Consider the following 72,089-nt stretch of genomic DNA (forward strand, 5'->3'; position numbering starts at 1 on the left):
AAGAAGGTAACGGAGCAGACAGTAGGCACTGTCAAAGAGATAGATTTCACCAGGGATTTGAAATCAGAGTGAGGCAAAGTGGTTTTGGAAAAGAAATCCAGACGGTTGGAGGGCAGTGGCTGAAAGATCAGCCTCTGGCGGTGAAGAGACAATGATCCAGAGTCAGAGGAATAGGAAACGTGGTTGGAGAAGGTCATGGAGGGATTTGAAGTCAAGAATGAGGATCAATTCTCAGTGGTACAGCAAGCCAGTGGAGTTTGGGAGGGTGGGGAAGGTGTGGGGCTTTTAGTGAGAGAGGATGTGTTGGGTTTGTGAAGGGGAGATGCAGGAGGCCAGAGAGAGCAGCATTTTAGAAATGAATTCCTCAACATGATGAAGGTATGGATACAAAGTTGGCTAACTGACAGGAAACAGAGAGTAGTGGTGAATAGTTGTTTTTCAGACTGGAGGAAGGTATACAGTGGCGTTCCCCAGGAGTCGGTTCTTGGACTACTGCTTTTCTTGATATATATTAATAACTTGGACGTGGGTGTACAGGGCACAATTTCAAAATTTGCAAATGACACAAAACTTGGAAGTATAGTGAACAGTGAGGAGGAGAGTGATAGACTTCAAGAGGACATAGACAGGTTGGTGGAATGGGCGGACATGTGGCGGATGAAATTTAACGCAGAAAAGTGCGAAGTGATACATTTTGGTAGAAAGAATGAAGAGAGGAAATATAAACTAAATGGTACAATTCTAAAGGGGGTGCATGAACAGGGAGACCTGGGGGTATATGTGCACAAATCATTGAAGGTGGCAGGGCAGGTTGAGAAAGTAGTAAAAAAAAAGCTTACGGGATCCTGGGCTTCATAAATAGAGGCATCGAGTACAAAAGCATGGAAATTATGATGAACCTGTATAAAACATTGGCTCGGCCTCAACTGGAGTATTGTGTCCAATTCTGGGCACTGCACTTTAGGAAGGATCCGAAGGCCTTAGAGAGGGTGCAGAAAAGATTTATGAGAATGATTCCAGAGATGAGGGACTTCAGTTACATGGATAGACTGGAGAAACTGGGGTTGTTCTCCTTAGAGCAGAGAAGATTGAGAGGAGATTTGATAGAGGTGTTCAAAATCATGAGGGGTCTGGACAGAGTAGAGAGAGAGAAACTGTTCCCATTGGCGGAAGGGTCGAGAACCAGAGGACACAGATTTAAGGTGATAGGCAGAAGAACCAAAGGCGACATGAGGAAAAACTTTTTTACTCAGCGAGTGGTTAGGATCTGGAATGTAATGCTTGAAAGGATGGTGGAGGCAGACTCAATCACGGCTTTCAAAAGGGAGTTGCATAAGTAGCTGAAGTGCTCTTGCAGAGAGCCGGCACGGGCTCGATGGGCCGAATGGTCTTCTTCCGTGCTGTAACCATTCTATGATTCTATGATCCTATGAATCAGAGTTCCAATGGTGGAGAGGCTGAGGTCAAGGCACAAGCAGCAATGTTTCAGATGAGGAAAAATGTGGTCCAGGCAATGGTCGTGGATGTGGGTCAAACACAAGAAAGACTTGCATTTCTATAGCGCCTTTCGCGACCTCAAGACGTCCCAAAGCGCTTTACAGCCAATTAAATTCTTTTGAAGTTGTAATGTAGTGAATGTGGCAGTCAATTTTCACACAGCAAGGTCCCACAAACAGCAACAAGATAAATGAGCAGATCATCTGCTTTAGCTGTTGTTTGATGGATAAATATTGACCAAGACTCCCCTGCTCTTCTTCGAAATTGTGCCATGGGATCTTTCATGCCCACCTGAGAGAGCAGATGAGCCCTCTGTTTAACCTGTAAGATGGCACCTTTGACAGTGCAGCACTCCCTCAGTACTGCACTGGAGTGTCAGCCTGGTTTATGTGTTCAAGTCTCTGGAAGGGGGACTTGAACCCATGACCTTTTGCCTCAGAGGCGCGCAGGCTACCACTGAGCCAGGGCGGACACGAAACTGAGATTGCACAAACTCTGCCTGAGGAGGGACCAGGGAGGGAGATGGAGATCCACCATTGCTGCAGCTGAGGGTCACACAGTATGGCTTCCTGACCTGAAACCAGCTCCTTGTACAACACATCAGAACTCCAGTGCACGATGCTCAAACTATGAAAGAACAATCTTGAATATTATTCTTGGAACGCACCAAGAGTCTTTTTTCTCTGAAAATACTTGTACAGCTCACAAACGGATTTATCACTCGACATGGATCAGTGCAAGTGGCTTCGCTTCAATGCAAATCTGGAGGACACAGTCAACAAGCTGTAAATTCCAGTTCCTTGTTGCTTCATTCCTTTTATCTCCTCGTGTGGGGGTGTTTTGGTACTCTCTGTCTGTCTATCCTTCTGCAAAGGAACACTGGCGTGCCGCAGTTAAAGCTTTGAAACGCATCATCGGCTCTTACCCAAACTGTCTGGCAGGATGAGTCACCGAGTTCCCAAAACATCAAATGAACGAGTTGCACAGGTGTGTGATCATCTGTCGAAATGGGCTACTCGTAGCCCCCAGCTGCACAGTGAGTCAGGGCCTCAGAGTGATCGGCAATCGAGTGTTGGTATGGAGTCGGCCAACTTGTGTCAGCCGTGGCTCAGTGGGCAGCACTCTCGCTTACTGAGTCAGAAGGTTGTGGGTTCATAGTCCCACTCCAGAGACTTGAGCACAAGAACTACGCTGCTGCTTCAGTGCAGTACTGAGGGAGCGCTGCACAGTCTTTCGGATGAGACGGTAAAACAAGGCCCCGTCTGCCCACTCTGGTGGACGTAAAAGATCCCACGGTAGTATTTTGAAGAAGAACAGGGGAGTTCTACCAGTGTCCTGGCCAATATTTATCCCTCACAAAATGCCTAAAACAGATGGCCTGGTCATTTATCTCATCGATGTTTGTGGGATCTTGCTGTGCACAAATTGGCTGCCGCGTTTCCTACATTACAACAGTGACTACACTTCAAAAGTACTTCATTGGCCGTGAAGTGGTTAGGGACACCCTGAGGCTGTAAAAGGCGCTATATAAGTGAAAGTCTTTATTTTTTCTTTCGACTTTTCAAGTTATCCAGGAGGTGTCTGATCATCTGTCCAGGACCCTGTTTCTTGACTCCCAGAGTTACAGACAGGCCTCCCACATGCTACTGGGCATCGAATTGCTTCTTAAATGATACCAGGGTTTTTGCCTCTACTATTCTATCTTGAATCTATTGCACACACCGATCACTTGTTGTGTGAAGAAGAATTTCCTGATATCAGCCCTTAAGTTACTGTTTACTAGTTTGTATACATCTGCCTGATTGCTACTCCCACAGTTTAATTTAAAATAATATTCCGGGTTAACTTTTTCTAAGTTGTTGCTTCGGAAAATGAATAGCCATGTGTGTTGTAAAGACAAAACCAGAGGACGGTGAGCTGTCTACCTGGAGCTCGAGCCGTGCATACTGAGGAAAGGTTAGAAGGAATACTGAAGGGGCAGAAAAGTCCACAGAGGGGTAAATGACATTGCAAGAAATAATATGAGCCTTAAAAGACACATATATGAGGACTGACCCAATATTCAAAGGTAGAAGATGTAAAATAATGCCTGCAATCTGTTTGCTTTAGTAGTTTCTTTATTTCATTGAATTTAGCCCTTTTAATGTTGCGCACCTTGCTCACGGTCTTAAGCATTTCTGACCCCCAAATTAAGTAGAACTCGCTACCTGATGGAATAGTTGAGGCAGCTAGTATAGATGCATTTAAGGGGAAGCTGGATAAACACATGAGGGGGAAAGGAATAGAAGGATATATTGATGGGGTGAGATGAAGTAGCGTGGGAGGAGGCTTGCGTGGAGCATAAACACCGGCATAGACCAGTTGGGTCGAATGGCCTGTTTCTGTGCTGTAAATTCTATGTAATGTGAAAAGTTATCACTCTGTAGTCCCTGCTCCCCAAGGGTCTAATAATGTCCATCTTTTGCACATTTTCTGGATCTTTGACCAACACAAGATCAAGAAGAGCATTGCTTCTCGTAGCCATCTGCATCATGAAGCAGGAGTGTATAACACCTACCGACTCGTAACCACTTGGATTTTCCAATATTATATTACTGTAGGTTGATTGAAGTCTCCCATTAAAATAACTCTCCTGTTTTCGTATATCCTTTCTGTCTTTGTCACAGAATATACCATCCTTCTTCTTATGCTGACCAGGTGCTTTGTAGAATACCCCTAGAGTTAGCTTGGAATTTATTGCATCAGTAATGTCTACCCAGAGTCATTTATTTTGTAACTTTCTACCTCCCAAAGGATCAAATCCTTTTACCCGCACCCCCCACCCCCTTCCAGGTGTCTCTGACATAAAGGGCGACACCACTTCCTTTTCTAAATGCTCTATACCCCTGAATATTATATTCATTTCCATTCCATTGTGTATATCCATCTTATTATATTATAAATTTACCTCCTCTCATGTTCCTCAGCTTCTGCCTAGTCCTAGTTTTTAGTCGATGTGTCTCTCGCTAGGTATCTGTGTCTATACCCACCAGTTGATTGCCTTCTACCCTGCAATCTGTCTCATCTACGATCCTATTTCCGAACCCACATCCACTCCATCACCAAGACCGCCAACATCCACTTCCGCAATATCGCCTGTCTTCGCTCCTACCTCAACTTATCTGCTGCTGAAACCCTCATCCTTGCTTATGTTACCTCCAGACTTGATTATTCCAATGCTCGCCTGGCTGACTGCCCATCTTTCACCCTCCATAAATTGAAGCTCATCCAAAACTCTGCTGCCCGTATCCTAACTCGCACCAAATCCCAATCTCTTATCACCCCTGTGCCCATTGACCTACTTTGGCTCCCAGCCCGGCAATGCCTCAATTTCAAAATCTTCATCCTTGTATTCAAATCCCTTCATGGCCTCGTCGCTCCCTATTTCTGTAATCTTGTCCAGCCCTACAAGCCTCTGAGTGCCCTACGTTCCTCAACTCTGGCCTCTTGCGCATCCCCCACTTACTTAGTCCCACCATTGGTGGCCGTGCTTTCAGTCATCTAGGCCCTAAGCTCTGGAATTCCCTCCCTAAACCTCTTTGCCTCTCTACCTCTCTCTCCTCCTCTAAGCTGCTCCTTAAAACCTACGTCTTTGACCAAGCTTTTGGTCACTTGTTCTAACATCTCCTTCTTTGGCTCAGCGTCAATTTCTGTCTGATTATGTTCCTGTGAAGCGCCTTGGGATGTTTGACTATGGTAAAGGCGCTATGTAAATGCAAGTTGTTGTTGTTGTTCTCTTCAGTATCCCTTTGTCAATGTGAACTGTTCTAGCTCCAGTTAGACAGCTCACCATGCTGTGGGTGTTGTCCCTTACGACACACATTTCCCTGAGCAACAAATCACCTATGACTACAACCGCTCTGAAACCTGCACACTGTATCCGGCTGTCCTCTCTGCTTTTCAAACTACCTTTACTTCTGGGACCTTGTATCCTTCTGCAATGCTGGACAATTAGTATCTGTTCACTAAGCTAATCTCTTGGGTAGCTGTACAGGTTTTCCTCCTCCTTCTGCTGCTTAAACCAACCTTAATCCAGCCAGTGGCCCCATTTCCTTGATTTTCCTCAACATTTCTCCCTCTGTCATGACAACGCTGTTCCTGGTTGTACTGGCCTGCAGCTCCAACCCCTGTAGATTCGCACTTGAGGTCTGATGCTCTCCTAGCCATTGCACCCATCTGAGATCACTCACTTAAATCTACTGAATCTAATCCACTCACCCTCAGGAATCCCCTCCCTCCTGCCTGTCCTTGTATGTCCCTGCGCTTTGCTCCCTAAGGCCCTAACTCTTTCTTTGAGCTTATTGATTAACATACAGTCTTTGCATCTACTCACTCATCTATTGTATCTGTCTCTAGTTTGTGAGCTTCTCACATCAAACCCACCTCATGGCTTCACCTTAAGTTTACTTCTCTCAGCTAGTTTACCTTCTCTTGTTGTATTTCTCCCTTTTAGTTGTATGTCTTTTGATTTTCCTTCTGTCTAATGCCAACCGTTTAATTATTACCTCCCCGTGGGGGCTCTTTGTAAAATTTTAACTGCACTCTTTCCCTTTGAATTCACTTTGTTGCTCTCTTTTTAATAATTTTGTTTCTGCCCTTTTTGATTTTTAACCTTGGTTCTTTCCCTCGCTTTGCTTTTGCCTTGTCTCCCAGAGAGCCCACATTGTGCTGGGAAACTCCTGAGATTTTGGAGCGTTTACTTTACTATTGTATTTACATCAAATACCATGGCAACAAGAGTGGGTCAGATGCTGGGAATTCGGCGGCAAGTGTGTCACCTCCTGACTCCCCAAAGCATTTCCACCATCTACAAAGCACAAGTCAGGTGTGTGATGGAATACTCTCCACTTGCCTGGATGAGTGCAGCTCCAACAACAATCAAGAAGCTCGACACCATCCAGGACAAAGCAGCCCGCTTGATTGGCAACCCATCCACCACCCTAAACATTCACTCCCTCCACCACTGGCGCATCGTGGCTGCAGTGTGTACCACCTACAAGATGCACTGCAGCAACTCGCCAAGGCTTCTTCAGCAGCACCTCCCAAACCCGCGACCTCTTCCACCTAGAAGGACAAGGGCAGCAGGCGCATGGGAACACCACCACCTCCAAGTTCCCCTCCAAGTCACACACCATCCTGACTTAGAAGTATATCGGCCGATCCTTCATCGTCGCTGGGTCAAAATCCTGGAACTCCCTCCCTAACAGCACAGTGGGAGTACCTTCACCACACGGACTGCAGTGGTTCAAGAAGGTGGTTCACCACCACCTTCTCAAGGGCGACTAGGGATGGGCAATAAATGCTGGCCTTGCCAGCGACACCCACATCCTATAAAACGAATTTTTAAAAAATTGTCGTGTTTGTCTAGTCACCTACTGATAGCTCTGGATGTAGTCTACCTCCTCCAGATACAAGATAGTCACTAATAGATCCAATAAGGAACTCAGGAGAAACTTCTTTACCCAGAGAGTGGTGAGCAACATTCCCTCTAAATTTTATTTTTTGGGCGCGGTGCCTTTAAATTTGCTGCACGACCACGCACATGTGGTATCTTAGAGGGAACAGCTTGTGAGCAACCTACACAGTGCCTTCCCAATTGCTGCGCAGCCACGTACGCGCGTGCATCGAGGGAACATGTGTGGTGAGTATCTGGAACTCGCTACCACAGGGAGTGGTTGAGGCGAGTAGCTTAGATACATTTAAGGGGAAGCCAGATAAACACATGAGGGAGAAAGGACTAGAAGGATTTGCTGGACGAAGTAGGGTGGAAGGAGGCTTGTGTGGAGCATAAACGCCGGCTTGGACTAGTTGGGCCCAATGGCCTGTTTCCGTGTGGTAAATTCTATGTACAGGAAATTTTCGATTTACCAGCACCTAAATAACCGGAAATCTCGGTTAACCGGCAAAATTCAGGAGTAGGTTCAGGTAAGTTTTACTTCATATTGTACTTGCCTTCCTCGATCTGTTGCTGTGCAAGGGTGTGGCTGCAGCTGTTGCTAAGCTACAGAGACGCTTGGAACTTGTGGCCATTGTTCTGAACCTGTTGCTAAGCAACAAGGTTTGTTGCTTTATACGGAGCTCTCAGCTCCGTATCTTTTACTATAGCTTTTGGTTATCCGGAATTTTTGATGAACCGGCACCACGTCGGTCCCGTCGGTGCCGGATAAAAAAAAGTTTCCTGTAATCTAATTGAATAAGCACTCCCGGTGGTCCCCGTTCCTGCCAGGGAAGTTTGAAGCTGGAATATCACTCATTAAAAGTCAAGGAGTCAATGTCACAGAGCTTTCTCTTCGTGGGAGTTTTATCTCTTGGTCTTCGCTTGCCTCAGGACAGGAAGTGAGCTGCGGAGGCTCCATGACAGTACAAGCTAGGACAAATTGAACACAGCACGCCGGCAGGGGCAGATATCATTGCTTGATTCATCTCTCACGACCCTGACTGCCCAGATCACAATGTTCCTTGAGCTCAAGGCAAACCCGGCTGGTCACATTCAGCTGTGTTCTTTGAGTTGCCAAAGCAAGTTACAGAGTGTGCAGTGACCGGCATATCTGAGGAATGTTCCGGGAGGTTTGTGGAAATATGTTAATTGGGTAAATCCATTGAATATAGTTGGGCTGGTTTGATACAATGGCCCTATTTATGGGAGCCATGGAGACAAGGCTGTTGCCACCTTGTTTAGCAGTGTGTTTCATAGTTTCAGTGACGAGTTCATTGAATTGCGTGACACGGAAGCTCCCCAGTTGGTTCATTAGGTGATTTGTCAGTCCCTCCGCACCCAGGGATCACTGAGTTATTGGTCGCAAAGCGGAGGCGAAGGGGACGGGGTTCGGTGATATCGGATCTTGGCCCCTTTGTGTTGTCACCGACCTTCTCTGGGGTGTGGAGGGGAGGAGTGAGTGGCACAAGTTTCTAAATCCCATGTCACCGCGGCAGGAGTGAGTTAAGGGCACCTTCCACCTCATTTCCCTCCTCCAGTGCCAGGCCTGCATTCATTAGGAAGGGGGCCTGGAAGAAGTAGGCCTACATGTTTGCACACATCTCTCTCAGATCAGTGAAGCTAAGAGGAGCAGGCAGCAAGGCAATTGAGGGGTCCAAAAGGAAGGGCCCCTTTTTATATCCATGCCCCCGCTCACCCTCCATGCCCAGCCCCTCTCAATTAGAACTGCTAGCCTGGAGGCCTTTGGCCTGTTGGCTTTGGGCAGCCATCAAAAGGCCTTGCACCCAGCGCCCTCTATCACTGTTGCACGGTTAGATTCCTACTTCCATTTCCAGGTGTAATGTCTTACCAGAGGGCCTAGTCTTCACCTGGGATACACTGTCTGGCGTAACGAGCTGAACGCAGGAATAATGGCAGGTTCCAGCGAAGGACACTTCCGGTACACGCTATACACCTGACCTGTGTCCACGCAGAGGGGGAGGGAGGAGGATTGGCCCCAAAGCATCTCTAAAGTGTTCAGTGGGTGAAAACACACCACGGCATGGTATAAACCAGAACGATCCAAGGCTTAGTCAGGGCTCTATACTGAATTAGCTTATCTCAGCCCGGGGTGACTACAATTTGCCTCAGCGCCCACAGTTCAGTGAGGGGGAAAATCAGTCCCGGTTTCCATTCTCGATCCCCAAGCGGTGACACCTGCTACAAAGTGAACAATTGGTTGAAGACAGGTTCAGCTATGTTATCCACAAACCATCAAAATTGCCCTGCCAACATTTGGTGTTTAGGTTTGATCATAAAGAAATAAAGAACTTGCATTTATATCGCGCCTTTCACAACCTCACTAAAGTACTTTTGAAGTGTCGTCACTGTTGTAATGTGGGAAACGCGGCAGCCAATTTGCGCACAGCAAGGTCCCACAAACAGCAATGTGATAATGGCCAGATAATGTTTTTTAGTGATGTTGATTGAGGGATAAATATTGGCCTGGACACTGGGGAGAACTCCCCTGCTCTTCTTCGAGTAGTGCCATGGGATCGCTTACGTCCACCTGAGAGAGCAGACGGGGCCTCGGTTTAACGTCTCATTCGAAAGGCGGCACCTCTGACAGTGCAACACTCCCTCAGCACTGCACTGGAGTGCCAGCCTAGAGTTCTTGCTCAAGTCTCTGGAGTGGGACTGACTGGTGACTGGAATTCCCACCTCCCTGAAAATTCACCACCATTTCAGCTTGTCGGGAATTCCCAGTCTGTACTTGTCCAGGTTTATTTATAGGTTAAATAACACACTCAAGGAGAAAGGTCGTCAGGATCCGAACAATGCAATATGTAAGATAACATGTAATAGAATAGGAAAAATAGCTTAACAATACAGAAGTCAGCAGTAATACCTTTGTATTATGAGAATGCCTTCTGTGTGATAAAGGCTAACACATAGTTTAGATGAGGTCCTTAGGATTCTGCTGGGGAATGGTGAGCAGGAGGTCTCAGGTTAATGCTATATAAGAAGCATCAAAAGGTTTGTGTAAGAATTATAGCTAGTTTGGAGCCAACATGTCTAGGTTTCAGCTGTTATATTAGAAGCCTTGATTTAAAAATTCTCATCCTTGTTTTCAACTCCCTCCATGGCCTCGCCCCCTCCCTATCTCTGTAATCTCCTCCAGCCCCACAACCCCCCGAGATCTCTGTGCTCCTCTAATTCAGGCCTCTTGAGCATCCCTGATTATAATCGCTCAACCATTGGCAGCCGTGCCTTCAGCTGCCTGGGCCCTAAGCTCCGGAATTCCTTCCCTAAACCTCTCCACCTATCTGTCTTTCATCCTTTAAGATTCTCCTTAAAACCTACCTCTTTGACCAAGCTTTTGGTTATCTGCCCTAATATCTCCTTATGTGGCACGTTGTCAAATTTTGTTTGATAACGCTCCTGTGAAGCGCCTTGGGGTGTTTTACTACGCTAAAGGTGTTGCAAATAGACACGACCATTTTTCTCTAGTCTGTTAAGAATGTTACCATTTGGCTACATTTCCTCACACTATTCTTTTTCCAAAAATGTACCTTATATTTATTCGCATTGAACTGCATCTGCCACCTATCTCCCCAAACTGTGGTCCCCTTGGAGGACAAGACACACCCAGCAATTTGTCTGGAATGTGTAGTTAGATCCTGCCTGCCTAAGTAATCAAGTAGTTTGCAATGTGTAATTTGAACCATTCATTCTGACTGCCAGGCTCCAGACAGGGCTCACAGAGAACAGACAGGGCGCACCCTTGCAGGCTAGGACCATCTCCCTCTGCAAACAAGTTCCTGCCACCTACCCCCGCAACAAGTTCCTAACCTACCCCCACCCTCCCGAGCTTCTGACCTTTTCGATCCCAACAGGTTCCTGACCTTCTCCCCTTGCCCAAGTTCCTTCCCACTCCAGGGTTCCTGACCTTCTCCCCCTCCCCGAGTTCCTAAACTTCTCTCCACCCCCATAGATGGGGCATTGTGTGTGGTTCATTGATTGTTAACAGATTTATTGGTATGAAGTGAATAGTGACAGTGTCATGACTTGTCCAGTCCAATGATGTCACTTGCCACACACGCACCGAGCTTTCCGAGAAATCAACCAGGTCTGGGGGAGGAGAGGTAGGTCATGGTGCAAGTGTAAATGGGGTGGGGTTGGAAGAATGTGATCCATCTTCCCATCTGGATCACGTTCTCTCTCTCCCCCTCCGATCTCCCCTCTCTCTCTCCCCCTCCGATCTCCCCTCCGATCTCCCCCTCCATTCCTCTCTCTCTCTCCCTCTGATCCCCTCCCTCTCACTCCCTCTGATCCTCTCTCTCCCCCCATTGATCCTCACTCTCACCCCCTTCCAATCCTCTCTCTCTTGCCCCTCTGATCTCCTCTCTCTCCTCCTCTGATCTCTCTCTCTAACCCCGATCTTCTCTCTTTCTCTCCCTCCTCTCTCCCTCCAATCTCCTCTCTCTCTCTCTCTCCGATCTCCTCTCCCTCCGATCTCCTCTCTCTCTCTCCGATCTCCTCTCTCTCCCCCCTCGATCTTCTCTCTTTCTCTCCCCCTCAGATCTCCTCTCTCTCTCTCCGATCTCCTCCCTCTCTCTCCGAGCTCCTCTCTCCCTCCAATCTCCTCTCCCTCTCTCTCTCTCCGATCTCCTCTCTCCCTCCGATCTCCTCTCTCTCTCTCTCTCTCTCTCCGATCTCCTCTCTCTCTCTCCGATCTCCTCTCTCTCTCTCTCTCTCTCTCTCCGATCTCCTCTCTCTCTCTCCGATCTCCTCTCTCCCTCCAATCTCCTCTCTCTCTCTCTCTCCGATCTCCTCTCTCTGTCTCCGATCTCCTCTCTCCCTCCAATCTCCTCTCTCTCTCTCTCCGATCTCCTCTCTCTCTCTCCGATCTCTTCTCTCTCTCTCTCCGATCTCCTCTCTCTCTCTCTCTGATCTCCTCTCTCCCTCCAATCTCCTCTCTCTCTCTCTCTCTCCGATCTCCTCTCTCCCTCCGATCTCCTCTCTCTCTCTCTCTCTCTCTCTCCGATCTCCTCTCTCTCTCTCTCCGATCTCCTCTCTCCCTCCAATCTCCTCTCTCTCTCTCTCTCTCCGATCTCCTCTCCCTCCGATCTCCTCTCTCTCTCTCTCTCCGATCTCCTCTCCCTCCAATCTCCTCTCTCTCTCTCTCCGATCTCCTCTCTCTCTCTCTCTCCGATCTCCTCTCTCTCCCCCCTCGATCCTCTCTCTCTCACCCCACTTCATCCCCCACCACCACCCCGTGGTCACCAATGGATCGATCCCCTGACTTCCTCCGCACGGAGCCGAGGGAAGCATGGCCCACGGTGCAGGCCGCAGCAGCACCGTTGGGTACTGCTCATACGCGGCTCCGGTATACCGCACACATGCGCAGAAGGCTGCAAAGGTGTTCGTGCAAATAATCACAGCAGAGAAAATTAGAGACCAACTGGTGCAGATACATAAATCAGCCATGCCTCAGTGGGTAGTACTTTCGTCCCTGAGTCAGAAGGTTGTGGGTTCAAGTCCCACTCCAAAGACTTGAGCACAAAAATCCAGGCTGACACTCCAGTGCAGTGCTGAGGGAGTGCTGCACTGTCGGAGGTGCTGTCTTTCAGATGAAACAAGGCCCCTTCTGCCCTCGCACGGTGAATGTGGAAGATCCAATGGCACTATTTCAAAGATAACATGGGGAGTTATCCTCAGTGTCCTGGGCCAATATTCATCCCTCAACCAACATCAGAAAAACAAATTATCTGGTCATTATCACATTGGTGTTTGTGGGAGCTTGCTGTGTGCAGATTGGCTGCTGTGTTTCCTACATTACAACAGTGATTGCACTTCAAACATTACTTCATTGGCTGTAAAGAGCTTTGGGACATCCTGAGTTGGTGAAAGGCGCTATAGAAATGCAAGTCTTTCTCTTTCTTCTTTAACAGCGGGATGCAGGTAAAAAAGGACAAAAACGGCAAATAGGATTCTGGGTTTTCTACCTCAGGGTGCAGATCCATAAATATTAAAGCAAGAATTATGTGTGCCTGCGGTTCTGGACGCGATATGATGAAAGCTCCCCTAGCAGACGCAGTAGGCGGTCACCATGCCGACCTGAGGGTGTGGACAGTTTCGTGAACGGGTGCTGCTTCGGGCGAATTGACTTTTGAACCAATGTAAAAGATTGTGGAAACTCGAGCATAAATTGTTATGGGTGGAACTCACATACGTTTGAAATTTCACGACATTTTGTACTATTTCAGTCGATGCCGCTTAGATTGCACTGATATCTGAATGGAAGACATACAGGAACCCCAGGCCAAGGGCTTTTTATCTATGTCGCCTCATTCTAGACTTCTCCACCACTGGAGGCAGTCTGGGATAAATCATCAACTTTTCATTTTAATGGAAATGATTTTCAGTGGGTTTCTGTAATGGCGGCTCATGTGTCACTTCATGCCGGGCAGCGAGTTGAAAATCCACCCCTCTGTTACTATCTGTTCTGTACCCTCCCTTCATCATTTTAAGCAGCTGTATCAAATCACTCCGCAATCTGCTCTGTTCTAAAGAAAACTACAGGAATGAAGAGGGAAGTTCGAAAATAGTTTACACACAGCGGACTATTACAAAATCGGATGCTCTACCACAAGTGGCCCTTGAGGAAGATGCGATGACATAATTTAAAAGAGAAGCAGATAAATATTTGAAAAGGAAGAATATAAAAAGATACAGACACAGGGCAAGGAAATATAGTAAGTAGCTGCACTTGAAGAGTTCGCACCAGAACAAGCCTGATGGACTGAATGGTCTCTTACTATGCTGTAATTTCTATGACACAAGGCGTCACCATTGATGCCAAAGTCTTCTTCCATTAGATTGTGATTGTAGAACATACTGCACAAGTTGACAAGATATGTGGGAAAGATTCCTACCATGAACTAGACGAAAGTTTAGATGAAAGAACATTTTCTTAGGCAGCGTGTTATGATCTGGAATGCGCTGCCTGATAGGGCAGTGGAAGCAGATTCAATAATGACTTTCAAAAGGGAGTTGGCTAAAGAGTTGAAGGGGGAAAAATGCAGGGCTATGGGGAAAGAGCAGGGGAGTGGGACTAATTGGAGAGCTCTTTCAAAGAGCCGGCACAGGCAGGATGGGATGAATGGCCTCCTTCTGTGCTGTGGGGTTCTATGATTCTGTGTCACCCGCTTGGAGCATTGCATGCTGAAGACCCGGGGCAGGCCCGCGCCAACCTCAGAAAGTTCCCTCGGCTGCTACTGCGATTGCTTTTCCTGGCTTGGTGGTTGGATGCAAGCATTTCCTTCGTGGTTTACTTCACATCATTGAACAATTTTTTTCTGGCCTTCTGCCAGGCTCTTCCACTCGTGTTGACTGCATTTAGCCTCCGTGCAGCCTCCGTCCTGGTCCATGGGTTGGACGGAATGGTGCCAGCTCTGGGTATTAAAAAGCTCCTGCCTATAGCTCCTCCACAATCGTGTCCACCCCTTAGACAATTTGGCCTTCCTGTCGTTTTGAATGCAATTGCCATTGTCCACTCAACGGTGGTGATGTAATTATAAGATGGTGACTCTCTACAACGGGTGGCTGGGGTAGTTTGGCAGTTTAGACTGGTTAAAATGTGAGAGCACCAGCTCTTTATTGAAACTACATATCACCGAAAAAATGCACAATTGCATTTACAAACTCACTCCACCCTGCCACTGAGACTCCCCTGTACACTCGTAAACTGTGTCACCTAATGACCCATCTAAATCTCCCCACACCCGCGTCCCGACTGGGAGTTTACACGCTGTGTCCATACCTCATCTGGGACTTGGACTAGGAGGTTTGGGTTTTCTACACTGCAGGATGTTGCAAACGGACATGAACAGATTAAGCGAGTGGACAAAACTATGGAAAATGGAGGTCAATGTGGGCAAGTGTGAGGTCATCCATTCTGGATCCAGGAAAAATGAAGTGGAGTCGTTTCTAAATGGTGCGAAACTCGGAATTGTCGACGAGCAAAGAGATTTAGGAGTCCAGCTACACAAATCATTGAAAGCTAGTGGACAGGTACAAAAAGTAATCAAAAAGGCTAATGGAATGTTGGCCTTTATCTCAAGAGGGCTGGAATACAAGGGGAGGAAGTTATGCTTCAGTTGTATAAAGCTCTGGCAAAAACCCATCTGAAGCACTGCGTTCAGTTCTGGACATCGCACCTCAGGAAGGATATATTGGCCTTGATTCATCAGAATTATACTGGGTCTTAGTGTGTTACATCATACAGGTTGCATAACCATGTCTTGTACTGCCTTGAATATAGAAAGTTAAGGGGTAATCTAATTATAGTAATCTGGGATGTTATGATTAAGGTTATCCACCAGGTGGTGCTGTAGCCAATGCTGCTGCTAAGGTCAGAGGTTTGCTTCCTGTTAAGGTCAGCAAAGGTCGAATGCCAGGATGCAGGCCTGATGTATGTGTTTCCCAGTTGTTAATAAAGTAATCGTGTTAATTCTACGATATCGCCACTTTGAGTCCTTGTTCCACTTATTGGATTTGTCACACTAATCGAGGTGTCTAAAAAGTTAAAAGGATTCGATAGGGTAGATACAGAGAAACTAATGGGGAAATGAAGAACGAGGGGACATAATCTTAAAATTAGAGCTTGGCCATTCAGTAGTGAAATCAAGAAGCACTTTTTCACATAATGGGGGTAGAAATCTGGAACTCTCTCCCCCAAAAGGCTATGGAAGCTGCAACAATTGGATCTTTCAAGATTGAGATGGATGGATTTTTGTTGGGTGAGGGTATCAAGGGATATGGAGCAAAGGCGGGTAAATGGAGTTGAGGAACAGATCAGCCATGATCTAATTGAATGGCGGAGCAGGCTCGAGCAGCTTAATTTTTGTTCATTCCTAGGATGTGGGCGTCGCTGGCAAGGCTAGCATTTATTGCCCATCCCTAGTTGCCCTTGGGAAGGTGGTGGTGAGCTGCCTTCTTGAACCGCTGCAGCCCGTGTGGTGAAGGTACTCCCACAGTGCTGTTAAGGAGGGAGTTCCAGGATATTGACCCAGCGACGATGAAGGAACGGCGATATATTTCCAAGTCAGGATGGTGTGTGACTTGGAGGGGAACTTGGAGGTGCTGGTGTTCCCATGTGCCTGCTGCCCTTGTCTTTCTAGATGGTAGAGGTCGCGGGTTTGGGAGATGCTGCCAAAGAAGCCATGGCGAGTTGCTGCAGTGCATCCTGTAGATGGTACACACTGCAGCCACAGTATGCCGGTGGTGGAGGGAGTGAATTTTTAAGGTGGTGGATGGGGTGCCAATCAAGCGGGCTGCTTTGTCCTGGATGGTGTCGAGCTTCTTGAGTGTTGTTGGAGCTGCACTCATCCAGGCAAGTGGAGAGTATTCCATCACACTCCTGTCTTGTGCCTTGTAAATGGTGAAAAGGCTTTGGGGAGTCAGGAGGTGAGACACCGCAGAATACCCAGCCTCTGACCTGCTCTTGTTGCCACAGTGTTTATGTGGCTGGTCCAATTAAGTTTCTGGTCAATGGTGACTCCCAGGATATTGATTGTGGGGGATTCGGCGATGGTAATGCCATTGAATGTCAAGGGACGGTGGTTAGACTCTTGTTTGTTGGAGACAGTCATTGCCTGGCACTTGTGTGGTGCGAATGTTACTTGCCACTTTCAGCCCAAGCCTGAATGTCATCCAGGTCTTGCGGCATGCGGGCATGGACTGCTTCATTATCTGAGGAGTTGCAAATGGAAATGATCACTGTGTAATCATCAGCGAATAGCCCTACTTCTGACTTTATGATGAAGGGAAGGTAATTGATGAAGCAGCTGAAGATGTTTGGGCCTAGGACACTGCCCTGAGGAACTCCTGCAGTGATGTTCTGGGGCTGAGATGATTGACCTCCAACAACCACAACCATCTTGTTTTGTGCTAGGTATGACTCCAGCCAGTGGAGATTTTTCACCCTGATTCCATTGACTTCAATTTTACTAGGGCTCCTTGATGCCACACTCGGTCAAATGCTGCCTTGATATCAAGGGCAGTCACTCTCACCTCCGGAATTCAGCACTCTTGTCCATGTTTGGACCAAGGCTGTAATGAGGTCTGGGGCCAAGTAGTCCTGAGGGAACCCAAACTGAGCATCGGTGAGCAGGTTATTGGTGAGTAAGTGCCGCTTCATAGCACTGTCGACAACACCCTCCATCACTTTGCTGATGATTGAGAGTAGACTGATGGTGTGGTAATTGGCCAGATTGGATTTGTCCTGCTTTTAGAGGACAGGACATACCTGGGCAGTTTTCCATATTGTCAGTTAGATGCTAGTGTTGTAGCTGTACTGGAACAACTTGGTGAGTGGCGCAGCTAGTTCTGGAGCACAAGTCTTCAGCATGACAGCCGGGATGTTGTCGGGGCCCGTAGCCTTTGCTCTATCCGGTGCGCTCAGCCGTTTCTTGATATCATGTGGAGTGAATCAAATTAGCTGAAAACTGGCTTCTGTGATGGTGGGGACCTCAGGAGGAGGCCGATATGGATCATCCATTTGGCACTTCTGGCTGAAGATGGTTGCAAATGCTTCAGCTTTGTCTTTTGCACTCATGTGCTGGGCTCCACCATAATTGAGGATGGGGATATTCATGGAGCCTCCTCCTCCCATTAGTTGTTTAATTGTCTACCACCATTCACGATTGGATGTGGCAGGACTGCAGAGCTTTGATCTGGTCCGTTGATCTGGCTATGATAAATTGACCCTTAGTGTTAGGGGGATTAAATACGTGGGGTTACGGGGATAGGGTGGGATATGTGTTGGTGTAGGGGTTACGGGGATCGGGTGGGATATGTGTCGGTGCAGGCTCGATGGGCCGAAATGGCCTCTATCTGCACTGTGGGGTTTCTGTGATTCTGTGATTCTGTGATTGTGGGATCGCTTAGCCCTGTCTATAGCATGCTGCTTCCACTTTTTAGCATGCATGTAGTCCTGTGTTGCAGCTTCCCCAGGTTGGCACCTCATTTTTAGGTACACCTGGTACTACTCCTGACATGCTCTTCTGCACTCCTCATTGAACCAGGGTTGGTCCCCCGGCTTGATGGTAATGGTAGAGTGAGGGATATGCTGGGCCATAAGGTATCAGATTGTGGTGGAATACAATTCTGCTGCTGCTCCACAGCACCTCATGGATGCCCAGTTTTGAGCTGCTAGATCTGTTCTGAATCTATCCCATTTAGCACGATGGTAGTGTCACAATATGATGGAGGGTGTCCTCAAATTGAAAACGGGACTTCGTCTCCACAATGACTGTGCAGTGGTCACTGCTACCAATACTGTCATGCACAGATGCATCTGCGGCAGGTAGATTGGTGAGGATGAGGTCTAGTAGGTTTTTCCCTCGTGTTGGTTCTCTTACCACCTGTCGCAGACCCAGGCTGGCAGTTATGTCCTTCAGGACTCAGCCAGCTTGGTCAGTAATGGTGCTACCGAGCCACTCTTGGTGATGGACATTGAAGTCCCCCACCCAGAGTACATTCTGTGCCCTTGCTACTCTCAGTGCTTTTTCCAAGTGGTGTTCAACATGGAGGAGTACTGATTCATCAGCTGAGGGAGGGCGGTAGGTGGTAATCAGCAGGAGGTTTCCTTGCCCATGCTTGACCTAAAGCCATGAGACTTCATGAGGTCCGGATTCAATGTTGAGGACTCCCAGGGCCACTCTCTCCTGACTGTATACCACTGTGCCACCACCCCTGGTGGGTCTGTCCTGCCGGTGGGACAGGACATACCCAGGGATGGTGATGGAAGAGCCTGGGACATTGGCTGAAAGGTATGATTCTGTGAGTATGACTATATCATACTGTTGCTTGACGAGTCTGTGGGACAGCTCTCCCAATTTTGGCACACGTCCCCAGATGTTGGTGAGGAAGACTTTGCAGGGTGGACTGGGCTGGGTGTGCCATTGTCATGTCCGTAGCCGATGCCTAGGTCAATGCCGGGTGGTCCATCGGTTTTAATCTTATTATTGTTTTTCGTATCGTGTTTGTTCCAACTGAGTGGCTTGTTGGGCCATTTCAGAGGGCAGTTAAGAGTCAACCACATTGCTGTGGGTCTGGAGTCACATATGGGCCATGGTGGGATTTGAACTCACGTCTCTGGTTCATTAGTCCAGGCCTCTAGATTACTAGTCCAGTAACATAACCACTATGCTACTGTTCCCCGGCTGAATGGCCTCCTCCTGTTTCAATGTTCTGACAGGAAGCTGATAGTTTCTGTTCTTGACTCATGGACAGATCTTCTCTCTAATGTTCCAGTGTCAGTGGGGGAGCTCAGGTTGTCACTCAGGTGCAGGGAGTAAGAGCAGATCTGTAGTGCCGAAGCAGCCAACTCTTTCCCTGTTTGCGTGCTGGTTGTTAGGATCTCGGGCTCCAGTAGAGCCCTTCCAAGCCACTTGTTGATTTTCTCAATGGGCTCGGGGAGCTGAGTGGCTACACGTGACCTCCCTGGGGGTACTTTGGGTCAACAGTTGATTTTGTCCTGGAAGTTTCTTCACCAACGATGTTAGGCTGACTGGCCTCTAGTTACCTGGTCTATCTCTCTCCCCTTTTTTGAACAGGGGTGTAACATTTGCAATCCTCCAGCCCTCTGACACCACTCCCATATTCAAGGAGAATTGGAAGATTGTGGCCAAAGCCTTTGCAATTTCTACCCTTACTTCCATCAGTAATCTGGGATGCAGCCCATCTTGACCAGGTGACTTTTCTACTTTGAGCGCTGCCAACTGTTTAAGTATCTTCTCTTTACCTATTTTCATCCTATCCAATTTATCTACTACCTTCTCCTTTACTGTGGCATTGGCAGCATCCTCTTCCTTTGTGAAGACAGATGCAAAGTATTCATTTAGTACTTCAGCCTCCACAAGAAGATTTCCTTTTTGGCCTTGAATCAGCCCCATCCTTCCTTTGACTACCCTTTTACTATTTATGTGTTTATAAAAGACTTTTGGGTTCCCTTTTATGTTACCCACTAATCTTTTCTCATAACTCTCTTTTCCCCTCCTTTCACTTTTCAGTTCTCCTCTGCACTTTCTGTATTCAGCTTGGTTCTCTACTGAATTATGAACCTGGCATTTATCATAAGCCTCCTTTTACCGTTTAATTTAATCTCAATTTCTTTAGACATCCAGGGAGTTCGAGCTTTGGATGCCCTTCCTATCCTCCTCATGGGAATGTGTCTAGTCTGTATCCGAACTATCTCCTCATTTACATTGAAGACCTCCCATTGCTCACTTACTCATTTTCCTGCCAATATTTGTTTCCATTCCACCTGGGCGAGAACCTTTTACAACTCACTGAAATTAGTGCTCTTCTAGTTGAGTATCTTCATCTTTCATTATTCCTTGTCCTTTTCCCTAACTACGCTAAACCTAATTATATTGTGATCGCTGTTTCCCAAATGCTCTCCCACTGAAACATGCTCCACTTGCCCCACTTCATTCCTCAGTATTAGTTTCAGCACTGCTTCCTTCCTCAAAGCATGTTGATCAAGAAAGTTCCCCTGTACATATTTTAGGAATACCTCCACGTCCTTGTCCTTTACGTTGTTTTCTCCACAGCCTATATTAGGATAATTGGAGTCCCTGAGAGTGTGAGTGAGTTACTGGGAGCGATAGTGTGAGGGAGTTACTGGGAGCGATAGTGTGAGGGAATTACTGGGACTAATAATCGAGGGAGTTACTGAAAGCGAAAGTGTAAGGGAGTTACTGGGATTAATAATCGAGGGAGTTACTGAAAGCGAGAGTGTAAGGGAGTTACTGAGACTAATAATCGAGGGAGTTACTGAGAGCGATAGTGTGAAGGAGTTACTGAGACTAATAATTGAGGGAGTTACTGAAAGCGAGAGTGTGAGGGAGTTACTGATAATGTGAGGGAGTTACTAATAGTGTGAGGGAGTTACTGAGACTGACTGGTGCTAAGACACTGTGCCAACCACAGGGTACCCATCCCAAAGGTAGGACTCCAGCTTCTTGAGGTCGGGAGGAATGGGCATGGGTGCCGTGAGAGAGCAGTAGAATACCATGTCCGTCACTACCGTTTAATCTCCTCTCTCCGCCTTTGGTTCAGGCAGATTTAAGAACAAGATTTCTATCGAAAAAGATGCAAAGCATTAAAAATAAAATCTGTACAATGCTTCCCTCAGACACTGCCATTTTCTGCCAGTTGGTTTAAGTAGGCGTGGGTGAACTTTTAGCAATCGGCCAATTATGCGACAGATCCTGCGATCCCATCCCCTTAGTTTAACGCGGTGCCCCTGCTATCAGCCAGTGGCAAGCCCTGCATTCCGGCTGATTTATGACGATGCTGGTTAGGTCAGACTGTTTAATGAAATCTGTGACAATGCATTAATGAGGCTGTTTGTTTCTGGCCCCAGTTTGGCTTCTCCCCGTCCCTCCCCTCCCTCCCCCCCCCCCCTCTACCGCCCCTCCACAGCCTCCAGTCCCACACACATCAAACTTCCAGTCCATCAGCAGATTAAAAAGCTCAGTAATTTAATAGTGGTTACTGATTGGCTGCCCTCTAAAGAGTGGAGTTAATAATGAAACTATGAATCTATCAGACATTCCGTCTGGGAAAGTTAGGGAGAAACCCAACCACTTTGACAATCAATCCCAAAGTTCACATTAAAAGGCGCTGACAGGAGTCGGAGCCAGGGTCCACTTTCATCTTCTGACAGACCTGAAGCTAACCTCTTTGCCACGACGTTTGTTTTTTTTCATAGCTAAGCAGTGTTGCACCCAGTAATGGAATTCGACGCACACAAGATCAAGCCAGCAGTGCTCACACGAAATATAATTCTGTGAAATAATTATTTTTTCCTTCATTCTTTTTTGCTGTGTTTTTCTCCCCCCCCCCTTATCTCGATGACTTTGACCCCCCCAACGTTCCACGGACGCCGGTTTCCCCCTCCCTTTCCGGTCCCTCTCCCACATGGTCGTTCCTTATGCAAGATCTTAAGCAATGAGTGTGGATAGGTCATTCGGCCATGGGGGGCATCACAGACACGCACAATCTTTCTCACCCGCTGTTGACACTTGCATTTTCCATGATTCAGCCCCAACTGATGGCAACCACGGCCAACCAAGGCGCCTCTACCCCCACAATAATCTCACTTTAAATATTCTTTTAGTTCCAAGCTGCCTCATTACCCAGTCCCTCTAGCAGTTTCAGAGGGGAACCGACGTAAATCCAGCAATCTGACTGCTGACTGCTTTAGGGCACGAGCTCCAAGGCCAGCAGTCTTGCACCACTTGGATTTTGCACAGGTTTCAGTATAACTTCAGTCTGCCATGAATCCCGAAGGACCCATCCTGCTGCTTGGGGATTTGTAAGTTTTACAATATTTTTATTTTATGGCCCTGTGGGTAACGGAGCGGGCCCAGGGGCCGTGTAGCCTGGTTCTGCTCCTACTTCTTGTGTTCTAATTATGTGTTAGATTTCAGGAGATGGTTCTGTTCCTGTTCCTGACTGGGGTGGAGATCACCTTTTACAGAAGGTAAGTACTGTAGAAAATATAGGGACAGAGTGATCTCCTGGACGAGTTTCGATCGCCTAGATGGGTCGGAGAGGAATTTCCCAGATTTTTTTCTCCCAAATTGGCCATTGGGTTTTTTATCTGGTTTTTCGCCTCTCCCAGGAGATCACATGGGTTCGGGAGGGATGTAGAGTGATAGTATATTTGAGGTTAGGATCAGATCAGCCATGATCTTATTGAATGGTGGAGCAGGCTCGAGGGGCCGATTGGCCTACTCCTGCTCCTATTTCTTATGTTCTTATGTTCTTATACTTTTTAATATTCTGTTAGTGCACCCATTTCCTAAAATCAAACTAGCATTTTAATGGCACTGCACTGAGCTCTGCTTACCCACTGTCCCTGGACAGAGAACAATCAAGGACCATTAGAATAACTCAGGTCTGTTTTTCCCACATCACTCTCGGACTGTACTTTTTAAAATTAATTCTCACCCCTAGTTGCCTTTGAAAAGGTGGTAGTGAGCCTTCTTCTTGAACAGTTGCAGTCCATGTGGTGAAGGTGCTCCTGCAATACTGTTAGGGAAGGAGTTCCAGGATTTTAACCCAACGACGATGAAGGAACGGCGATATATAGAAAGAAAGGATGAATTTGCATTTATATAGCGCCTTTCATGACCTCAATTCATTCCAAAGCACTTTACAGCCAGTGAATTACTCTTGAAGAGGAGTCACTGTTGTAATGTAGGAAACGCAGCAGCCAATTTGCGCACAGCAAGCCCCCACAAACAGCAATGAGATAATGACCAGATAATCTGTTTTCGAGATGTTGCTTGAGGGATCAATGTCGGCCTGGACACCGAGGAAAACTCCCCTGAAACGTTCCGTCTAAGCTGCACAGCCCAGGACCGGCTTTTTCAATGTAAATTTAGCGTATGCGCAAAACTGTGAATAGGCCACGCAGCCCCTTAAAGGGGCCGCGCACCCAAAAAAAATGAGGGAGAACATTGCCCCCCTGCTCTTCCTCTAATAGTGCCGTGGGATCTTTTACATCTACCTGAGAGTGCAGACGGCAACACGGTTTAATGACCCATCTGAATGACGGCACCTGCGACAGTGCAGCACTCCCTCAGCACTGCACTGGAGTGTCGGCCTAGATTATGCGCTCGAGTCCCTGGAGTGGGACTTAAACCCACCTTCTGACTCAGAGGTGAGGGTGCTACCCACTGAGCCACACCTGACACGTGTCCAAGTTAGGATGGTGTGTGACTTGAAAGGAACCGGGAGGCGGCGGTGTTCCCATGCACCTGCTGCCCTTGACCTTCTAGATGGTGGAGGTCGCAGGTTTGGGAGATTGAAAGTTTTCTTTTGATTCCTTCCCTTTTCTCCCTCCTGACCTTGAAGCCGTTGATTCAGGTTTGGGTCTGGTTCCACATACGCTGACAGACCACTAGTTACCCCATCCCAGTGCTTGACCGTTGTCAGGCTATTTGACTGTAAGGGCCCTCACGGCTGAGCCTCACTCTGTCCTGACCCCGCACCCGCTCACATGCACCTTCCAGCAGGAGTGAGCACGCAGGCTTGTTCAACAACCCCCCCCACCCCCCACCCCACCAACTCCTCTGCCTAGCCCAGGGGCACTGTGGCTCAATGTGGATCCAATAACTGAAGTTAGCTCACTGAGCACAGGCCGAGGCTGGTGCCTGGGCTTCCTGCTTTCAGGTATCAATGATTTTTAATTTATAATGACTTTGGACTGAGGACATTTGACAATCACTTAGGCACAGCCTGTCACGGTGATTCCCTCACAGGGTTTCAGCTATTACCCACAACAACAGTGAGAAAAAGACATTTATGGAAAGATCTGTAACAGGCCTCATAAGCTGAGCCTGTGGCCTTCAAGTTCAGTTATTTCATTTATAAAGCGAAGGAGATGTATCGGGAGCAAGTTAAGTCCTCATAGCTCAGCTTATCCTGTCTTTAATTTTTGCATCAATTTGTCTGATAACTTTGAACAAAAATGCAAATAGTTGCCTGTAAAAGTTAAAGTTGCCCTGTGCCACTCTAGCACTGGGGAGTGACTGAGAGGGGGAAGCAGGCTGTCATGAGCTCGAACATTTACTGTACGTCACTGCGTACTTCATCCATTTATAATACAGCCTGACTTGCAGCTTAATTCCGCCTCAGCTACACCTCCACCACCTCTGAGCCTCACGTCCCAGCTTGCCATTTCTGTGTTGCTGGGAAACAGCAGGGAAGAACGGAGAAAGTGAGAAACAGAGAGAAAGAGAAAGCAATGAGATAAGTGACCAGATAATCAGTTTTAGTGATATTGGTTGAGGGATAAATGTTGGCCAGGACACCGGGGAGAACTCCCCTGCTCTTCTTCGAAATAGTGTCATGGGATCTTTTAACTGAGAGAGCAGTGTAACATTTCATTTGAAAGACAGCACCTCTGACAGTGCAGCACTCCCTCAGTACTGCACTAAAGTGCCAGCTGAGATTATGTGCTCAAGTATCTCGAGTGGAACTTGGAACTCAATCTTTTGAGCCAAGGCTAAAAGAGAGTGAGAAGGTGAGAGAGACAGAGAGAGAGAGAGAGAGAGATGGATCAGGATGATCTTAGGCATGACCACCTCTGTATTGAGTCGCTAAACCCAGTTGCTTTATGCTAGGTTAGAAGAGTGGCCTTCAAACAGCCACGGATGACTGAAAAGGTAAGGGACAGCATAAAACTAAAAGAAAAAGCATACAAAATGCAAAAAATAGCACAGATCCTGGTGAATGGGAAAGATACAAAGAACAGCAAAGGGTCACAAAACAAATAGTAAGAGCTACAGAAAGGGAGTATGAAGGGAAACTTGAAAGGGATATCAAAATCAGCACAAATTTTTTTTTACAATTATATTAGGAAAAAAAGGATTGTCAGGAGCAATGTTGGCCCCTTTAAAACTTAAAGCGGTGATATTATCAATGATAATATGGAAATGGTGGACATGTTGAATACAGGAAACTTTGGTTTATCCGGAGGTTAACTGTCCGGAATGCTCGAGCCACCAGCAAAAATCAGGAGCCGTTTCGTTAGTTTTTTTTCCTTTTCGTTGCTTTTTTCTCAACAGTCAAGCTCTGCAAGGTCTCGCTGAAGCTGTTGCTAAGCTACAGAGACGCTACAGAGATGCTTGCAAGGTACTGCCGACTGTTTAGAAGCACAGGGTTTGTTGCCAGATACGGAGATCAAAATCTCCGTATGTTTCAACATTAGCGCTGGTTTGTCTGGCAGTTTTGATGGGACGGCAACAGCTCGGTCCCGTCGGTGCTGGATAGCACAAAGTTTCCTGTAATTACTTTGCGTCAGTATTTACAGTAGAGGAAGAGGATAGCATGCCAAAAATCTCAAGGAAACTAAATCAGGGACAGGGACTCAATAAAATGATTGTAAGTAAAATAACAGTAATGAAGAAAAGAATGGCTCAAAAGAGTGACAAATCCCCAGGACCAGATGGTTTCCATCCCAGGGATTTAAAGGAAGTAGGTGAGAACATTGCAGATGCCCTAACTATAATCCTCCAAAGTTCTCTCGATTCAGGAACCATTCCTTTAGATTGGAAAATTGTGCATGTCACTCCGCTATTTAAAAATGGTGAGAGGGAAACTAGGGAATTATAGACCAGTTAGCCTAACATCTGTTGTGCGGAAATTGCTAGTCTATAATTAAGGATAGGGTGACTGAACACCTCAAAAATTTTCAGTTGATCAGAGAGAGCCAGCATGGATTTGTGAGAGGTAGGTCATGCCTGACAAACCTGATTGCATTTTTTGAACATGTGACTAAAGTAGTGGACAGGGGAATGTCTATGGATGTTATTTATATGGACTTCCAGAAGGCATTTGATAAAGTACCACATAAGAAACTGTTATCTAAGGTAGAAGCGCACATAATTGAGGGCAAATTATTGACCTGGTTAGGAAATTGGCTGAGCGGCAGGAGACAGGCAGTAGGAATAATGGGTAGATACTCAAATTGGCAGGAGGTGACTAGTGGTGTCCCGCAGGGATCTGTTTTGGGGCCTCAACTATTCACAATATTTATTAATGATACACATGATGGCACAGAAAGTCATATATCCAAATTTGCTGATGATACAAAGATAGGCGGTATTGTAGGCAGTGTAGATGGAAGCATAAAATTACAAAGGGATATTGACAGAATAAGTGAATGGGCAAAACTGTGGCAAATGGATTTTAATGTAGGCAAATGTGAGGTCATCGACTTTGGATCTAAAAAAGATAGAACAGGGTACTTTCTAAATGGTGAAAGGTTATCAACAGTGGAGGTCCAAAGAGACTTGGGGGATCCAGGTACATACAGGAAACTTTGGTTTATCCGGAGGTTGTATGTCCGGAAACCTCGATCTAATGGCAGAAATCAGCAGCCGTTTTGGTTAGGTTTTTTTTCTTCTCCTAGCATTTTTTTTTAACAGTCAGGCTCTGGAAAGCATCTCTGTAGCTTAGCAACAGCTTCAGAGACGCTTCCAAGGTACGGGCCGAGTGTTTACAAGCTGTTGCTAAGCAACAGTGTTTGTTGTCAGATACGGAGATGAAAACCTCCGTATCCTTCAACATTAGCGCTGGTCTATCCGGAAGTTTTGATAGATCGGCAGCAGCTCAGTCCCGTCGGTGCCGGATATCGCAAAGTTTCCTGTAGATCATTAAAATGTCATGAGCAGGTACAGAAAATAATCAAAAAGGCTAATGGGACACTGGCCTTTATATCTAGAGGACTAGAATACAAGGGGGTAGAAGTTATGCTGCAGCTAAACAAAGCCCTGGTTAGACCACACCTGGAGCACTGTGAGCAGTTCTGGGCACCACACCTTAGGAAGGATATACTGGCCTTGGAGGGAGTGCAGCGTAGGTTTACCAGAATGATACCCAGACTTCAAGGGTTAAGTTACGAGGAGAGATTACACAAATGTTGTATTCCCTAGAATTTAGAAGGGTAAGGGGTGATCTGATTGAAATTTTCAAGATATTAAGGGGAACAGATAGGGTAAATAGAGAGAAACTATTTCTGCTGGTTGGGGATTCCAGGACTAGGGGGCATAGTCTAAAAATTAGAACCAGGCCTTTCAGGAGTGTAATTAGGAAACACTTCTACACACAAAGGGTGGTAGAAGTTTGGAACTCACTTCCGCAAATGACAATTGATGCTAGATCAATTGTTAATTTTAAATCGGAGATTGATAGCTTTCTGTTAACCAAAGGTATTGAGGGATATGGGGCAAAGGTGGGTATATGGAGTTAGGATGCAGATCAGCCCTGATCTCATTGAATGCCGGAACAGGCTTGAGGGACTGAATGGCCTGCTCCTGTTCCTATGTTCCTATGTTCCAAACAAACCATTGTTCAATATTGTGACCCTCAAGAAAAGGTTCAGGAGTACCCGTGGTGATGTGTTACGGTTTGTGTGGGTAACTGTGACGTGCATCTTTATTTTAATCCTGAGAAATCCTGCTTAAATTTAAGGCCATTCTCATGTCAAGATCGATCTGAATATGTCTCTAATTTATCTTATTTTGTTCTTCTCTCCCTCTTTCTAATTCTCTCTCCCGTTTGCCACACACTTGGCCTCCTATAAGACATGTGCTCTAAGGCCATTGCTCAATAGTGACCTAAGAGAGGCTGAGATAACTCCCCCACGACTATCACTGGCCTTTGTTTGTCATATAGAATCATAGAAATTACAGCATAGTAAGAGGCCATTTGGCCCATTATGCCTGTGCCAGTGCTAGCTCTTCAAATGGAGCTGTCCACTCCAATCATTTCCTTGTCCGTTCCCCATATTCTTTTTACATTCTTCCAATTCAGATAATCATCCAATTTGAGGATAATAGTGATTGTTTTTTTTCATGCAGCACATTACAGAGAATACTAAACAAAACTACTTTCCAGACTTGATCTTGATTCATGGGCTGATGATGGCATTGGACCTGCATGTGTAGAAAGACCTAGGCAACAGTGATCATAACGTTGAGATTTAAGTTGATTAGCCAAGTTTCTGCTGTGGATAATATTAGTACCAGATTTCAGGAGAGCCAAACCTGAGAATGACGGGACTTGAGGAGGGTGTTGGCGATAACTTCAGAACAGCAGATGAATGGAACCATACTGATTGATAAGGAAGCCATGTATGACCCTTGGATTAAAGAAGAAGGGTTCATGGTAAAATGAAACCAAAATAGTTTAATAGTAACACAAATGCAAAATACTGCAGATGCAGGAAATCTGAAATAAAAACGGAAAATGCTGGAAATACTCAGCAGGCCAGGCAGCATCTGTGGAGAGCAAAACAGAGTTAACGTTTCAGGTCGATGACCTTTCATCAGAATTGGAAAAAGTTAGAGATGTAACAGGTTTTAAACAAGTACAGAGGCACAGAAAGGGGAAGGGGAGGAAAGAACAAAAGGGAAGGTCGGTGATGGGGTGGAAGGCAGGAGAGATTGAATGACAAAAGGGATGATGGTGTAAGGCAAAAGGAGATGGTAATGGGACAAGTAAAGAAACAAAAGATGGGTCTAGAGGAGGTGGAAATGGGAATGGCAGAATCATGAGCAGCATCTGCCATCCAAAAAAATTGGTGTTAAATCCGTGAATCTTGAGGTATGGTGTCCGCTAGTAAATAGACAGAGACTGTGGAGGAACAATCAACAGGTGTTTACTGCATGAGGGTTGCTCGAAAATTAAACGTACAGATCCCTACTCAGGGTTTATATACAGGTGTGGTCGCTGCCGGTACTACAGTATACAGGAGCTGTAAAAGTAGTTCTCCCCTTAAAGGTACATACACAACAATTCCTCCCCTTTTAGATTAACAGTACCATAACATTCATTTAAAAAGTAAATATCAACTAATTACAATTAACACTTTTAACATGCAACATTAACTGAAAATAGTCCTTTTATACATTGTCTTTGGGGTGGCTTCCTGATCCTTTCTGGATAGTGCCTTTCCTGAGTGTCTTGCTCTTGGTGCAGAGGCGATTCTGGCCCTCTGTCGTCGGTTGGTTCATCACCAGGTACGCGAGACATGGGGTTGACTCGTTCCTGTGACTCTAGGATCTGGTCGACATGGCGCCTCACAATGTTCTCCCCAAACATCCACTGTGTACATTAGTGGCCCCTGCCGTGTGCATATCGTTCCTGGTTGCCATGGAGAGGAGGGCCACTCCCATGGGTGTAGAGGGGCATGTGGTGGTGCATTTTGGACCTTCTGGCATCCTGAGCAGCTCTTTGTCAGGTCCTTGGTTTGCTGATCGATCCCCGGCCACCACACATAAGCCCTAGAAAGGCTTTTCATTTTCACCCTTCCCAGATGGCCTTCGTGAAGCTCATTGAGCACTCTCTCCCTTAACTTGGGTGGAATTACCACTCGGGATCCACACATCAAGGTCCCCTGGCATACTGACAGCTGTTCTCTTCTGGATGAGAATGCTGGCAACATTGAGTCGCCATGTGTTGGCCATCCCTTCACCGTCAAGTCATATACCCGAGACAGTGTTGGGTCATTTTGGGTCTCCTTCTCTATATCCGCGTTAGTTACTGGCAAGCGTTCAATTATATTCAAATAAAATATTTCGACAGGGTCCACTGCTGGTGCTTTCTCCCTTTGTAGCCGTTGCGCAGTCATCACCGGAACGCCCTTCTTTGGATTAAAGATGGAGACAAGTGGTTGGTGGTCAGTCAGCAAGGTGAACTTCTGCCCGTGTAGATAGTGGTTGAACTTTTTCACTCCCCACACTAGGCTGAGGTCCTCCTTGTCAATCTGGGCGTAGCTACTCTCGGCTGAGGTTAGTGACCGAGACGCAAAGGCTACTGGCCTCTTCATTACAGTAACAATGGGTGTAACCCACTCGCTCCCGTCCACTTTGGACAGTACTCCAGAACGTTCCAAACCTTTCAGCTCTGCTTCGACGGCTGGGCGGATCGCATAAGGCACCGGTCTGGCCTTCAAAAACATTGGGCTCGCATTTTCCTCCATCTTGATTGTCGCTGTTATGTCTTTTTGTGTTCCGAGTCCCTCCTGGCACACTTCTTGTGCGTCAGTTAGCATTTTTGACAGTCGCCCAGGTGTGACGTCGTCATCCTTTTTGGCATCTACCATCAGTGCTTGTATGGAATGCCAATCTAATGGTATCTTCCGGATCCATTCACGTCCTAGTAGTGGTGGTCCTCCATCTGGCAATACATATATGTCCATTTTTGGTGTTTCCTTGCCATTGTATATCACGTCCACCCTTATTTTTCCTTTGGGGTAGACTTTTTTCCCTGTGTACGTCTTCAAGACAATCTCTGTATCTCTCAAGGGTATATGTGAGAATAACCGCTTGTAGTCCCTTCGGTTTATGACTGTTAGGGCTGATCCTCTGTCCAATTCCATTTTCACTTGGACTCCGTCTATCTTGAGCGTGACCCAGATAGTTTGGTGATCCTCCATTTTGGTTACATTATGTAGTTCCAGAGAACGCAGCTCCTTGCTTCCTGAGTCTGTATCACTCTTCTGTTCGTCTGAACTACTCTCCGTCACCTTATGTACCTTTTTGTACTTCTCCTGTGGAGATTTATTGCTGCTGGTTTCCTTTTCCGACCTGCAGACTCCTGCTCTGTGTCCTACTTTTCCACACTGTCTGCACACTTGGTCCTTGAACCAACAATCCTTATGGTCATGTGTTGTTCTGCCGCAGCGATAGCACTTTACTGTTCCGTATGACATTCATTTGTGCCATACTCTTGCGGTCTCCGTTGTATCTCTGCAGCGCCCCGTGCGGCTGCTTCATGTGATACTGCCATGCTGAAAGCCTTGTCCAGCGTAAGATCCTTTTCTGATAGAAGCCGTTTCTGGGTTCCTTCACTTTGAAGCCCACACACAAACTGGTCCCTTAACTTATCTGCTAGTTCCGTTCCAAACTGGCAGTGTTTTGATAGCTTGCGCAGCTCCGTTAGATACTCAGCATTACTTTCGTCTTTATGCTGGTTCCTTTTGTGAAACTTAAATCTTTCTGCTATCAGGAGCGGTGTGGGGTTTAAGTGGTCCTGTAGGATTGCCACTATGCTTTCAAAATCCTTTTCCACTGGCTTCTCTGGGGTTACTAGGTTTCGCAGTAAACCATACGATTTTGCACCCATTGAATTCAACAATACCAGTGCTTTCCTGTCATCAGGCACTTCATTCGCCCTGCAGTGCACCTCTATGCGTTCTACATATGTCGCCCAATCTTTGACTTCATTGTCGAACGCTGTGACACTGCCACTCTTCTGCATCCCTGGGTGTGGTTAGACTGGCAAAGAAAAATGGCGTCTCCCGCGCTCTCCCTTTTCTCCGCCAGCTCAAAATGGCATCTCCCGCGCTTCCCCTTCTTCTCCGCTGCGGCTCCAAAGAAAATGGCGTCTCCCGCGCTTCCCCTTCTTCTCCGCTGCGGCTCAGCCTCTGAACAGCGGCTGCGCGCTCTGCGCACTTCTTCTCCGCTGGGGCTCAGCCTCTGAACACCGGCTGCGCGCTCTGCTCGCCCCTCCCATGCGCCTCTCTCTCCGACGCCATTCGGGCCTGAACACTAGTCTTCTCCGCTGGGGCTCAGCCTCTGAACACCGGCTGCGCGCTCTGCTCGGCCCTCCCATGCGCCTCTCTCTCCGACGCCGTTCGGGCCTGAACACCGGCTGTGCACTGTGCGCTCCACCCTCTCTCTCTCTTCTTTTCTCCCTTTTTCCTCTTTCTTTTTTTTTTTTCCGGCCGCTCGGTCCTCAACCCCGGCCGCGTGCTGTGCGCTTCACCCTCTTTCTTACCCCGTCGACGCTGTTCGGCCTTTTTCCCAAGCCCAGCTCTCCACAGCCTCCTCTGCGATGTTGAAGTCTTCTCCGGATGGCCGACGCCCGTATTCCTGGAATCGGCCTTCTTCTACAGAGTTGCAGGTAGGTTTGAATCCACTCGTCGTCGCCGCTGTTAAATCCGTGAATCTTGAGGTATGTTGTCCGCTAGTAAATAGACAGAGTGTGGAGGAACAATCAACAGGTGTTTACTGCATGAGAGTTGCTCGAAAACTAAACATATAGATCCCTACTCAGGGTTTATATACAGGTGTGGTCACTGCCAGTACTACAGTATACAGGAGCTGTAAAAGTAGTTCTCCCTTTAAAGGTACATACACAACAATAGTGGGCAGAGTTTATGATCTGAAATTGTTGAACTTGATGTTGAGTCCAGAAGGCTGTAAAGTGCCTAAGAGCAAGATGAGGGGCTGCTCCTCGAAGCTCAGTGTAAGGTGATGAAAGGTCACCGACCTGAAACGTTAACTCTGTTTCACTCTCCACAGATGCTGCCTGACCTGCTGGGCATTCCCAGTTTAATAGTGACACCTGGCGACACATTAAACTATAGTTGTTTCAATCAGGGGAAAGATCCCTCTTAAATATGTGTGGGTATACGGTTCAGCTGAGGGTAAGAAAATTCTCTATTTGATCAGCCAACAGAGCAATGATAAAGGGATTGATGGTAGGTGTGGCAGCAATAGTAAGACTTTAAGTTATGTTAGGATTCTCAGAGAGACTTTGAAGTATCTTGCAGAGTACAGTTGGGTAGAGTCTCAAGCTGAGGTGCTGAATGACCACTTTGTCTTTGATTACACCACTGAATGTAAGAAGTCACACAACACCAGGTTATAGTCCAACAGTTTTATTTGAAATCACAAGCTTTCGGAGCACTGCTCCTTCATCAGGTGAAGTGGAGAGATGCATAAAGACACAGATTATATAGTCAGAGAATAATGCCAGATGATTACAGGTAATCTTTCTAACTGCCATTTATCACACCTCGGCAGAGAGATAATCACAGCAAGCAAAGGTGTGAATGGTGTCCAAACAGGTCAGTCAGGAAAACATTACATCAAAGAACAATGAGGTGGGGTCACAAGGGGTCAAATGTTGCAGATGCTGGGGTCTGTATGAAAAACAAATAACAGACAAAAAAACATTTTTTTTGCTGGAAATCACAGCAGGTCCGGCTGCATCTGTGTAGAGAGAACAAGCCAACGACGACTCGAATCTGGATGACCCTACGTCAGGTGGGGTTACATGTAGCGTGACATGAATCCAAGATCCTGGTTGAGGCCGTCCTCATGAGTGCGGAACTTGGCTATCAGTTTCTGCTCTACAATTTTGCATTGTCGTGTGTCTCGAAGGCCGCCTTGGAGAATGCTTACCCGAAGATCGGAGGCTGAATGTCGTTAACTGCTGAAGTGTTCCCCGACTGGGAGGGAACACTCCTGCCTGGCGATTGTTGCGCGGTGTCCGTTCATCCGTTGTCGCAGTGTCTGCATGGTCTCGCCGATGTACCATGCTCCAGGGCATCCTTTCCAGACCATCGTTCGCAGCAAATTACCCAGCTTTCAGGAGAACAGCGACCACGACAGCACACAACCCTGCCACGGCAACCTCTGCAAGACATGCCAGATCATCAACACAGATACCATCATCACACATGAGGACACCACCCACCAGGTACATGGTACACACTCATGTGACTCGGCCAACGTTGTCTACCTCATATGTTGCAGGAAAGGATGCCCCGGAGCATGGTACATCAGCGAGACCATGCAGACACTGCGACAACGGATGAACGGATACCGCGCAACAATCGCCAGGCAGGAATGTTCCCTCCCAGTCGGGGAACACTTCAGCAGTCAAGGACATTCAGCCTCTGATCTTCGGGTAAGCATTCTCCAAGGCGGCCTTCGAGACACACGACAACGCAAAATCGTAGAGCAGAAACTGATAGCCAAGTTCTGCACTCATGAGGATGGCCTCAACCGGGATCTTGGATTCATGTCACGCTACATGTAACCCCACCTGACGTAGGGTCATCCAGACTCGAGTCGTCATTGGCTTATTCTCTCTACACAGATGCGGCCGGACCTGCTGTGATTTCCAGCAAAAAAAATGTTTTTTTGTCTGTTTTTTGTTTTTCATGCAGACCCCAGTATCTGCAACATTTGACCCCTTGTGACCCCACCTCATTGTTCTTTGATGTAATGTTTTCCTGACTGACCTGTTTGGACACCATTCACACCTTTGATTGCTGTGATTATCTTTCTGCCGAGGTGTGATAAATGGCAGTTAGAAAGATTACCTGTAATCATCTGGCATTATTCTCTGACTATATAAGCTGTGTCTTTATGCATCTCTCCACTTCACCTGACGAAGGAGCAGTGCTCCGAAAGCTTGTGATTTTAAATAAAACTGTTGGACTATAACCTGGTGTTGTGTGACTTCTTACATTTGTCCACCCCAGTCCAACACCGGCATCTCCACACTATGTACACCACTGAAGATAGAGTGAGACTGATGTCAAATTTGAATCTGTTGAATTTGATGCAGAGTTAGACCTTGCTAAAGTCGGGAGCTCTTAAAACAGAATCGGGTGATAAGTAAATGGGGCAACTACCGGCTGACATTTACCATTTTGCTGAGTCTGGGAATGTTCCCATGGGCAGGACAAAGGCCCACATGGAGCCCAGATTTAAAAGGAACAAGTCACAAGCGAGCATTTATTGACCAATTAGTCTGATATCAATACAAACCTGGAATTATTAAATGTGCTGCACAATCATTTGGAAAGAGCAGCGATTATTCGGGGATTCTCAACATGGATTTTGGAAACGCAGCTCACGTCTCTCCACCTTGGTCGACGATAGCCTGGTAGATATCATGGGATATATATTCACCCTGGGCGGTTGCAGAATTGGGCGTTAGCAAATCACTGTCGCAATTTACACTCCGGCTGATTTGAAGTTAATGGGAAAGAAAACCGGCTGGAGTGCAGAAGGGGCTGACGATTCTCTATCGCTTGTTTGGTGCTACCGCCAACTTCTCTTAGCCGTGTTCATTTTTGAACCATCTTGACACTACAAGACTGCATTATCAAAGTAGTAACTACATTTCTCTAGTCCCTGGGAAAAAGTTGAGTGAACAACTCCATTACTGGTGCATCATGTGACTACCAAGATGGTAGAAGACGAACTAGGTGGACCTTGGAAATAACAACAGAAAATGCTGGAAAAACTCAGCAGGCCAGGCAACATCCATGGAGAGAAAATAGAGTCGACGTTTCGGGTCTAACCCTTTTTCAAAACTGGAAAGGAAATGAAATGGATCGAAAGGCAGGGCTGCGATAGAACAAAAGAAGTGAAGAGACATTAAGAGGTATTCAAAACTAGACGAGATGGTGATAGGACTAGTGGAGACAAAAGACGGCTCTAGATTAGATCATAACTTCGGCCCCTATTATATTTTTACTTATATTTTTTATCCACCCCTTCGTTTTGGTTTTTCCCTCCCCCCCCTTTCCTTTGTTTTCTCTCTCCCACATGGCAGCTGTCTCCCATTCTGCCAGAACATTTCACACCTAACCTGAGCTGTCTTTTGTCTCCACCAGTCCTATCACCATCTCGTCTGGTTTTGAATACCTCTTAATGTCTCTTCACTTCTTTTGTTCTCTCACAGCCCTGCCTTTCAATCTATTTCATTTCCTTTCCAGTTTTGAAAAAGGGTTTCGACCCGAAACATCGACTCTAATTTCTCTCTACGGATGTTGCCTGGCCTGCTGAGTTTTTCCAGCATTTTCTGTTGTTATTTCGGATTTCCAGCATCTGCAGTATTTTGCTATCGTACTGGTAGTAGGTGGACCTTGATCTTATTTAATCAAGCAGTTTTCCTCTGGGGCTGGGGCTCGAGTTCTGAAGAGACGTGTATTTATATATTACACTCATTTCTCTCAAATAAAACAATAATAGATTTTGCTAATTAAAAGTAGTTACTGCTCTCCAGATGTTGTGAATGATGCTCCATTTTGGTTCAATGCTCCTCCATCCTTCATTCTGTCATACCAGCCCTCCAAGGTCTGCCAACCTCCACACCATGTACATGAGCCCGAGGCTGCCCACGCCCCCCTGCTGCTATTGCTCACTCCATCTCACCTCTCAGTGTAGACCATCTACAAGATGCAACTCGTCAAGGCTTCTTCGTCAGCACCTCCCGAACCCGGTGACCTCTACCTCCTAGAAGGACAAGGGCAGCAGGTGCATGGGAACACCACCACCTCTAAGTTCCTCTTCAAGTCACACACCATCCTGACTTGGAAATATATCACCAATCCTTCATCGTCACTGGGTCAAAATCATAGAACTCCCTGCCGAACAGCACTGTGGGAGTACCTTCGCCACACAGACTGCAGTGGTTCAAGAAGGCAGCTCACCACCGCCTTCTCAAAGGCAATTAGAGAGAGGCAAAAAAATGCTGGGATTACCAGCGACACTCACATCCTGTGAATGAATAAAAACATTAAAAAATGCAACTGATTAAGGTGGTGGATATGCTGTCAATCAAGCGGGCTGCTTTGTTCTAGATGGTGTCGAGCTTCTTGAGTGTTGTTGGAGCTGCACTCATCCAGGCAAGTGGAGAGTATTCCATCACACTCCTGATGTGTACCTTGTAGATGGTGGAAAGGCTTTGGGGAGTCAGGAGGTGAGTCACTTGCCACAGAATACCTAGTCTCTGACCTGCTCTTGTAGCCACAGGTTTTATGTAGCTGGTCCAGTTAAGTTTCTGGTCAATGGTGACCCCCCAGGGTGTTGATGGTGGGGGATTCAACGATGTTAATGCCAAGAGGAGGTGGTTGGACTCTCTCTTGTTGGAGATGGTCATTGCTTGGCACTTGTGTGGCGTGAATGTTATTTGCCACTTATCAGCCCAAGCCTGGATGTCGTCCAGGTCTTGCTGCATGCAGGCATGGACTGCTTCATTATCTGAGGAATTGCAAATGGAACTGAACACTGTGCAATCATCAGCGAACATCCCCTGAAGGAATGGTCATTGGTGAAGCAGCTGTAGATGGTTGTGCCTAGGACAATGCCCGTGACAAAATAAAGACAATGGGGAGGTGGGTGGGGGGGGGGGGTGCGCAATATCCTGAATATCCTTGGGTTGCAATTCTGGCTGTTACGCTGGCATTACGACTGCTGGTGCCCTGCATCACTGACCCTGCCAAGGTTTGTGGAGTCCATGAGAAGCCAACTCATTTTCAAGGGGCTATCAGGTACCTGCACCAACATGGGCACATCCCTAGTGCTCCTTGCAGATGGAATATTAGGTGCCTGGGGGCAGAGGGTAGGGTGGGAGGATTACCTAGGCCCCCGACCTCATGCAGTGTTCCATGCTCTTGTTCCTTAAATGTCTGCAGTCTGTGGGAGTCCGGGTATGTTCTCTGGTGTGTGCTACCCCCCTCCACAGTGGGGCCCACTTCAACCCATCTTGAGGCAGGTATGCCTTACGTACCTCAGCATACCCAGCCTCCTGTCCAATGCTGGGTCCCAACTGGCCTAGGAGAGTGGGTGCTGCTTGAGTGGGGAGCCTCTGACGCCTCCCCACTAACCCCCCGCTCCCCCCAGGCCCGTGGTGTCATTTGCCTTGTGAAGGCTGGGAAGAGGTTCAGCCCCTTACAAGGCTGCCTGGCCACGAAAGGGAGCAGGTCTCTGCTTTTCTTGGTGGGTTCTCCCGAGTTATGGTAGTCGTCCAGCAGGCCCCTTGAGGAAGCTCAGGTCCATAATAATCGAGTACTTCAGTAAAAGTACAAGAGGGAAAAATTTGGTTGCTTTGCGCCTCCCATTAGCGTCCTAAGAGGGCGCTAATGGGGCGCAAAGCAACTAGCGCCTGGGCGCAGTGATGTTTGCCCCACTCGCGAAATTGACCAGATATTTTGCGGCAGCAGTAAACACTACCGCCACGATTTCCTGTGCCCGCAGATCGTGGCGTCAATCGCGCATGCAACGCCCCGGTAGTGCCCTGGGCTGGATATTGAGTGGCGCCCCCTGCCTTTCCGCCTGCCGCTAGCTACGACAGGTTGGGGGAACGTTTTGCAGTCAGGAGCGCTATTTAAAGGCGACCGCTTCCTGCCTTTTTTTGTCGGCGACATTTTTGCACCAAGCATTCTGAGAGAGAGAGAGACTTCTGGAGAGATTCAACGCCGTGTGAAGGAGTTTTGGGTACTGAGCAGCACTTTGCAGGTTCATTTTGATTTGACCTTCCTTGCATCGATTTAGAAGAGACTATGGGGGCTGCACTCTGAGCTCTTTCCCTGGGCCTCTCCATTGTTCTTTCCAGCAGATTTGATGTACAGATCTCTCCAGGCCGAGATTCAAGGCTGCAATGAGCAGGGTGTGGATGGAGAGCAAGATCGACCCTCCCCTTTAAGAACTGGCCAGCGCCAGTGTGTCTGTGTTCCATTGCTGACTGACATCACATGAGCTTCGCCAGCGCTCTGAGGTAGCGCCTCGCTCCTTGGCGTTAGCGCCTTAAGAGAGGTGTGTAGCGCCTGATTTAGCGCTCCAATCACCTCCAGGGGCGGTAGAAGCCAAGTTTGCAGTCGGAGGCGATAATTAGCGGCAGGTGCTAAACTTTGCGCCCAGCCGATAATTGCGCCCCAAATGGGGCGATACCGAATTTCTCCCCCCAAGTGCGGCCACGGGTATTGAGATAACCAGGAGCGAGTGACGAGAAGAGGCTGATGGAGAAAGGAGAGTTGGCCACAAAAGATGCACAGTCACCACACTGAAATGTGGGACCAACACCGAGCGAGATACAGAAAGAATTAGTGGAAAAGCAACAGCGACTCGCACAGATGAACGTCTGGGAGCACTACACACAATTAATCACATTTGAAGACCAGTAAAACGAAAGAACAACACAACCTCAGGACGTCCCAAAGCACTTTACTGAAGGGTTCGACCCGAAACGTTGGCTCTGTTTCTCTCTCCTCGATGCTGCCTGACCTGCTGAATGTTTCCAGCATTTTTCTGTTGTTATTTATGATCCCATTGAATCCTGGAACAGGCTCGAGGGGTTGAATGACCTCCTCCTGTTCCTATGTTCCTCACTCAAACTGCAGTGAGATGAATGATGGTTGAGAGAGGAACATTATGGTAAATTGGATCATCCAGCGCTACCAATTTGGGAGCACAGATCAGGGATGGTACAGGTTCACCGACCTGTACTCCCCTCAAGCAAGATTCCAGGCTGAGAGTCCAGGATTGCTGAACTCACCTTGTTGGCCGAGCTACCAGAAAAAAACTCTGAATAGCAGAACATCCACTGGAACAAACGGATGGCATCTCAGTATAATGCCTCTGATAAAGAGTGACATCGTTGACAATGCAGCACTCTCTCAGTATGCACTGTAGATTGGGCTAAGGGTGCAGCATACAGGGTACACCAGTTACATGATCAGTGTCGGCACTGTGCTAGTTAAACACAGCCCTTGACCTTGGTGAGGGTGAGTTCAGGCAGTCCCTATCCAAGTGAAAAGGGAGAACAATTCATCGGGGCTGTGGCTTTGTGAGTTATAACTGCCTTTGATCAGCAAAAGGAATGCTGCCAATTCGATTCCAAATCACCTGGGGAGGGATGTAAAGCTTATCCTGCAGAGAAGCAGCTCTTGGCAGTCACAGGATCTTTTATTTCAATTACCCTCTTTAATTAATGTAATTCTCTTCGTCAAGATAGGAACATAGGAACAGGAGTAGGCCATTCTGCCCCTCGAGCCTGTTCCGCCATTCAATTACATCACGGCTGATCTGTACCTCAACTCCATGGCTCCATATCCTTTCACACCCTTGTCTAGCAAAAATCTATCGCTGTCAGATTTAAAATGATTAATTGAGCTAGCACCTACTGCTCTTTGTGGGACAGAGTTCCCCACTTCTACCACCCTTTGTGTGAAGAAGTGTTTCCTAACTTTTCTCCTGAATGGCCTGGCTCTGATTTTGAGGTTATGTCCCCCTGTCCTAGACTCCCCCACCAGCGGAAAATAGTTTCTCTCTACCCTATCAATTCCTTTCAAAATCCTAAAAATAAAATAAAATTACCCCTTAACCTTCTATATTCCAGGGAATACAAGCCTAGTTTATGTAATCTCTCCTCATAATCTGACCCTTGGAGCCCTGGTAACATTCTGCTGAATCTGCGCTGCACTCCATCCAAGGCCAATAGATCCTGTCTAAGGTGCGGTGCCCAGAACTGTACACAGAGCTCCAGATGTGATCTAACCAGGGCTTTGTGTAGCTGTAGCAAAACTTCCTTCCTTTTATATTCTTGCCCTCTAGTTGTAAAGGCTAACATTCCATTAGCCTTTTTTGATTATTTTTTGTGCCTGACCTCTACATTTTTGTGTTCTGTGTACGTGGACCCCTAAACATCTTTGGACCGCCACTGTTCCCAGCTTTTCACCATTTAAATAATACTCGGATCGATCCTTTTTTGGTCCAAAATGGATGGCCTCACACTTACCTACCTTGAAATCCGCCTGCCACAGTTTTGCCCACACACTTAATCTATCAATATCTCTTTGCAATTTTATGCTTTCATCTACACTACTTACTGTACCACCAATCTTTGTGTCATCAGCAAACTTGGAGATATGGCTCCCTATTGTGTTATCTAAGTCATTAATAAATATGCTGAATAGTTGAGGCTCCAGCACAGATCCTTGTGGGCACCACTAGTTACTTCCTTCCAATGCGAGTACATGCCCATTATCCTTACTCTCTGTCTTCTACTGCCTAACCAATCTCCTAAGTAGGTCAATAATTTGCCTTTAATTCCATGAACTTAAATTTTTGCTAACAGTCTCTTATGTGGAACCTTATTGAATGCCTCTGGAAGTCCATATAAACTACGTAGAATCATAGAATCTTACAGCACAGAAGGGGACCATTCGGCCTGTTGTGTCTGTGCCGGCTCTTTGAAAGAGCTGTCCAATTAGTCCCACTTCCCAGCTTTTTCCCCATATCCCTGCAAGTTAGTCCACTTCAAGTACATGTCCAATTGCCTTTTAAAAGTTCCTATGGAATTTGGTTCCACCACTATTTCAGGTAGCGCGTTCCAGATCTTAACAACCCTCTGTGTGAAGAACTTTCTCCTCATTTCCCCTCTAGTTATTTTGCCAATTATTTTATATCTGTGACTTCTGGTTACCGACCCACTTACCAGAGGAAATTGTTTCTCCCTACTTGCTCTATCAAAACCCCCATAATTGTGAACACCTCTATTAGGTCTCCCTTTAATCTTCTCTAAGGAGAACAATCCCAGCTTCTCCAATCTCTCTACATAACTGAACTCCCTCATCCCTGGTATCATCCTGGTAAACCTCCTCTGTACCCTCTCTAGGGCCATGACATCCTTCCTAAAGCATGTTGCCCAGAATTGTACACAATATTCCAGTTGAGGCCTAACCAGAGATTTGTAAAGGTTTAACATGACTTCCTTGTTTTGTATTCAATGTCCCTATTTACAAAGCCAAGTATCCCATATACACTTTCTTAATCGTCTTCTCAACTTGCCCTACCACCTTCAAAGATTTGTGAATATTAATACTTATTTGGAGAAGCATGGGTTAATAAGGGACACCCAGCATGGATTTGTTAAAGGCAAATCATGTCTGACTAACCAGATTGAGTTCCTTGATGAAGCAACAGAGAGGGATGATGAAGGTAGTGTAGAAGATGTTGTATATATGGACTTTCAAAAAGCATTTGATAAAGTGCCTCATAACAAACTTATTTGGAAAATAGAATCACATGGTATTGAAGGGATGGTGGTAACTTGGGTATGAAATTGGCTAAGGGTTAAGAGGCAGCGAGTACTGATGAACAAATGTTTTTCTGACTGGAGAGATGTATGCAGTGAAGTCCCCAAGGAGTCGGTAATAGGACCAGTGCTTTTGTTATATATAAATGACCTGGACTTGGGTTCCTCCATTCTTACCCCACCTCAAAATAGTGCCATTTAGATTAACCTGCCTCTCCATGTTGTTTCTCCCAAAGTACATCACTTCACACCTATCCGTATTAAATTGCATTTGCCATGTGTCTGCCCATTTCACCAGTCTGACTATGTCCTCCTGAAATCTGCTACTATCCTGCTCACTATTTACTCTGTTGCCAAGTTTTGTATCATTCACAAACTTCAAAATTGTACTCCCTGTACCCAAGTCCAGGTCATTTATATATAACAACAAAAACACTGGTCCTATTACCGACTCCTTGGGGACTTCACTGCATACATCTCTCCAGTCAGAAAAACATTTGTTCATCAGTGCTCTCTGCCTCCTAACCCTTAGCCAATTTCGTACCCAAGTTACCACCATCCCTTCAATACCATGTGCTTCTATTTTCCGAATAAGTTTGTTATGAGGCACTTTATCAAATGATTTTTGAAAGTCCATATATACAACATCTTCTACATTACCTTCATCATCCCTCTCTGTTGCTTCATCAAACAACTCAATCAGGTTAGTCAGACATGATTTGCCTTTAACAAATCCATGCTGGGTGTCACTTATTAACCCATGCTTCTCCAAATAAGTATTAATGTTGTCCTTGACAATGGTCTCTAGTAATTTTCTCATCACTGACATTGGACTGATTGGCCTGTAGTTACCAGTTTTATCCCTCTCCCATTTTTTGATCAGGGGTGTAACATTTGCAATCCTCTAGTTCTCTGGCACCACTCCAATGTCCAAGGAGGATTGGAAGATTGTGGTCAGAGCTTCTGCTACCTCCATCCTAGCTTCTTTCAGCAACCTAGGATGTATGCCATCTGGACCTGGTGACTTGTTGACTGAGTGAAGCCAAACTATTTAGCACCTCCTTTCTATCTATTTTTATCCTATTCAATATCTCTACTCCCCTCTTCTACACTGGCAATATCCTCTTCCTCTTCATTTGTGAAGACAGAGGCAAAGCACTCATTCAGTACCTCAGTCATGCCAAGTATCTTTCTCTGCCTCCTCTGCCTCCACAAGAAGATTTCCTTTTCTGTCCATAATCAGCCCCACCATTCCTTTAACTATCCTTTTTTTTAATATGTTTCTAAAAGATTTTTGGGTTCCCATTTATGTTACCTGCTAATCTTTTCTCACACTCCTCGCTTTGCCTTTATATCTTTTCTCAATTTTCCCTTGCACTCTTTGTATTCTGCCTGGTTTTTGATTGTATTCTTTACCTGACATTTGCCATAAACCTCCTTTTGATGTATTATTTTAACCTCTATTTCCTTTGTCATCTAAGTTGATACTCCAGTGCTGTACTGAGGGAGTGCTGCGCTGTCAGAGGTGCTGCCTTTTGGATGAGATGTTAAACCGAGGCCCCGTCTGCTCTCTCGACGACGTAAAAGATCCCATGACACTATTTTGAAGAAGAGCAGGGGCGTTCACCCTAGTGTCTTGACCAATATTTATCCCTCAATCAACATCACTAAAACAGATTATCTGGTCATTATCTCATTGCTGTTTGTGGGACCTTGCTGTGCGCAAATTGGCTGCTGCGTTTCCCACATTACAACAGTGACTACACTTCTGAAAGTACTTCATTGGCTGTAAAGCACATGGCACTGGGAGTAAGCCAGAGATGACCAACTTTGTGGCCCTGTTCTTTAATCTATTTCCTAGCACCTGAAATTCTGCCGATAGGACCTCAACGCGTTTCCTACCTATGTCATCGGTTCCAATAAGGACCACAACTTTTGGCTGTTCCCCTTCCTGTCACAGAATGTCTTACACCCGCCCAGTGATATCCTTTACCCTGGCCCCAGGGAGGCAACACACCATTTGGGAATCACATCTGTGGTTGCAGAAATGCCTATCTATTCACCTGACTATTGAATTCCCTAGACCCCACTACATTTCTACACTTTCTTGTTCTCCCCGCCCCCCATGCAGCTGAGTCTCCCAGAGTGCCATGGATTTGCTTCGGACTGCACTCCCCCGAGGTATCAGCATCCTCACTGGTATTCAACACTGAATACCGGTTTGTGAGTGCCACACTCCCAGGGGATTCCTGCACTGCTTGCCTTTTCCTTCTACATCCATAGACATGCCCCTGTCTACTACTTTAGTTACTTCCCCAAAAAATCCCATTAGGTTCGTTAGACATGACCTACCCTTTACAAATCCATGTTGGCTCTCTCTAATCACAAAGATGAGATGTTATTTCTGGGGAATGGAGCACTTTTCCATTGTGGGTATCCAGGTTAGCTGCAGAGTAAAGCTCCCTCTAGCCTTAGTGGGCCCATGTCCCAACCCCAACCTATCAAGTGCAACCCCTCCCCATGCTATAATACTGCTGCATGTCTCATATCAGCAAGCCTGTGATCTCGGAGTGTTTTTGTCAATTAGCACCAGTTTTTGGGTTTGGCTCGTCCCCATTAGGAAGTGCAGGGAAGACCTTCTGTGCCAATGTGGCAGTGGAGTATCTGCTCACCGGGTGTGTAGCGGGGGCAGAAGACTGGAGGCTGGATCAGCTCACTGGAGATGCACTCGGACTGCACTGACTGGTACTTTCCTTGATGTAGGGCTAGAGACTCATCCTGTTGAAGTGTGCGAGCCTTCATAAAGAGTTGATACCATGTACATTAGGAAGGAGCTTCTCTCCCCCAGCATCTCCTGCTGGTTTGTTCCTCCAGAATAATGGGCCCAGGACGGACAGAGAGAGAGGGAGATCGAGTTCTGTCTATCTTCACTTTTTCAGAGTGACTGGCTTCTTAAAAGTGCAGGTCTTCCGCAACAGAGCTCATGTGGCCTCCAGCTTCCTTTCACTAATCCAATGGTATTTATGAATTGGAATGTTTGCATTCTTTCAGGCTCTAACATTCTCGCCCTGAACCCTCTCTCTTGAGGCTCATCTCAATCATGGCACCTACCTCCTGCTCCCTCCACCCCATTCCCACTAAACCCCTGACCGCTCAACTTCTCATCCTAGTCCACATGCTCACTGACATTGTAAATTGATCCCTCTCCTCCGGCACTGTCCCCCTTCCTGTTGTTATTTCCCCCACCTCTCCTCAAAAGTCTGATGTCAGTGCTATCTGGGTGATTCCCAACTCACTCCTTGTAACATATTTCACTAGCCGACATATGCCATGCTATGATGTCTGGTCCCCATTAAGTTTCTTATTGATGGAACACCTAAGTTTTACAAATTTGTAGAGGGAAGCAAAAGTTGCAACGATAGGTACTGGTCTGGAGATGGAGTGCAAGTGCACAAACTCAAGTCATTTCCTGCTGGCAGGTTGGAAGCTTCAAAGAAAGAAATAACTTGCATTTATATAGCACCTTTCACTACCTCAGGACATCACAAAGCGACTTACAGCCAATTAAGTACTGTTGAAGTGTGGTCACTGTTGTAATGTAGAAAACACAGCAGCCAATTTGCATACAGCAAGGCCCCATAAACAGCAAAGAGATAAATGGCCATATAATCTGTTTTGGTGATGTTGGTTGAGGGATAAATATTGGCCAGCCAAGACATCAGGGAGAACTCGCCTGAGAATAGTGCTGTGGGATCTTTTATGTCCACCTGAACAGGCAGACAGCGCCTTGGCTTAACGTCTCATTCGAAAGACGGCAACTCCGACAGTGCAGCACTCCATCAGTACTGCACTGGGAGCATCAGCCTAGGTTATGTGCTCAAGTCTCATGGAGTGGGACTTGAACCCACAACCTTCTGACTCAAAGGCAAGAGTGCTACCCTCTGAGCCATGGCTGACACTTCAGGTTGGGATGTGCTGCTGCCAGTTGCTAGCCTCTCTCCTCGGGTGTGGGCTTTCTTTTCTGAGAGTCATAAAGAGTGCTGACTGTTTTATGAACCCCGCCACAGGTATGCAAATTGGGGACTGTGCCTCCCAAAACAAGAATGCAGGAACATACAGCAAGTAAGTTGGTGCTGGAGGAGACTTTTATGGCTGTATTCATTGAAAAGTTTGTTTGGAATTTGGAAGGTGTGCCCTGCATGAATATGGGCTGCCTTGGGATCTTTTGAGAAAAACTAGTTAGATTCAACGCAGGTCCAGTGTAAGGATGCAGCTGGTTGAGGTGAAATTGTGCATTGCTGACATGCCTTATCTGAGGGCCAGAAACTGACAAAAAACCCGACACACCAAACCTTGGCAATCTTCAAGTGTTAAACTTTCACATCTGTGACTAGGACCTCCTGACTACAGAAGCTGCACTGACCTGCTCCAGCGCCTCACCACACCCAAACCAGATAATTCACATCTGAAGAGGGAACCCCCCCCTTCTACCTTTAATTGGAAACCCTCCTTTGCTTGAACTCTGAGCATTACCTCCAGGACTTTGTCTGTATGAGGAGCAGTCTTTTCTCTTCCTTGGTCCCTTGAAGTCTCCTTGATGTCTTCCAAACTGCAGCAAAAAAAACCAACTTCAGTCGACTGCACCTGAACAACACAAGAATTGCCGATGCCCCATCTCCTGCATCTAACAGAATTAGACACACGAAATAGGAGCAGGATCAGGCTACCCAGGGGCCATGTAGCCTGATCCTGCTCCTATTTCGTGTGTCTAATTCTGTTAGATGCAGGAGATGGTTCTGTGATAGTGGATTGGCAGTTAGGATCAGATCAGCCATGATCTTATTGAATGGCGGAGCAGGCTCGAGGGGCCGATTGGCCTACTCCTGCTCCTATTTCTTATGTTAACAACAGCTCTTGAGCGGCCCTCGTCTTCCACCACACCCCCTGGTCTCCATGCTCACAGTTCAATCAATGCTGTGCATGGCACATCATTATTCAAATAAGTCCCCTGTGGTATTGGGCAGCAGGTCTGGTTGGATGACTGGGGGAGGTTAGCTGATGGTTGGTTGAGTAGCTCAGTATCCAGGTGATATGCTGCCTGGTGGGTAGAGGAGCTGGGTGCCTGGCAGGGTAGAGTTGCGGTGGCAGTTGGCAATGGATAGAGCTATGGAGGCAGGGGGAGCACTGGGGAGGTAGATTGGCTGCAGCAGGTTGGGTGACTGGGTTTGTGTGCTTGTGGCAACTAGAGGTGGAATGGATGGCTAGAGTGAATAGGGTACCCGATGGAGTTGAGTACATGGGGTATTTGGGGTGGATCGATGGCTGGGCCAGGTGGAGTAGCTGGGGCAGGTTGGTGACTAGAGAGGCTTGGGCAACCACATCAGGTTGCATTATCACGGCTAGTTGCATACCTGGGGCTTCTGAATCAGCTGGAGAGCAAGGAAAGTTGGGTAGGTTGTAGAGCTGTGAAAGCTATCATGAGATCAGCGAGAGAATGAGCTCCTTGTTATTCTGCTCATTTCCTGAGGTCAGCTCTGGCTGCTGACTACAGAATGGACAAACCTGCCCAAAGCGCGTTGCTGCTTTCTAGAGGCCAAAGAGAGAAGTGGCACAGATATTGGCTGACTCTTTCATTACCCTGATAGTAAGGCTATTTAAATAAGGTGATGATTGAGAACTAAATTGGTAAATGTGCAGTGATAAACTTGGGGCATAAATTAAAACCAGTTCGTTTCCTTTACTGTCTCCGTTTAGTCTCTCAGTATAAAACTACATGAGAATAATATAAATTGATCACGAGCAGTAGCGCAGAACGGGCGATAGCCAATCGGCGCCCGTTTCACACCCTGCTCAATTTTCTTTCCCATCAATGGGCAGAATGTCAAATGGACTGCCGATGCGCTATCGCCTGCTCTGCGCTACCTTTCAAGATCAATCTATACCTCAATAAGTGAATTACGGGCTGGTTTCTGAGCAAGGGAGTAAGATCGTTTACATGCAGAAAATTGGATATTGGCGAGTGAGTTACATGCTAGAATAAAACTAGCTCAGATGCTTTAAATACAGAATAATGGACAGTCAGGAGTTACAGACTGGACTCTAATTGAAAGGATTGGGTGGTTTACATATTGAGAAATGGATATCGAGGAGTGAATTACCAGCTGGAAGCTAATCAAAGAGTTTGGATGGTTTACATATAAAATATTGGATACCGAGAGCGAGTTTATAGGTGCTAACGGGTGAGTAAATTAAGCTGTTAATGTTATCCTCACATATTGATTATTTGAAATTATTTCTGGTAGGAAGTTTCATTGCGGTAGTTTTAGCCTGAGTGACGTGCATGCAATCTCCTGACGCTCCAGTGTAGATGATGCGCAGTGTTCTCCACACCCAGATACAACGAGCAGAGGGAGGGGGAAATTCCATTGGCGGGGGGTGTTCTCTCGCTCAACGCTGTAACTCCACCATTTACATCATTTTCCTCAACTCACCCTCTGGAAGATTCCCCATGGAATTTACCCCCTGCATGTCTAGGGTTGCTTGAGAATGAGGTGCGAATATGGAAGTAAATTTGAAGGGCCAATTAAAACGATTCAATGTTCATGCCATTCCTAGCTGGGGGGTGGGGGGTAGAGGTGGGTTCTGTTGCCACTAAGGCTTTTGGGTGTCTTTTGTGCCAATTGTCTTGTTACCCCCTTTTGCCTCCTACAGCCCCATTAGGGCCACAATGGGAATCCCACTGAGTATTCTTTTATGAAGGAAGGGAACCACTTGATGTAGCACCAGCACCGCTGTCACTTCAACAGCCGCTAAACAGGGTCAGGTGCTCTGTCAGCCTTGGCTCAGTGGGCAGCACTCTCACCTCTGAGTCCGAAGGTTGTGGGTTCAGAGTCCCACCCCAGAGACTTGCACACATAATCCAGGCTGACACTCCAGTGCAGTGCTAAGGGAGTGCTGCACTGTCGGAGGTGCTGTCTTTCAGATGAGACGTTAAATTGAGGCCTCGTCTGCTCTCTCAGGTGAACGTAAAAGATCCCATGGCACTATTTTGATGAAGAGCTTGGGAGTTATCCCCAGTGTCCTGGGCCAATATTTATCCCTCAACCAACATCACTAAAACAGATGACCTGGTCAGTTATCTCACTGCTGTTTGTGGGATCTTGCTGTGTGCAAATGGGAAAATTTCCTAGATTACAGCAATGACTACACCTCAAAAATACTTCATTGGCTGTAAAGCGCTCTGGGACGTCCTGACGTCTATATAAACGCAAGTCTTTCTTTCTTCTCCTTCACTTGTCAGCAAATTTCATTTTGTGCCTCCAACTCCTTATCCCACTGAGCCTTTCCAAAGGCTGCAAAAATGTATTTCCCTTCCCTTCCCACCCCAGCCCCATTCTGACAATTCCCTTTAATTAGCTGCAACACTTTAAATTTCATCTGACCGGCAATATTTAGGCTCCCATCACTAGTGGATCCAAAAATGGGCACAGACTAGGTGTAAGGGGCTAACAAAGCACTGGGATTTATTTCTAGGGGTATAGAATTCAAAAGTAGTCAAGTTATAAACTTGTACAGTATAGAATCCTGGTCAGGCCACGCTTCGAATATTGTGCACAGTTCTGGTCTCCAGACTATGAAAAGGACTTAAAAACTCTGGAGAAAGTCAAAATAAGATTTACAAGGGTGGTACCAGATTTGAGAGACTACAGCTATCGAGAAAGATTGAACAGGTTGGGACTTTTTTCTTTAGAAAAGAGAAGACTTAGAGGAGACCTGATAGAGGTCTATATAACTATGAATGTGTTGGACCAGGGTAAATGTGGAGAGAATGTTTCCACTTGTGGGAGAATCCAAAACTAGAGGCCATAAATACAAGATAGTTACTAATAAATCCAATAGGGAAATCAGAAGAAACTTCTTTACCCAAAGAGTGGTTAGAATGTGGAACTCGCTACCACAGGGAGTGGTTGAGGCAAATAGCTTAGATGCTTTCAAAAGAAAACTAGACGAGTACATGAGAGAAAGGAGAATAGAAAGATACGCTGAAAGGCTGAGATGAGGCAGATGGAATGGGAGGAGACTCGTGTGGAGCATAAACACCAGCACAGACGAGTTGGGCCGAATGGCCTGTTTCTGTGCTGTATATTCGATGTAATTCTATGTTAACATAGTAAAACGTCCCAAGGCGCTTCACAGGAGCGATTATCAAACAAAATTTGACACTGAGCCACATAAGGAGATATTAGGACATGTGACCAAAAGCTTGGTCAAAATGGTAGGTTTTAAGGAGTGTCTTAAAGGAGTCTTTGAGTATATTCAAAGCTGAGATCGAGAGATTTTTGGACTCTAGGGGAATCAAGGGATATGGAGATCGGGCAGGGAAGTGGAGTTGAGGTCAATGATCAGCCATGATCTTATTGAATGGTGGAGCAGGCTCGAGGGGCCGTATGGCCTACTCCTGCTCTTATTTCTTATGTTCTTGAAATAAAGAATAGATTTGCCTTTCTAATCTAGGCTTTATTAACTTTAAAATCCTGTAGCACATCTTTCCACACCCAGTCCCAACCAAAGCTAGAAAGAACTGAATTTAAGATGGCCACCACAAATCACATGACATCAACTACCAATGAGATTACAGCATATATCCCAAGGCAGGAAACAAACAACCAATCACAATACTTCTTACTAACATAAAGAATAATCACCACATTCACCCCTCCTTTTAAAATATACTCCAACCTAAATAACCTTTACAATTTATAATTAATTATTTACAACTAAAACTATGCACAGACAAGAATAAAACTATTCAACATGACACAATACTAAGTGACAACAACAAATAGTAACATTGCACATAAGTATTAAGTATCTCTCAACTAAAACAATATAATATAATATTTCAACAATTTTAAAACACCACTATCAATTTAAAAGTCCATTTTCAATCGGTCGACCGGATATCTTGTTCATGTCGACCTTCTTAACCTTGGTGAAATTCCTTGCCCTCCCACACCAGGAGACACAGAAGTATCTTCTGCAGGAAGGCTATCCATATCCCGATTCTCAATGGTTTCCAGATTAGAAATCCCATCAGGAGGTAAACTGGGACGGTCATAAACATCCATCGAGGGCTGACTAATAGAAGTAGAAACTGTTTCAGAATCTAGTAAACCACTCCTATTAAGTCCACATAATTCCTTTTCATCCGGAACTGCCGAAACCACAGTCGCAGGCCGATTAAAAAGAGCATAAGAATCCGAACTTCTCTGAGCCACATCCAATGTAGAAGCTTGCTCAAAAGCACTCTTAAGATCCAAAGTCTTATTTTCTAACAACCGCTGACGAATTGATCTAGACAGTAATCCATTAATAAAAGCATCCCGTACCGATTCTTCCTTATATTCTTCAGCCGTCACGGCCTTATAATTACAGTTAACACTAAGGCACCGAAGTGCTTGTAAATAAGTATCCAAAGATTCTCCCACCTGCTGCCTACGGGCAGATAGAAGGTGACGTGCAAATACCTCATTCTTTGGATTAACAAAAATCTTTTCCAATGTAGAAATAGCCACTTCATAAGTTTTACAGTCCAAAATATACTTATACACATCCGGAGCAATGTAGTTGATCAGCATATTCAACTTATTTAGAGACTCTTGATCCAACACGCCCAAAAAGTTTTTAAATGTACAATACCAGTGTTTCCATTTATCATCCACTCCAGCAGAATTAGGGTCAGCATTGAATCGTTCTGGTTGAAGATATCGCTCCATTCTGACATAAGGTTAATAAATTGAAATAAAGAATAGATTTGCCTTTCTAATCTAGGCTTTATTAACTTTAAAATCCTGTAGCACATCTTTTCACACCCAGTCCCAACCAAAGCTAGAAAGAACTGAATTTAAGATGGCCACCACAAATCACATGACATCAACTACCAATGAGATTACAGCATATATCCCAAGGCAGGAAACAAACAACCAATCACAATACTTCTTACTAACATAAAGAATAATCACCACAGTTCTTAAAGGAGGAAAGAAAGGTAGAGAAACGGATAGATTTTGGGAGGGAACCACGCCAGAGATTTAAGCACATAATCCAGTTGATGTAGCACCAGCACCGCTGTCACTGCAGCAGCCGCCAAACAGGGTCAGGTGCTGTGTCAGCCTTGGCTCAGTGCTAGCACTCTCACCTCTGAGCTTAGGGCTTTGGCAGCTGAAGGCACGGCCGCCAATCTCAGAGCTGGAAGAGTGGAAATCAGAGGGAGTAAGACCAGTGCTGAAAGAAAGGGACAGAGGAATTGGCTACTGTGTTTCCTACATTACAACACTTCAAAAAGTATTTCATTGGCTGTAAGGCGCTTTGGGACGTCCTGAGGTTGTGAAAGGCGTATATAATGCCAAGTCTTTCTTTATTTCTTTTTAAAAATCTGACCATGTGAAACAATCATGTATACGCATCAATAGAAGGATTTTTAGATTTGGCTAAGTATATTTCAAAAAGTTCCAATTCAAAAAGCTGTTCAGTGAGTATAAGCAAATAACCATGTGAGGATGGGTTTGAAGGTTCTGGAGTAGGATCAACGGTTACAGAAGTGGGAAGTGAGCACGGCTTCTAAGTACGTTCCACTCTAACAATTGAACCGGCTGTTAAATCCACCATGGACTGTGATCTCCACACGTTCTCCTGTCACCTTCTGTACGCTGTGGTTAGTGCTGGGTGTATCAGCTCTGTGGATGTGTTGAGTGTGGTGCGGTGCCATTGTGTGCAGTCTCTATTCTTACAATACTGTGCTCACTCAGCATAAGAAAGAAAGGCTGTTTGGCTCCAGCAACCCCGCTCTTTCCAACAGGACAGGTTCAAACTACATCATTGTTGATTTTAGTCCATCTTACATCGGAGTAAATCCCATTCAAATCAATGGGATGAAAATTGGGGTGAGGTCTGTAACGGGGTGTGGGGGGGAATGGCTCTGTCAGCTTATTGCTGACGTGGCAAGATGAAAATGTATCCCTTTATCTCTTTAGGGGTGAATGAGCGTGGCTAAAAGTCTCACCTGAGGTGAAGCTCTATCAAACCTCCCCCGATCTCCGAATGTCACCATGTGAAAAGTCCAGCACATTAACCTGAATATTCTGAAACAGATTAGTTAACATTGGCCAACTGCATCCCACAAAAGGCATTTCCATGGTCCCAGCAGGACTACAACCGGCAGCACTGGATCCAGCAGGATTAGACCCAGTAACAATAGGCACAGCAGCACTGGATCCAGCAGGATTAGACCCAGTAACAATAGGCCCAGCAGCACTGGATCCAGCAGGATTAGACCCAGTAACAATAGGCCCAGCAGCACTGGATCCAAAGGCGAGCTGGGAATTAGAAAATGCTGTTTGGAAGTGATTTGCAGGGGAGAGGATTTTTAGCAGGAGCGGACACGGGAGGAAGTGCGGTTGGAAGGGGATTGGAGGTAGGGGGTTGTGGGCAACATTCCCCCTAAATGCAGCCGCGCGGCTGTCTGTCGGGCCCAAGCAACCCTGGACCGGCTTTTCCAATTTGTCGAATTTCACACGTGCGCGAAACTCCCGTTAAAGGGACCCAAATTTAAAATTGGGGGAACATTGGTTGTGGGTGGTGAGGGATATAAGGAAGTAGTCTATGATAATCTTGTCTGAGATTGAGACCAAGGGAGTAAAGGGGCCACGGGAGATGACAAAGTCGAGGGGGTGGCTGTTAATATGGGTGGGAGTGTTTATATGGAGGGAGAGGTTAGGAGGGACAAGAGGGCAATAAATACAGGGGAGCGGGGGCAAGAGGATTGAGATGGAGATTGAAATCATCAAGGATGAGGAGTCGCTCAGCGCAGAGGCAGATTTGGATATCCTACCAGATCCTTTGTGACAATTTAAACACAGAAAGTTTTAAAGTATTAATCTGTTTTCCATGGACATCTATGTTAAATATCTACTACGTGGTTGGAGAAAAAAAATCTGAACTCTTATCCAACTAGGTTCTTAATTTCACGTCAGTGTCCTCATGACACTGTCAGAACATCCACTGCCAGGCCCACAGGGTACCCCTGCAATAGGCCCTTGGGCAACCCTGTGACAAGACCCTTGGACACTCCTGTTACAGGTGCCTGGGAAATCCTATGATTGCCCCTTGGAAACCCTGCAACAGGACCTGGGCTTGCTCCTTGTGACACTTCAACGGTAGTGAGACTCCTTGTGATGGGCCGTGTGACACTCCAATGGTAGTGAGACTCCTTGTGATGGGCTGTGTGACACTCCAACAATAGTGAGACTCCTTGTGATGGGCCGTGTGACATTCTAACGGTAGTGAAACTTCTTGTGATGGGCCGTGTGACACTTCAACAGTAGTGAGACTCCTTGTGATGGGCCGTGTGACACTTCAACAGTAGTGAGACTTCTTGTGATGGGCCGTGTGACACTCCAACGGTAGTGAGACTCCTTGTGATGTATTCTCCAGCCCACCTCATCTGCTGATACACAGGGCTGGATGTTCTGCAGTTGGAAGAACCTCGCCCAATAGAATGATACTTTCTGAAGGCTGCTAAATCTCTCTCACCTATCGTGGGAAATAATTGACCTTCCCTCTGCTCTGCTCACTGCTGTGTACCTTGGTGTGCTGGAGGAGAGCCAAGCGAGGGCTAGGAGCGGTGTTTGATTGCTCCATATGTGTACACGTGCATTTTCTCAGCATAAGAAGATAGCTTAACACTACAGCAACAAGAGAACATAAAACAGGACGAAACAATGGCTTTCAAACACTAGGCTTGCGGGGACAATGGTCACTTATTTACCAAATGGGTAAATCAAGTAAAACTAATCATTTCTGCTAACATACAATTCTTGGACTTGTGTCCAAATGTTACAACAGTGAATCAAACACTGGGTGACTCATGTTATTAGCCGTCTTAATAATACAGGAACTTAATGGAGCTGCAAGCAGTACAATGCTGGAACAATATTAAGCCAACCTCAGACAAAGCGATTTTAGCGCCTTTTCACAATGCTTATTGTTATCCAGCTTATACCACATCTAAGTGACAATAGCTGTGCCCTCTGCTAAATCACACAAACAATTACTGGCTTCAGTTTGAGGGGAGTGACAGAGAGTGCATATGCGAAATTAATCAGAACAAAGGCATTCTGTGAAAGTACCGAGACTGACACAGCAAGAGAGGAAAAAATGGAATGAGTAAACCAGTGCACGCCCATTAGAAATTGGCGTTTATGTGCTGAGACTTAAAGTTAATCAACAACAGAGTGAAAGGCACTTTCTCACATGTATAAGGCATTGTTGGAAGATTAAAGTGGAAGGTTTCTATCCACAGTGGCCTGCACCATTGCTCATGTCATGTTAACACATAGAATCTCACAGCACTGAAGGAGGCCATTCAGCCCATCGTGCCTGTGCCGGCTCTTTGAAAGAGCGATCCAATTAGTCCCACTCCCCTGCTGTAACCCTGCAAATTCCTTTCCTCTTCAAGTATTTATGCAATTCCCTTTTGAAAGTGTCTGCAGCGCATTCCAGGTCACAACAACTCGCAGCATGAAAAAAAATTCTCATCATCTCCCCCCTGGCTTTTTTGCCAATTATCTTAAATCTGTGTCCTCTGGTTACCGACCCTTCTGCCAGTGGAAACGGTTTCTCCCTATCTACTGTAGCAAAACCTTTGAACAACTCTATCAAATCTCCCCTTAATCTCTGCCCTGAGGAGAATAATCGCAATGTGACATCGCTCCTTTATTTCTTTGTTCTTTGGATGTGCACAATGTTGTGTCGCCTTGTGTTCTTATACTATAAATAATACAGACACTTTTAGCTCATTTTAGTTACTGCTTTTACTAGCTGTATTTCTTGCTTTGTTTCTGTGCTGCCGCATGGTGCGGAGTGATACAAGATGTCCGACGCTGCACTGTGCACTGCCCGTGCACAGTGTGCCACATAGCAATATAACTACACCATACCAAAGTAGTTCCATACCAAAGTAGTTCCATTTAACGATGTGATACTATAACAATGTAACATCCCTCTTTCGCAAAAAACTAAAACATGAAATTTAACAATTTAAATTAACAAGTGTAGGGGGAGAAATTGGGTGAGTAGCGCCACCTGTTAGCGCCTAAAGAGGCAGTCAGTGGCTGTAGCGCCACTGGCTGCGTCTCCCGCGATATTCAGTAGGGGCGCTAATGGTGGCATTAGGCATTTGCGCTGCGCCGCCACCGATGGCATCATCGGTGTGCGCAGCGCCCCATTCGTGCCCTGTTTGTGATATTTGGTAGCGAACGCCGCAGCTGCACCGTTTGCTACCCGCGCCCGGTTCACGGGGCCTTACTGTGCCGGCAGCGGCGCAAGTTAAGGTGGAGGTGCGGGGCGGCCGCTTTTTCGGCGGCCGCCTGCCAGCACCTCCGTCCCCGGCCTCCTAACCCCCCGCCCCCGCAGCATTGCCGGCTGTTTCCCGAGAGCCCAGCACTTCTCCTTGGTGCCGGGCTCATTTGCCGGCACTCGCAAGCGGGGATCGCGCTGTTGCAGGCCCCTCCCCCTTAACAGTGGGAGGAAGGCCTACAGTACCGCAGCGTGCCGTGCCGCAGCGTGTGGCGCTGCGGCACGTTGCGCTGCGATAATCAGTTTCAGCGCCCTAAGAGGGACGCGGAGTGCCTTGAGCCGCGCCCCGTGTCCCTCGAGGGGCACTGAAACTGAATTTCTGGCGATCGGTATTACTCCGATCGCAGCGCTAAATCCTGCGCTTAGGCGACTTTTGCGCCCCAACCCAATTTCTAGGCCATGATATCTAAACCATTATTATCAACTACAAAGAATCGTGAGGTTTTTTTTATTCGCGATATCGCTCAGGTGGTTGGATGTTGTCCCTCCACCTTGTGGATTTGGTGGTGACCATTCCTCTCTGCGGTGTTTTGGTGTGTTCCGCTCTCGTTGTTGTTGTTGCTGTCGCCTTTGGAGTTGGAGTGTGCATGCTCATGGTTGTTTGATTTGTAGCGCTTGTTTCTGGTGTTGTACTGCTTGTGGTAGCTGGTGTTGTCTGCTGCTTATCCAGTCCAGGTGAAGGTCTGATGTGGAGTCTGTTCCATCTGTATTGGTTACCAGGTTCAGTCTCTACGAAGTAGGATCTTGGAGTATCAGCTTTTCCAATGACCTTGGCTGGATTCCAGGTTTTCAACACCGGGTCTTGCACATGCACTGATTGTCCATTCAGCAATTCTGGTAGCGTCTTTGCATGTTTATCGTAATGTTTGCTTCCTACGATTTGTGCTTCTGCCAGCTTTTGTCTGAAGTCCTCCTGGTCCTGGGGAGGATGTATTTTTGCTGGTAGTGTAGTCTTAAACTTCCTCCCATTCAGCAATTCCGCAGGTGATTTCATGTCTACTTTCAGTGGTGTTGATCTGAGTGATAGGAGTGCAAGGTCTTGGTCTTCCCCCATCTCACTACTTTTGATGAGAGTTCTCTTGACAGTCTGGATCTGTCTTTCGATGAACCCGTGTCCCCTTGGGAAACGTGGGGATGAGGTTACTATTTTGAACCCATACTTTTCTGCCAGAGCTCTGAATTCACTCGATGTGAACTGGGTTCCATTGTCACAGATTACCTTTTCTGGGATTCCTTGTTCAGCAAACAAGCTCTTTGCAATCCTGGTGGTAGTTGTGGCTCTCAAGTCTTTCATCCTTTTCACAAAAGGAAACTTGGAATAGTAATCTGCCACTATGAGATACCATTCTTGATTGCACATGAAGAGATCTGCCCCAACAGCGTGCCATGGTCTTGACGGTATTTCACTAGGTATCATCTCCTCTTTCTGTTGTGCATTTCTGTATTTCTGGCATATACCACTTGCAGAGACCATCTGTTCGATATTTTTGTACATGCCTATCCAGTATACAGCTGATCTGGCTCTCATAGAGTCATAGGCCTAGAAATTCACTAGCCTTAGCGCCGCTTTTGAGGCGCTAGAGGGACTAGCGCCAGAGTTATGGCCAGTTGAAAAATTCCCTGGGGCCCTAAAGCGGCGTTGCACCGGTAGCGCTGCGCCAGCACCGATGACGTCATCGGTGTGCGCAGCATCCCGGTTGCCATGCCGACGGGCCCCAGCGCCGAAATTCAGTTGCGGCCGCCTCGCCCGTGGCAGCCGCAACTAAGACTCTGGCAACAGAGTCCAACATGTGTTTGCGCCGACGCATTAAAGGCCCCGCGGCGGCCGGCCGCTTTCCCGCCGGCCGCCTGCCCGCAGCTCCCTCCCCGGACTTCTCCCCCCGCCCCCCCCCCGGAACAGATGCAAGCCCGGCACTTGTCCGAGGTGCCGGGCTCATTTTTAAACAGATTTGCGCGGGCCGCGGCCGGGTGCAGGCAGCTCCTCCTTAACGGAAGGAGGAGGCCTGCACTTCCCCAGCCTGCCGCACCGCATCGGGTGCCGCAGCGCCGGAATTGCGGCGCTAAACGGCAGTTAGCGCCCTTTTCCAGGCGCTAAGACCCTTCAGTAGCGCCGGCAGCCGTTTGGGCGCGGCGCTACTGAATTTTTGGCGCGCGCAGGGGGACTTAGCGCCGGCACTAACTTCCGGTGCTAAAGCCCTGGCTAAGCCAAAACCCAATTTCTAGGCCACTGAGTCATAGAGTTTTACAGCACAGAAAGAGGCCCTTCGGCCCATCGTGTCTGCGCCGTCCATCAATCCCTGTCCAGTCTAATCCCATTTTCCAGCATTTGGCCCATAGCCTTGTATGCAATGGCATTTCAAGTGCTCATCCAAATGCTTCTTGAATGTTGTGAGGGTTCCTGCCTCTACCACCCTTTCAGGCAGAGAGTTCCAGATTCCAACCACCCTCTGGGTGAAAAAGTTCCTCCTCAAATCCCCTCTAAATCTCCTGCCCCTTACCTTGAATCTATGCCCCCTTGTTATTGACCCCCCTACTAAGGGGAAAAGTTCCTCTTTATCTACCCTATCTATGCCCCTCATCATTTTGTACACCTCAATCAGGTCCCCCCTCAGCCTTCTTTGCTCCAATGAAAACAACCCCAGCCTGTTAAGTCTTTCTTCATAGCTGAGGCGCTCCATCCCAGGTAACATCCTGGTGAATCTTCTCTGCACCCTCTCTAAAGCAATCACATCCTTCCTATAGTGAGGCGACCAGAACTGCACACAGTACTCCAGCTGTGGCCTCACCAGCGTTTTGTACAGCTCCATCATAACCTCCCTGCTCTTATATTCTATGCCTCAGCTAATGAAGGCAAGTATCCCATATGCCTTTTTAACCACCTTATCTACCTGTTCCGCTGCCTTCGGGGATCTATGTACATGTACACCAAGGTCCCTCTGACCCTCTGTACTTCCTAGGGTCCTACCACTCATTGTGTACTCCCTTGCCTTATTTGTCCGTCCAAAATGCATCACCTCGCACTTTTCAGGGTTAAATTCCATTTGCCACTTTTCCGCCCATCTGACCAACTCGTTTATATCTTCCTGTAGCCTGAGGCTTTCCTCCTCACAATTTACTACCCCACCAATTTTCGTGTCATCTGCGAACTTACTGATCATACCTTTTACATTCTCATCCAAATCATTTATGTAGATCACAAACAGCAAGGGACCCAGCACCGATCCCTGAGGTACCCCACTAGACACAGGCTTCCAGTCACAAAAGCAACCTTCGACCATCACCCTCTGCCTCCTGCCACTCAGCCAGTTTAGGATCCAACGCGCCAAGGCACCCTGGATCCCATGGGCTCTTACCTTCTTGACCAGTCTCCTATGCGGGACTTTGTCAAAAGCTTTACTGAAGTCCATGTAAACCACATCCACAGCATTTCCCTCATCCACACACCTAGTCACCCCCTCGAAAAATTCAATCAGATTTGTCAGACATGATTTACCCTTGACAAAGCCATGCTGACTATCCCCGATTAATCCTTGCCTCTCCAAGTGGAGACTAATTTTGTCCCTCAGAATTTTTTCCAATAATTTCCCTACCACAGATGTTAGGCTCACTGGCCTGTAATTCCCTGGTTTATCCCTGCTACCCTTCTTGAATAATGGTACTACGTTAGCTGTTCTCCAGTCCTCTGGTACATCCCCTGTGGCCAGAGAGGTTCTGAAAATTTGTGTCAGAGCCCCTGCAATCTCCTCCCTTGCCTCACACAACAGCCTGGGATACATCTCGTCCGGGCCTGGGGATTTATCCACTTTTTGGCCTGCTAAAACCGCTAGTACCTCCTCCCTCTCAATGCTAATATGTTCAAGTATGTCACAGTCCCCTTGCCCGATTTCTATGTCTACATCATCTTTCTCCATAGTGAACACAGATGCAAAAAATTCATTTAAAACCCCACCTACATCATCTGGCTCTACACACAGATTGCCACTTTGGTCCCTAATGGGCCCTACCCTTTCCCTGGTTATCCTCTTGCCCTTGATATACTTATAAAACATCTTAGGATTTTCCTTTATTTTGCTCGCCAGTGTTATTTCATGGCCCCTCCTCGCCCTCCTAATTTCTTTTTTAAGTATGCCCCTGCACTTTTTATACTCCTCTAGGGCTTCCTCCGTCTTTAGTCTTTTGTAACTGCCAAAAGCCCCCCTTTTTTTCCTAATGCATTTTTGTATATCCCTTGTCATCCAAGGTTCCCTTTGCTTGTTGGTCCCACCCTTGACCTTTACAGGAACATGTTGGCGTTGTACTCTCTCTATTTCCCTTCTGAAAGCCTCCCACTGCTTTGATGTGGATTTTCCTATAAGTAGCTGCTCCCAGTCCACTTTGGCCAGATCCTGCCTTATCATATTAAAATCGGCCATCCCCCAATTTAGAACCCTTATTTCCGGGCCGTCATTGTCTTTTTCCATGACCACCTTAAATCTCACCGAATTATGGTCACTGTCGCCAAAATGCTCTCCTACTGACACTTCCACCACTTGCCCGGCTACATTCCCTAGAATTAGGTCCAGTACCGCCCCCTCTCTTGTAGGACTTTCTACATGTTGGCTCAAAAAGCTCTCCTGGATGCACTTTAAGAATTCTGCACCCTCTAAGCCTCTCACACTCTGACTATCCCAATTAATATTGGGGAAGTTGAAATCCCCCACTATTATTACCCTATTATTTTCGCACTTCTCTGAGATTTGCCTACATATCTGTTCCTCTATCTCCCCCTGACTGTTTGGGGGCCTATAGTACACTCCCAGCAAGGTGCTTGCGCCCTTTTTGTTTTTAATTTCTACCCATATGGCCTCATTAGAGGAACCCGCTAATATATCATCCCTCCTTACAGCAGTAATCGACTCCTTAATTAATATTGCAACACCCCCTCCCCTTTTACACCCCCCTCTGTCTCTCCTGAAGATTCTATACCCCGGAATATTGAGCTGCCAGTCCTGACCCTCCCTCAACCATGTCTCCGTGATAGCAACAATATCGTACTCCCATGTGTTCAACAACAACTTCAGTTCATCCACCTTATTTGCAAGACTCCTTGCATTAAAATAAATGCCTTCCAGCCTTGCCATATTCCCTTTTGCCCTCACATATTTTCTCTGCCTTCCCAGCTGACTTGTTTTTTCCTCTGTATTTGGCTGTAAATCACCCCCTACTATAGCTCCACTCTGTATCCCATCCCCCTGCCAAGTTAGTTTAAACCCCCCCCAGCAGTGCTAGCAAACCTCCCCGCAAGGATATTGGTCCCCCTCTGGTTCAGGTGTAGACCGTCCGACTTGTACAAGTCCCACCTTCCCCAGAAGCAGGCCCAGTGATCCAGGAAACTAAAGCCCTCCCCCCTGCACCATCCCTTTAGCCACGCATTCATCTGTTCTATCTTCCTATTCCTATACTCACTAGCACGTGGCACCGGGAGTAATTCAGAGATTACAACCTTTGAGGTCCTGCTCTTTAATCTTCCACCTAGCTCCCTAAATTCTTGCTGCAGGACCTCATCCCTCTTTTTACCTATGTCGTTGGTACCAATGTGGACCACGACCTCTGCCTGTTCACCCTCCCCCTCCAGAATGCCCTGCAGCCGCTCAGTGACATCCTTGACCCTGGCACCAGGGAGGCAACAAACCATCCTGGATTCACGTCTACGGCCACAGAAACGCCTATCTGTTCCCCTTACTATAGAATCCCCTACCACTATTGCTCTCCCACTCTTTTTCCTCCCTTCCTGGGCAGCAGGAGCACCCCCAGTGCCAGGAAGTTGGCTGCTGTTGCCTTCCCCTGGTGAGTCATCCCCCTCAACAGTATCCAAATCGGTTAACCTGTTTGAGAGGGGAATGGTCACAGGGGTCTCCTGCACTACCTGCCTGCTTCTATTGCTCCGCCTGGTGGTCACCCATTTCCTTTCTTCCTGTGCAACCCTTCCCTGCGGTGTGACCTACTCACTAAACGTGCTATCCACGACCCTCTCAGCATCGTGAATGCTCAACAACCCATCCACCCGCAGCTCCAGCGCCTCAATGCGGTCTGCTAGTAGCTGCAGATGGATGCATTTCCTGCACACGTGGTCATCAGGGGCAGTGTCCCTGAATTCCCACATAGAGCAAGAGGAGCACACCACGGGGCTGGGCTCTCCTGGCATGACTTACCCTTTAATTAATTTAAATTAAATTCACTATCACCAATTAAAGATACCTCTAAGGCGCTTGTATAGTCTACCTACAGTCCCTGCTACACCAGAAAAGACCCTAGTCACTATAAACTACAGAGTTAAAGTTTAAAAAAGAGAAATACTCACCAACCAATCACTTACCTGCTCCCTGGTGACGTCACACACTGATTACTTTTTACCTCTCTCCTCTGCTGTTGATTTGGTAAGCCTCGAAACTGCCGCCGGTTTTTAAGCCGGGCTCCTCCTCGCTGCTCCCCGCTGCTCCAAGTGGTCGGGCCTTGCAACTGCCACCGGTTTTTAAGCCGGGCTCCTCCTCGCTGCTCCCCGCTGCTCCGAGTGGTCGGGCCTCGCAACTGCCGCCGGTTTTTAAGCCGGGCTCCTCCTCGCTGCTCCCCGCTGCTCCAAGTGGTCGGGCCTCGCAACTGCTGCCGGTTTTTAAGCCGGGCTCCTCCTCGCTGCTCCCCGCTGCTCCGAGTGGTCGGACCTCGCAACTGCCGCCGGTTTTTAAGCCGGGCTCCTCCTCGCTGCTCCCCGCTGCTCCGAGTGGTCGGGCCTCGCAACTGCCGCCGGTTTTTAAGCCGGGCTCCTCCTCGCTGCTCCCCGCTGCTCCAAGTGGTCGGGCCTCGCAACTGCCGCCGGTTTTTAAGCCGGGCTCCTCCTCGCTGCTCCCCGCTGCTCCAAGTGGTCGGGCCTCGCAACTGCCGCCGGTTTTTAAGCCGGGCTCCTCCTCGCTGCTCCCCGCTGCTCCAAGTGGTCGGGCCTCGCAACTGCCGCCGGTTTTTAAGCCGGGCTCCTCCTCGCTGCTCCCCGCTGCTCCAAGTGGTCTCAGCTTGCATTTCTCCATTCCCATGTGGCCTTCATGTATGAGATGGAGAAGTTGTGTCTGCATCATCTTTGGCACGATGATCCTCGATCCAGCAAGGAGAATACCGTCTTCTACTGCAATGTCGTCTTTAATCGTCCAGTATTGACGAATTGTCGCCTGTACCTGCTGGATTCTCTCTGGCCACCCCTGTATTACTTGTTGTGTGAGTAGTTGCAACTCCTCATCTTTGCTAGTCTCATCTCTGATTTGACTGAGCTTTGTAGGGGTAACATTCACTGGGTGGTGGATTTTTACTGTTGGCCCTCCACCTCGTGTTTCTCATATGGTGACAATCGAGACAACGCATCTGCTAGCACCATTTCCTTTCCTGGCTTATATTTAAGCGTGAAGTCATAGCTTTGGATCCTTAGAAGTAGTCTTTGCAGTCTTGCAGGCGCTTTGCACAGATTCTTCTTATAGATCTGTTCTAGTGGACGATGGTCACTCTCTATTGTAAATCGCCTGCCATATAGGTATGTATGGAATTTCTCGCATCCGTACACTACTGCTAATAGTCCTCTTTCTATGTTGGCATATCTCGTCTTGGCTAACGTCAAGGCCTTTGATGCGAAAGCTATCAGCTTTCCTTCCTGCACCAGAGCTGCCCCTAGTCCTCTGGTAGAAGTGTCTACTTGCAGAGTGACTGGTTTTCTTCTGTCATAATATGACAGACTTGTTTCTTTGCACAACAGTTCTTTAAGTTGTTTGAAATTCCTTTCGTGTGATTCAGACCACTGGTATTCGACGTCTTCTTTCAATAGCTCTCTGAGATTTGTTGTATGTTCCGACATGTGTGGGATAAAAGAACTCATGTATTGGACCAAGCCGAGGTAACTCCTCAGCTCTTTCTTGTCTTTGGGTGGTTTCATTTCAGCAATCACCGCAATCTTCTCTGGATTTGGCTTGACTCCCTCTGGTGTATAAATCATACCGAAGAATTGGCATTCCTTGACTTTAACTATGCACTTATCTGCATTTAACTTGATGCCAGCCTTCCTGGTACTCTCCATGGCCTCATGTAGGTACATGTCATGGTCTCTTTCATCTGCTCCATAGATCTGAATATCATCAGCTATTCCTATAGCTCCTTTACAGCCTCTGTATGTCTCGTCTATTTTCTGTTGAAAGATATCTTGACTGACCTTTAGCCGCAGGAATTTGTAATGCCCAAACGGTGTGTTGAATGTTGTCAGTGTTGTTGATTCCTCATCCAACTTCACGTTCCAGTATCCATTTCTGGCATCTAGTTTTGAGAAAACCTTGGCTCCTGCCAGTGATGGCGTAATCTCCTCTAGCGTTGGGGTGGGATAGTGGTCCCTCTTTATCGCCTGGTTTAGATCTTTGGGGTCCAAACATATTCTGAGACTCCCGTTTGGCTTTTCTCGTACCACAATTGAGTTTACCCAGTCTGTGGGTTCAGTGACCTTTACGATCACTCCCTTTTCTTCCATCTCCTTTAGCTCTCTTTCAAGCTTTGTCTTCAGCTCGATGGGTACTTTTCGTGGAGCATGGATAACGGGCTTTACCTCTGGATCGATGGTGATGTGGTATTGGAAAACTCCAAAACATCCCACTGTATCATCGAAACATTCCGGATACATGTCTATCAAGTCTTTTTTACTCTTGATTTGTGGGCGGTTCTCCAGTGGGTTTTTCCTGTCTGTCTTCAGTGACGTTTCCGTCAGCTCGTGATGCACTGAGATCATTCTCAACTTCTCGCAGCTGTTTAATCCCAGGATCGCTGGCCCCTCAGTGTCGGTGACATAGAACATGCAGTTGATGTTCTTTCTTTTATGTGTCCCTTTGATAAAGGTTATTCTGAGTTGTTTAATCTCACTCCCCCCGTATGCTGTCAGCGTGACATTACTTGCCTTTAAACAACCATTTTTCGGGTAGCCATCTTCTCTCAGGTTTTCAGGAAAGATCTGCTGGTATAGTCTCAATGGGAGAATGTTGCTCTGAGCCCTTGTGTCCAGCTTCAACTTTAAGTTGGTGGTTTTGGGCCGACCTTTGACCTTTTTTTTTGATTTGGATGATGGTGTGCAATTCTCTCCTCGGTGTATTTTCCGCTCTGGATATCTCGTGAAGCTGTATCTTTATGGTTTCGATGTTTAGTGCATTGCCGTGATCATCATCATCATCCTGCTCATCCATGGCATGGATATTGTGTTTCTTTCTCTGGTTCTGCTGTCCGCCTTTGTTTTTGATGTATGTTCCTTCTTTCTTCGTTCTACACCTCTTTTCCCAGTGGTTTAGTTTGCCACATGCATTGCAGCTTGTTCCATATGCTGGACATTTCCTCTTGTCTGTGTAATCGTGCGGTCTTCCACAATTTCTGCACATGTTTCCCCCATTGTCATATGTATGTCTTTGTGTGTTGTACTTTTCTCTCACTGCATCCACTCTGTTGTCCATCTAAGAAGCCGTCCGCATGTCAGCCGTTTGAGAAATCAGCATTTTCGTTTGCTGCTTCATGGCTTCATGAGCTCTCGCAGTATCTACAGCCTCTGTTATTCCGAGCTTTTCTTTTCCTATCAGGGCTTTTTGTACCTCTACATGCGCTGACCCCCATATTAGCTGGTCCACAAGCCTTTCTTCCATTTCCTTAAATTTACACTTGCTGGCTTCATTTCTCAGCCTTGTCAGGAAATTGTCAGCTGTTTCACCGGGTTCCTGTCTTAGACTCTGGAATTTGTATCTGTGTATACGGTGATTGGATTTAGGCTCTAGATGGTTGCTGAATTTATCAAAAATTGTCGCAGGGTTTTCCTTTTCCTCTTCAGTCAAACTCCAGCTATTATACAAATCTAGACCTTTTTCTCCTGTCCACAACAGAATGTAACTAACCTTTTCCTCGTTGGTAGCGCCCTTCAGGAAGCTTTTGAATGTAAGCTCACATTTCTGTTTGAACTTGCAGAATGCTTCTACTATATCTTCGGCTTCCCAGTTCATGAGGGGTTGCATTTGCACAGTCGTCATTTTAGTTTCCCATACGATTCACTCTCAAATCACTGCAGACATCGGCACTCACAATCAGCTCATAAAATCACTTTTCGTCTTATTCGTAGTTCGTATAGCACAATGTTGTACTCACTTATACCGCTGCCACCATGTTATGTCTCCTTGTGTTCTTATACTATAAATAATACAGACACTTTTAGCTCATTTTAGCTACTGCTTTTACTAGCTGTATTCTTTGCCTTGTTTCTGTGCTGCCGCATGGTGCGGAGTGATACAAGATGTCCGACGCTGCACTGTGCACTGCCCGTGCACAGTGTGCCACATAGCAATATAGCTACACCATACCAAAGTAGTTCCATACCAAAGTAGTTCCATTTAACGATGTGATACTATAACAATGTAACAGACAATGCCCATTTGTTGCTCATTCCTAGTTGCCCCCAAGAAGGTGGTGGGCCTTCACTGTGAGCAAATTTCCCTTAGGGGTTAAGTCAACTACAGAGGAGGGCGATTTTAACCTTACCCGCCTGGCGGAAGCCGGGTGTGTGGGCAGTTAAAATTGTCCAAGTTACTTACCCGCCCTGGAACCACTGGGAACGGACAGATTCCGATTTTAATCTGCTCTTCTGAGCTGGCGGCAGGGACAGCCGCCCAAAGCCAACGGGGTCCTTTGTAACATATGCATGTCACATTCTGATGACCTCATCGGGACCCGACTGCAATTTTTACTGGAAGGCCTGAGCGGGAAACGGCAGTGAGTTTCCCTCCAGGCCAGCCCAGCGCGGGAGTGGATCGGGACAGGAAGAGGCCCAAAATCTTTCTATTTAATTTCCTTGTGGTGAGAAGAGGAGCAAGGGTGCTCGTTCGGGCCCCACAAGGAAACCTTAGGCCTTCCCCACCATGATCTCGCTTCCCCTCCGACCCCCACCCAATCGCAGGGACCCTTCCGGGACATCCCAGCAGCCGACCCCACCCACTTGCCTTGGCCTCCAGGTCGCACGACTTGGCACCGCTTCCCAGCAACTTCCTGCCTGGAACGGATGGGAAGTTGGCCAGGAGTTTTTAAATGAAGCCCGAGAGTTAAAATACCCCAGGGGCCAGGGCCAGGGCCTCTTTCTTTGCTGCAGCGGGTGAGTTTTGAACTTGCCCCAACACTCACCCACCGAAAACTGGCCCCCAGTTAAAATCGGGGCCTATAGTTTGTGGTGAGGGGAGTCACTTGCAGGTCAGACTAGGGTAGGGTAGGTTAGGGGGCGGCAAGTTCCCTGCAGGATGTTCGTGACCCACTTGGGTTTATTACAGCAATAGCTGGCATGGCAGTGGCCCAGATTATTTTTATGGGGCCTGAAGGAGCAATTCTTCTTGGCCACCTCCTCTGCGATCTTCAGTTCTATCACCAGTGAAGCCGGTCGGATAGTGCACAGCGAAATGGTCCAACCAGTTCTGCCCTAAAATGGCAATCGGGGTCTTAGGTGCATCATAGGAGCTGGATTTGCATATTTAAATGGGTTGGCCGCCTGAAACAATCCAGGCGCTTTGGCCCCCCAGCGATAAGCACCTCTGAAAGTGATAGCGAGCCGGTTGTCAGGATTAACGGTTAGTCTACCGATCCCAGGCCGTTACCCCATCTTTAACGCCGATCTTGGTAAGTTTGTATCTACATTTCAGTGGGATCACATCAGAAGCCAGTTATATTGTTGTTTTTAATTCATTCTTGAAATGTGGGCATCACTGGAAAAGCCTGCCAACGTCCCAGACTCCTCCATCACCATCCCTGGGTATGTCCTGTCCCACTGGCAGGACAGAACTGCCAGAGGTGGGGCACAGTGATGTACAGTCGGGTGGGAGTGGCCCTAGTAGTCCTCAACAAAGGCTCGTGGCTTCAGGTCAAACGTGGGCAAGGAAACCTCGTGCTGATTACCACCTACCGTCCTCCCTCAGCTGATGAATCAGTACTCCTCCATGTTGAACACCACTTGTAGGAAGCACAGAGGATAGATACCAAGGGCACAGAATGTACTCTGGGTGCGGGACTTCAATGTCCATCACCAAGAGTGACTCGGTGGTACCACCACTGACCGAGCTGGCCATGTGCTGAGGGACATAGCTGCCAGCCTGGGCTTGTGGCAGGTGGTGAGATAACCAACAGGAAAGAAAAAACATCCTTTGGATGAGACGTTAAACCGAGGCCCCGTCTGCTCTCTCAGGTGGATGGAAGAGATCCCATGGCACTATCTCGAAGAAGAGCAGGGAAGTTTTCCCCAGTGTCCTGGCCAATATTTATGCCTCAACCAACATTGCTAAAACAGCTTATCACATTGGTGGGAGCTTGCTGTGTGCAAATTGGCTGCCGCTTTTCCTACATTACAGCAGTGGCTACACAGCAAAAAGCACTTAATTGGTTGTAAAGCACTCTGGGACGTCCTAAGGTCGTCAAAAGCACTAGATAAATCCAAGATCTTTCTTTCTTACTTCAGCATAGTAGTGAGGGAGGGCTGCATTATCAGAGGTCCTGTATTTCAGGTGAGACAGTGGACTAAGGCCCTCTGTGCCCAGTCAGTTGGCCATCAAAGATCCCACGATATTTTTTTTTTACAGAGGAGCAGAAGAGTTCTCCTGATGTCCTTGGCGAAGATTCGTCATTGATCACTTATCTCATTGCTGCGTTCGGAACCTTGCTGCGCACAAATTGACTGTGGCGTTTGCCTAAATAACAATAGTAACTACACTTGAAAAATAATTAATTAGCTGCAAAGCGCTTTGGGAGATCCTGAGGTAGTAAAGTTGTTATAAACACGCAAGGTCATTCTTTAGGAGATGCATTGGAGAGGCTGAGGGGTAATCGAGTCTGCCAAACAACAGGGAGGGTGAACACGATATAAATGTGGGTAAAGGAATTGCCAGGTTCCGCACTCAGCCATTCAACCAGCTGATTTCAGACTGGACACATTAATCGAGAGGATTGAACTAATAACCCAGAGAACGCAAGTTCAAATCCCATCAGGGCAGTTTGAGAAGTTAAAAATTCTGGAAATACACTGTTTAGCTTCTAGTTTGTTGAGGATACATCATCTCCTGCTCATCTATTGATGAAGGCATACATCTGACCAGTATTGGTCTAACAACGTCTTAGAGTAGCATTTTCCCATGGTATTACAGTGGTGAATGTGTGTCCGTTATCCCGGCTATATTTGCAGTTATGCAGGATATAGTGGTGAAGACCTGTTCCACAATGGCCTCAAGGGGAGGGACTCAGGTTGTCCAAGGAGGAAGGAATATCCCACCATCACCTGGTGGCCTGGTGCACCCAGCTCACACTCTCTGAGGTTGAATCCTGGTTATTTAAAGCAGAGATTTTCTCCTGTAAACAGAGTATCAGGCACGGTGACGTTGCCTTACCTGTGGATTCCCACGCATGGGAAAGAGTTTAATAATAACTTCTTTGCACTTTCTACCCTTGTGAGTTATGGCTACAAGAGCAATAGAGACACAGGTTCAGTCGGGGTAGATCCGATATTGCGTCCGGCCCTGTGAACACTTTGGGACATGCCGGCCTTTCATGGCACAATGACACGAAGGTTATTCTAAACCTTTGTCGACTGCAACAAGTGCGAGGAACTCATGGACTTCTTTGTCTCTAAGATTGAGACCATTCAATCAGCTGCCTCTGCCACTTCCCTTCCTTCCCCTAGCCCACTGGGCCAAACTTCCTCTAAGGTTCCCCCCTGCCCTAGCCCTGAACTCACATCTTTCTCCAGTTTCTCTCCGATCTCCCCTCATGACCTCTCCGTGCTCATCTTCTCCATGAGACCCACTTCCTGCTCCCTCGACCACGTTCCCACCAAACTGCTGACCACCCAACTTCCTTCTCTGGCTCCCATGTTAGCTGACATTGTTAACGGTTCTCGCTCCTCAGGTACTGTCCCCCTCTCCCTCTCGCCATCATCACCCCTCTCCTCAAAAAAACAACCCTTAAACCCTCTGTCCTTGCAAACTACCACCCCATCTCCAACCTCCCTTTCCCCTCCAAAGTCCTTGAACATGTTGTTGTCTCCCAAATCCATGCCCATCTTTCCCACAATTCCATGTTTGAATCTCTCCAATCAGGTTTCTGCCCTTGCCACAGTACTGAAACGGCTCTCATCAAAGTCATAAATGACATCCTTTGTGACTGTGACTAATGTAAACTATCAATCCTCATCCTTCTTAACTTGTCTGCAGCCTTTGACATGGTTGACCACTCCATCCTTCTTCAACGCCTCTCCACCGTCGTCCAGCTGGGTGGGACTGCACTCGCCTGGTTCCATTCTTATCTATCTCATCGTAACCAGAGAATCACCTGCAACGGCTTCTCTTCCCACTCCCACATCCTTACCTCTGGTGTCCCCCAAGGATCTATCCTTGTCCCCCTCCTATTTCTCATCTACATGTTGCCCCTTGGCGACATCATCCAAAAACACAGCATCAGTTTCCTCATGTACACTAATGACACCCAGCTCTACCTCACTACCACTTCTCGTAACCCCTCCACGGTCTCTAAATTGCTTGTCTGACATCCAGTTCTGGATGAGTTGAAATTTTCTCCAATTAAATATTTGGAAGACCAAAGCCATTGTTTTCAGTCCCCACCACAAACTCCGTTCCCTAGCCACTGACTCCATCCCTCTCACTAACATCTGTCTGAGGCTGAACCACACTGTTTGCAACCTTGGTGTCATATTTGATCCTGAAATGAGCTTCCAACCACATATCTGCAGCATAACAAAGACTGCCTATTTCCGCCTCCGTAACATCGCCCGTCTCCACCCTTGCCTCAGCTCATCCGCTGCTGAAATCCTCATCCATGCCTTTGTTACCTCTAGGCTTGACTATTCCAACATGCTCCTGGCTGGCCTCCCACATTCCACCCTACGTAAACTTGAGGTCATCCAAAACTCAGTTGCCCGTGTCCTAACTCGCACCAAGTCCCGTTCACCCATCACCCCTGTGCTCGGGGACCTACATTGGCTCCCGGTTAAGCAACACCTCAATTTCAAAATTCTCATCCTTGTTTTCAAATCCCTCCATGGCCTCGCCCCTCCCTATCTCTGTAATCTCCTCGAGCCCCACAACCCTCCGAGATATCTGCGCTCCTCTAATTCTGCCCTCTTGAGCATCCCTGATTATAATCGCTCAACCATTGGTGGCCGTGCCTTCTGTTGCCTAGACCCTAAGCTCTGGAATTCCCTCCCTAAACCTCTCCGCCTCTCTACCGCTCTCTCCTCCTTTAAGACGCTCCTTAAAACCTACCTCTTTGACCAAGCTTTTGGTCACCTGCCCTAATTTCTCCTTATGCGGCTCGATGTCAAATTTTTTGTCTTAAAATACTCCTGTGCGGCGCCTTGAGACGTTTTACTACGTTAAAGGTGCTATATAAATACAAGTTGTTGTTGTTGCAGACAAACCATCCCACACCATTTCATTAT

The sequence above is a fragment of the Somniosus microcephalus genome, chromosome 29, assembly GCF_052327205.1.
Source record: "Somniosus microcephalus isolate GS21.2 chromosome 29, FLI_Smic_1.0, whole genome shotgun sequence".
Taxonomy (NCBI): Eukaryota; Metazoa; Chordata; class Chondrichthyes; order Squaliformes; family Somniosidae; genus Somniosus; species Somniosus microcephalus.